General features: G+C 37.2%; 2 protein-coding genes across 4 annotated transcripts; one reads left to right on the forward strand and one right to left on the reverse strand.

The window, feature by feature from the left end:
- The first annotated feature begins 26,266 nt into the window (after positions 1-26,266).
- On the forward strand, positions 26,267-38,641 carry LOC104084984 (pre-mRNA-processing-splicing factor 8A-like). The gene is made up of 26 exons (XM_009588949.4): positions 26,267-26,947; positions 27,571-27,694; positions 27,804-27,896; positions 27,984-28,374; positions 28,967-29,447; positions 29,539-30,329; positions 30,435-30,520; positions 30,616-30,798; positions 30,927-31,241; positions 31,791-32,095; positions 32,179-32,633; positions 32,787-32,913; positions 33,247-33,488; positions 33,592-33,715; positions 33,811-34,000; positions 34,082-34,189; positions 34,484-34,737; positions 34,861-35,477; positions 35,555-35,661; positions 35,765-36,019; positions 36,115-36,588; positions 36,782-36,943; positions 37,030-37,227; positions 37,357-37,635; positions 37,764-38,006; positions 38,142-38,641. Exons 1-26 carry the CDS (start codon positions 26,556-26,558, stop codon positions 38,331-38,333), a joined length of 7,188 nt encoding a protein of 2,395 aa, XP_009587244.1. The 5' UTR covers positions 26,267-26,555; the 3' UTR covers positions 38,334-38,641.
- Positions 38,642-40,443: 1,802 nt separating this feature from the next.
- LOC104084985 (pentatricopeptide repeat-containing protein At4g33170-like) lies at positions 40,444-44,296 on the reverse strand. Of its 3 annotated transcripts, XR_683734.4 has the most exons (4): positions 44,063-44,296; positions 40,999-43,140; positions 40,846-40,916; positions 40,444-40,724 (listed from the first exon to the last, which is right to left on the reverse strand). XR_683734.4 is itself a non-coding variant. In XM_009588950.4 (2 exons), exon 2 carries the CDS (start codon positions 43,017-43,019, stop codon positions 41,247-41,249), a length of 1,773 nt encoding a protein of 590 aa, XP_009587245.1. In that variant the 5' UTR covers positions 43,020-43,140; positions 44,063-44,296; the 3' UTR covers positions 40,444-41,246. The 3 variants fall into 3 exon arrangements, 1 of the variants encoding a protein (XP_009587245.1); XR_683733.4 differs by having other exon boundaries at positions 40,444-40,916; XM_009588950.4 differs by having other exon boundaries at positions 40,444-43,140.
- Positions 44,297-72,089: the final 27,793 nt, after the last annotated feature.

Raw genomic sequence — 72,089 nt, forward strand, 5'->3', positions numbered from 1 at the left:
CGTTAGGTCTGAAGGGCCTCATTTTTTCCCTGTAAAAATTCTCTTGTTAGAAAATCAGGTAAAGAGTTTTCTTCTCCTTTGATAAATTCGATTTTGAAATAAAAGCTAGACAGTAGAGCTTGCCATCTAGCAAATATCTGTTTTGAAATCAGATTTTTAACATCTTTTTATAAAATTTCTTTAGCAGATTTACAATCTACTCTGACCAAAAATTCCTTGTTAATAAGATCGTCTTGAAATTTAGTGATACATAGCACTATAGACAAAACTTCTTTCTTAACAGTAGAATAATTCTTTTGAGCGGAATTCCAGATTCCTGATGTAAAACGAACTAATTGTTCAGAAGACTCGATGGAAATCTTTTGTTTAAGGATACCTCCGTAACCTATATCTGAAGCATCTGTTTCTACTATCATAGAAGCTTCTGGGTTAGGGATTCCTAAGCAAGGAAGGTTTTGTACAAGTTTTTTAACTTGGATGACAGACTGTGTTTGTTCTTTACTCCATGGGATAGGATTCTTCCTAAGTCGTTTGTAAAGAGGTTCACATACCTGTCTAATGTTGGGGATAAAATCAGCAACATAATTGAGACTTCCTAAAAATCTCTGTAGTTGGGTTTTATCACTAATCTCATTAGGAAATTTGGACGAGAACTCTATGGCTCTGCAAATTGGTTTATAAGATCCTTGATAATGGTCGTGACCTAAGAATCTAATAGAGGTTTGGAAGAGTTTGATCTTCTAGGCACTAACTACCAAACCGTTTCTCTTAACAACTTTCAGGAAGGTTTTGAGATGCTTGAAATGAGAATCGATTTTATCAGAAAATATAAGAACATCATCTATATAGACTATAGACATATAACTGTAATCATTAAAGATGGAGTTCATGATATTCTGAAACTCAGATGGGGCATTCTTGAGCCCAAATGGCATTACATTCCATTCGTATTGACCGAAGAGAACATTAAAAGCCGTTTTATATCTGTCTTTCTCGGCTACTTGAATTTGCCAGAAACCAGATTTCATATCGAACTTACTGTAAACATTTGCTTTGTAAGTTCTTTTCAGAAGATCCCTTTTTGTTGGGGATTGGAGATCTGATCCATTTAAGGACAGCATTCAATGGTTTATAGTTTATAACTAATCGTGGGGCACCACTCTCTTTCTCTGCACTCTTGTTAACATAAAATGCAGAACAACTCCAAGGAGATTTAGAGGGACGAATAATGTTGTTTTTAAGGAGATTTGAAATCTCTTTTTTGCAGATTTCCATAATTTCATGATTCATCTGAATATGTCTTGCCTTGGTAGGGATGACCTGTTCATTGAATCCTTCAGTGTAGGGAAGTTCAACCAAATGCTTTTTTCTTTCCCAAAAAGCGTTAGGAAAATCAGAACATATTTCTTGTCAAAAATGTTTTGAAGATTAGCTATTTTGGTAACTATCTCCGGGGTTTTTAAAATCTGTTCGATTTTCTTAACTCTAATTTCATTTTTTAAAAAGGTGATATGCTGAGAGAGTTTATTTATTCGAAAAACAGTGTTTTTTCTTATAAAATCACTTTCATCTTGTGAATGGGTTTTAACAAAAGGAAAATGTAATTCTTTTCCTAATATTTGAGTAGAAATACCGTCAAAACCAGTAATAAAAGGTTTTATCTGTGTGATAAAAGGAATTCCAAGAATGATATCTTCATTAATATCTTCAGTAATAATAAAATCATTTGTCAAGCAAATACCATTATTACAAATATGAGCTTTTGAAAGCTTATAATTAATACGAAGTTGTTCTCCTGTGGCGGAGTATAATTTGGAAGTACTCTTTTCTAAGTACTGGGTTGGAACAATACCTTTCATGATGCAGTTACGATCTGCACCACTATCAAGCAAAGCGATTTTGTTGATAGCGAAATGTTTGCTAATAACAATCTTAATAGGTATATGGTAACTTTGAGGTTTGATACTCGTAATTACCGTAAGGCCTTGAGCTTGGGATGATGAAGTCTTATCTTTGGTAAGACGAAGATTAACAGAGTCTTCATTCTCAGAATGACACTCACTTTGATGAGGACTAGGTTCTTCTTCATTTTCTGACTTATATTCATAAGTCTTAGCTCGTTTTAGAACCTGATCTGTTAAGATATCAACCTCAACTTTTCCAAGTCTAGATTTAATATCTTTGATTTCTTTCTTTAGTTCTGACACTTCGTGCCTCAGATCAGAAATCGATGGTTCAGCTGGTTTATCGAAGCGAGCCATGACTTGCTTCATGCTGAATGGTTCAACAACTGACCTGGACTTAGGTCTGTCATTTTGTTGAGTAAGAATGAGGTTCTTGAGTTCAATCAAGTACTTCTTTCTAGACTCATCATCTGCGACGTGTTGGACAACATCAAACAGAGCTTCCTTGGAGCTATCTGATAGTACTTTGATAGAAGCTTGGGTTTTATCCCAAGTACAAAAAGCTCCAGAATAATGATATTCACTGCCAGATTGGCTTATCAGAGTTATAGGCGATGTTGATATCATCTTCATCGCTATACTCATCCGAGGAGTAATCAGGAGAAGAATCTGAATTAGGTTCTTTTAGGATAGAGAAGAGTTCCTTTTTGGTATCTTCGCTGATTTCAAGAAGATTGATCTTCTTCTTCTTTCTGTCAGATTTGCACTGGTTGGCTCTGTGACCAGTTTTACCACAGTTCCAACAGACCTCTTTGGTTTTTGAAGAAGGTCTTCTGAATTTGGATTTCTTTTTAGGAGGATCATCAAAATTCCTCCTGGATTTGCGGCGACGGGTCTTTTTGGAAGACCTGTAAGCCTTGTCCTTCTTGGAAGAATGAGTAGAAGGAGCGACAATGTTTGTGTAACCGAAGTCTTGACAGAAACTTCCTAATTCTCTTCTAGAAGAGTGTTGCTCTTTTTTGAGCTATTTTTTAAGCTTGATGTCTGTGCAGAGTTCGAGACCTACAACGTTAATGATGCTACTAATGTTACCATAGGTCATTTGATGGTAAGGAATTTTACCTTCACAACGATCCTGGATTTTGGTTCGAACTTTGCTAGCAAACAAAGGGGGAAGACCGCTGATGAAGCGTTCTTTCCAGAAGTCTAGATGACAGTCAGGTCTAGTCATAACCTTGGTGATGAATTGGTTTTTATACCAGATAAAGTCATCTAAAGATGGATAGGATAGATGATTCAGAATTTGTAAACTTCTGTCTTGGAAGAGTTTTGGCTCTCCAATGAAGTGTTTTGCTATGTGGTAGAGAAGGGTAGCACATGCGTCTTCTCTAGTTATTTGTGAGGTTGTTTCCATAGGGGTAACAGTCCCACCTATAACCATAGCAGAGGAGGTTCCTTCTGATTTAACTACGGTTTCAACAGCCGTAGCAGAGTAGATGGCTTGTTTGATATCATCAGTGAAATAATTATCCCACCAATGTTTTAACATGCCTGTAAAACCAGCTACAATCATAGAGGCGGCTTCTATATCAGAAGATCCTCTTATCTTGTAAGTTGTAATACAAACTCCCATTTCATGGAGTTTATTGCTCTGCAAGAGCATCAATGTTCCATTCAATTATGCTTCTTCCTTCGTGAGAAGTAGATGCAAGAAAATGATTTTCCTCGTATTGGATATCTGGAAACGAGGGACGCTTATGATAATTTTTGAAATTATGAAAGCGTTCATTTGTGAGTTTATGGAGGAGATCTTCCTTTTCCTGGATGGTGGATATTTTACCATCCTTGGGTTTCTCCTTAAAAATATTAAGATCAGCCAACTGTTTGTTGATTTTGTCAAGAACGTTACCACTGACTTCAAATGTATCTTTGAGTTTCGGATATTTGTCCTTTGAAAACTCAGCGATTTTGAAACCTAGGTTTGATTCAATGTTCTGACTAGAACTGGGTTGTGAAAAGGTTGGCTTTCCACTAAATAAAGACTTTTCTTTAGAGTCTTCTATTTGTCTAGAAATGACATGAAGGAGTTGATTCGAGTAATTGTTTTGTTCAACAACTCGATCAAGATCAGAACAAGTAACCATATTCGTTGGTTTCTCGCTTTTGATTTTGAAAGGAGAAGCAGAGATAACAACGTTGGAAACAAGGATTTTTATTCCTTCTAGAGGAGAAGTAACAGATTCAACAACTTTGTTGTTGGCTGTATACCATTTGTTAATGAGGACTTGCAAGCAGTCCTTCTGATGTTCGTATATGCCAAATATTTCAAACCATCTAAAAAAATCGATTTCACATCTCATTCTTCTCATGTCTGATAACCAGCAATTTCTGAAGTCTTTTCTCTGTTCAAGAGAATAAGTAGCAACATACCATTTTCTTTTAGGTACATTATCAGGATGGTACCACTGTTGGTCCATCTTCTTTCATCTAGGATATATGGATCACCATATCTGATGGTTTTGATATACTCAGGGACTTCTTCCTGAGGAGGATACATATCGCTAGGGGTTGGACTAGCGGGATGATTTTGGTAATAAACTTTTGGGACTGTATGGGAGAAATCTACTCCCGTAACTTTCCCTTTGTTGTTACCAGTAATTGGAACGGAAGTTTCGACATTTTCAGTTACGTCTTCCTCCGGGGGTTTAGAAGAAGAAGGTACGGAAGGAACAGTAGTCCTTCTTCTAAAGGAACTAGTTCTGCTCGAAAGATTAGAACTTGCTCCTAAGAATTTCAGATCAATAGATCCATCAGGAAATTGAATAACCTGCTCAATCTGTGATCTTTCCAGATTCGAAGTGGAAGGTTGAGTTATGGCATCGAAGTGCCATTCATCACTTGTGAGTATATCATTCCAATTAAGGAGTCTAGGGACAAATACCGTACTATGATCAGTATTTGCTTCCATAAGCATGGTACTCCCTTGACACTTTCAACTCGAGCTCTTGGAGCAAGAGTAGTGTCCATGAGTCTATAATAGACTCTGTGAATGATAGCTATTTCACGAGTATTGATTTTGCTATTCATGTTCTTGGTTTTGACGTTCAAGGTCGAAGTATCCATGACGTTAGGGTCATTGATATCAACCGAGAAATTAGGATAGCAGTTAAAGTATACCAGGCCATTGGCTAGGTTACTTTGAAGAACTCCTAAGAGAGAGTCGTCGAAGTTCAGTAGACGAGCATCTCTTAAAAGGACGCAAATAGGTACGTCTAAACCTTTCCTGAAGAGAGGTTTGATAGTGATTTGAACTAAACCAATATGCAAGTAATTGAATCGATTTTTATATCTATTCAAATCATGCTCAGAAAGTAGTTTAATAATTTCTAAAGAATTATTGATAGCAATAGTGGACTCACATGTCTTAATATTATGCTTCTTAACGAAACTGAAATTTCCTAATTCATAAATCTTTTTAAAAGGTTCATTGGGGATGTTCCAATTTTGTAAATTAGTTTCTAGTTTAGCAATCTTAATTGCTCCAGAAGATAAATTAACACTATTCAAAACATGTTGGTTTTGATTCATACTTTTAAAAATACAGTCTAGGGGCTTATAGGGCTAAAATAACTATTCAGTACGTATAAGTAAACAGTAAATATGTATAGCAGGATACAGTACCTTAATCTCTTAGATCAGGAGGTTTCTCAGTTTAAGTCTTCTTGGTTTTACTCTCTTTTCTCTAAAGTCATCTTGGCGACGGGATTACCTAACAAAGTCTAAACGCCTACCTCGGCAACAGCGACCTATCTCTTTGAGGCTAGCCAACGTCTTAAGCCGGATATTAATCGGATACCTCATACTTATAGAGAAAATAAATACCTCATACAGAAAACTTTGAAACAGTAAAGAACTGTATACAAGACATACATATATATAGTTTAAATATCACATAATGAAAATTAATTTTGCCATGCCCTAGACAGTATATGTACTTAGTTGCTCATACTAAGTATGCATTCTGCCAACATGACTCTGATACCAAGTAGAGAATTTCTTACCATCAGATGACTTATGGTGACATTGTTAGCATCATCAACGTTGTAGGGCTCGAACTCTGCACTGATATTAAACTCAAAAATTAGCTCAAGAAAGAGCAACACTCTTCTAGAAAGGAATTAGGAAGTTTCTGTCAAGACTTCGGTTACACAAACATTGTCGCTCCTTCTACTCATTCTTCTAAGAAGGACAAAGCTTACATGTCTTCCAAAAATACCTGTCGCCACAAATCTAGGAGAAATTTTGATGATCCTCCTAAAAAGAAATCTAAATTCCGCAGACCTTCGTTCAAAACCAAAGATGTCTGTTAGAACTGTGGTAAAACTGGTCACAGAGCCAACCAATGCAAATCTGACAGAAAGAAGAAGAAGATCAATCTTCTAGAAATCAGTGAAGACACCAAAAAGGAAATCTTCTCAATTCTAGAAGAACCTAATTCAGATTCTTCTCCTGACTATTCCTCAGATGAGTATAGCGATGAAGATGATATCAACATCGCCTATAACTCTGACTCAAGCCAATCTGGCAGCGAATGCCACTGTTCTGGAGCTTTTTGTACTTGCGATAAAACCCAGGTTTCTATCAAAGTACTTTTAGATAGCTCCAAAGAAGCTTTGTTTGATGTTGTCCAACACATCGCAGATGATGAGTCCAGAAAGAAGTACTTGATTGAACTCAAGAATCTTATTCTCACTCATCAAAATGACAGACTTAAGCCTAGGTCAGTTGTCGAACCAATCAGCATGAAGCAAGTCATGGCTCGCTTCGATAAACCAGCTGAACCTTCGATTTCGGATTTGAGACACGAAGTCTCAGAACTTAAAGACGAAATAAAAAATATTAAATCTAGACTTGGAAAAGTTGAGGTTGATATCTTAACAGAACATGTTCTTAAACAAGCTAAGACTTATGAATATAAGTCAGAAAATAAAGAAGAACCTAGTCCTCATCAAAGAGAGTGTCATTCTGAGAATGAAGACTCTATTGACCTCCGTCTTACCAAAGATAAGACTTCATCATCTCAAGCTCCCGGCCTTACTGTCATTACGAGTATCAAACCTCAGAGTTACCATATTCCTATCAAGATTGTTATTAGCAAACACTTCGCTATTAACAAAATCGCTTTACTTGATAGCGGTGCAGATCGTAACTGCATCATAAAAGGTATTGTTCCAACTCAGTACTTAGAAAAAAGTACTTCAAAATTATACTCCGCTACAGGAGAACAACTCCGTATTAATTATAAGCTTTCAAAAGCTCATATCTGTAATAATGGTATTTGCCTGACAAATGATTTTATTATTACTGGAGATATTAATGAAGATATCATTCTTGGAATTCCTTTTATTACTCAGATAAAACCTTTTATTACTGGCTTAGACAGTATTTCTACTCAAATATTAGGAAAAGAATTACATTTTCCTTTTGTTAAAACCCTTTCACAAGATGAAAGTAATCTTATTAGAAAAAATACTGTTTTTCGTATAAATAACCTGTCTCAGCATATCACCTTTTTAAAAGATGAAATAAAAGTTAAGAAAATCGAGTAGATTTTAAAAACCTCGGAGATAGTTACTAAAATAGCTAATCTTCAAAACAATTTTGAAAAGGAAATATGCTCTGATTTTCCTAACGCTTTTTGGGAAAGAAAAAAGCATTTGGTTGAACTTCCTTACACAGAAGGATTCAATGAACAGGTCATCCCTACCAAGGCAAGACCTATTCAGATGAATCATGAAATTATGGAAATTTGCAAAAAAGAGATTTCAAATATCCTCAAAAACAATATTATTCGTCCCTCTAAATCTCCTTAGAGTTGCTCTGCATTTTATGTCAACAAGAGTGCAGAGAAAGAGAGAGGCGCCCCTCGATTAGTTATAAACTATAAACCATTGAATATTGTCCTTAAATGGATCAGATATCCTATCCCCAAGCTAAGGGATCTTCTGAAAAGAACTTACAAAGCCAATATTTACAGTAAGTTCGATATGAAATCTGGTTTCTGGCAAATTCAAGTAGCTGAGAAAGACAGATACAAAACGGCTTTTAATGTTCCTTTCAGTCAATACGAATGGAATGTAATGCCATTTTGGGCTCAAGAATGCCCCATTTGGGCTCAGTTGCTACGAGACGGACCAAGTCACAAATCCCCAACAGTGCACGCCCACACGCAAGTCACCTAGCATGTGCGTCACTTCAAAATAATAGAATGATACGATATTCGGGGTTTCATACCCTCAGGAATAGATTTACAATCGTTACTTACCTCTATCCGAGCAATTCTTTATTCCAATAACCCTTTTCCTCGCGATTCGGCCTCCAAACGCCTCGAATCTTAGTCAAAATAATTCGATACAATCAACACGAGCTGTAGGAATCAATTCCATATGAAAATGCCAAATTTCACAAATAAATCTGAAATTAAGTCAAAAATCAACAGTGGGGCCCACGTCTCGAAACCCAACAAAAGTTACAAAATATGAACGCACATTCAACCACGAGTCTAACCATACAAAATTTTCTAAATTCCGACTCTGATTCGGCCTTCAAACCCTCAAATCAATTTTTGAAATATTTCTATTCTAATCCCCCAAATCATGAAATAAGTGCTGGAAATAATGTTAGATTCATGAATAACGGACCAAATCAAGTTAAGATCACTTATCCCAGTCCAATTTGTGAAGTTCGCCTCTGAAAATTGCCCAAACCGAGCTCCCCAACTATTTTTATGTCAAAAATGGCCAAAAGACCCGTTTATAGAGCCTCTGACGTTTTCGAGCGTCACAGGTAGCGTGGAGCACTGCCTGTGGCACAATTTCTAGTACCCTTAAATATCCCAGCGCTAGGGCTAGCGCCCCACGCTACCCTGGGCGCTCGCGGCGATAAAAAATCTTTTCCGATACGGAAATGGGCATAACTCTTTCATACGATGTCCGAATTCGACGATTCTTTTTGGTATGGCTCAGAAATTTCAATACGGATCTAATTCTTCAATCAAATATTAATTTGGAACTCATTTTCTTAATGTGATACCACTTATTCTCGAAGAAACGACGTTAGAACATTCTACATTCGATGTCGAAACCTAGCAAATCAAGTCCGATTGACCTCAAATTTTACACATAAGTCATAAATGACATAATGGAGGTATTTCAATTTTTAGAATTGGATTCCGGCCCCGATATTAAAAAGTCAATTCTCCAGTCAAACTTCCAACTTAAATTTCTATTTTAAAGACTAAGTGTCCCATTCCACTCTGAAACCACTCCTCACCCGAACCAACTAACCCGGTATATCATATTATAGCTTAAGAGCATAAAGGAAAATAGAAATGGGGGAAACGGGGCTATAACTCCCGAAACGATCGATCGGGTCATTATATCCTCCCCCACTTAAACATACGTTCGTCCTCGAACGTGCCGAGAGTTGTTCGAAAAGCCAAGAAATGGCTGTGTAACTTTCCCATGCATATACCCGGGGGTGATCCCACGTCACCCTATCCCATACAGGTTCGATAGCACAACATAACTGAAATTCCTCAATTCAACCTAGCCCACAAGCCTTCGAATCAAATTTCTGACATCCGAAATTTCTTATAAGATTAGAAGTTCGCATCTACATACCGTATAAGTCTGAATAAGCTATACCAAAAGCCGTAACCATATCTCAAATACTCAAATTCAAATAAACCCAGTGCTGGTAATAAACCTCATATCAGACAAAACCTCATTCTAAAACCTTCGTACAGTGCCGATGATAAAAGAAACATACCAAATTCATAACCATTCATTAGACCAACAGGTCATGGAGCTCTCGTTCCTTCTATAAGAACTATAGCCAATTTCAAAGATGACTTCTGATATTATCCTCCCAATTTTACCACAATCAAATCTGATAGCATCCATTCTAGGCCCAATGACCCCGTCTCATCCAACACGACCACTCTAGTGACATGACACATCAATACAATCTAAAGCCACAACCCGTGCAATCCGTGCACCAGATGACAACATTCCAAATGTACCCAATCATAACAATGACCGTACGGATTAGGTGCTATGTGATGTGAAAGGTTATGAGATGTACGTATTTGTACTTTTGTTTCCAATGTGTTATGAAACCCTATGGACGGTCTTTGAAACGCATAGGTATATGGTGTTATGAAACCCTATGGACGGTCTATGAAACACATAGGTATAATATGTTATGAAACGCATAGGTATATCGTGTTATGAAACCCTATGGACGGTCTACCCCCGTAACTTTTCCTTTGTTGTTACCAGTAGTTGGAATGGAAGTTGCGACGTTTTCAGTTACGTCTTCCTCCGGGGGTTTAGAAGAAGAAGGTACGGAAGGAACAGTAGTCCTTCTTCTAAAGGAACTAGTTCTGCTCGAGAGATTAGAACTTGATCCTAAGAATTTTAGATCAATAGATCCATCAGGGAATTGAATTACCTATTCTATCTGGGATCTTTCAAGATTCGAAGTAGAAGGTTGGGTTATGGCATCGAAGTGCCATTCATCACTAGTAAGTATATCATTCCAATTAAGGAGTCTAGGAACAAATACCGTACTATGGTCAGTATTTTCTTCCATAAGCATAGTGACTCCCTTGACACTTTCAACTCGAGCTTTTGGTGCTAGAGTAGTGTCCATGAGTTTGTAATAGACTCTGTGAATGATAGCTACTTCACGAGTATTGATTTTGCTATTCATGTTCTTGGTTTTGACGTTTAAGGTCAAAGTATTCATGACATTAGGGTCATTGATATCTACTGAGAAATTAGGATAGCAATTAAAGTATATCGGGCCATTGGCTAGGTTACTTTGAAGAACTCCTAAGAGAGAATCGTCAAAATTCAGGAGACGAGCATCTCTTAGAAGGACACAGATGGGTACGTCTAAACCTTTCCTGAAGAGAGGTTTGACAGCAATCTGAACAAGGCCAGTATGCAAGTAATTGAATTGACGTCTATATCTATTCAAATCTTGCTCAGAAAGTAGTTTAATAATTTCTAAAGAATTATTAATAGCAATAGTGGACTCACAGGACTTAATGTTATGCTTCTTAATGAAACTGAAATTTCCTAATTCATAAATCCTTTTAAAAGGTTCATTGGGGATGTTCCAATTTTGTAAATCAGTTTCTAATTTAGCAATCTTAGTTGCTGCAGAAGATAAATTAACACTATCTAAAACATGCTAGTTTGAGTTCATATTTTAAAAATACTGTCTTAGGGGCTTATAGGGCTAAAATTACTATTCAATACGTATAAGTAAAAATAAGAGAATAATACAGAGGGGAGAGATCTTAGAAAATTGGAGAATTTTCTGATCCTCCTAAAAAGAAATCTAAATTCCGCAGACCTTCGTTCAAAACCAAAGATGTCTGTTGGAACTGTGGTAAAACTGGTCACAGAGCCAACCAATGCAAATCTGACAGAAAGAAGAAGAAGATCAATCTTCTAGAAATCAATGAAGATACCAAAAAGGAACTCTTCTCTATTCTAGAAGAACCTAATTCAGATTCTTCTCCTGACTATTCCTCATATGAGTATAGCGATGAAGATGATATCAACATCGCCTATAACTCTGACTCAAGCCAATCTGGCAGCGAATGCCACTGTTCTGGAGCTTTTTGTACTTGCGATAAAACCCAGGTTTCTATCAAAGTACTTTCAAATAGCTCCAAAGAAGCTCTGTTTGATGTTGTCCAACACATCGCAGATGATAAGTCCAGAAAGAAGTACTTGATTGAACTCAAGAATCTTATTCTCACTCATCAAAATGACAGAGTTAAGCCTAGGTCAGTTGTTGAACCATTCAGCATGAAGTAAGTCATGGCTCGCTTCGATAAACCAGCTGAACCTTCGATTTCGGATTTGAGACACGAAGTCTCAGAACTTAAAGACGAAATCAAAAACATTAAATCTATACTTGGAAAAGTTGAGGTTGATATCTTAACAGAACAGGTTCTTAAACAAGCTAAGACTTATGAATATAAGTCAGAAAATGAAGAAGAACCTAGTCCTCATCAAAGAGAGTGTCATTCTGAGAATGAAGACTCTATTGACCTCCGTCTTACCAAAGATAAGACTTCATCATCTCAAGCTCCCGGCCTTACTGTCATTATGAGTATCAAACCTCAGAGTTACCATATTCCTATCAAGATTGTTATTAGCAAACACTTCGCTATTAACAAAATCGCTTTACTTGATAGCAGTGCAGATCGTAACTGCATCATAAAAGGTATTGTTCCAACTCAGTACTTAGAAAAAAGTACTTTAAAATTATACTCCGCTATAGGAGAACAACTCCGTATTAATTATAAGCTTTCAAAAGCTCATATCTGTAATAATAGTATTTGCCTGACAAATGATTTTATTATTACTGAAGATCTTAATGAAGATATCATTCTTGGATTTCCTTTTATCACTCAGATAAAACCTTTTATTACTGGCTTAGACGGTATTTCTACTCAAATATTAGGAAAAGAATTATATTTTCCTTTTGTTAAAACCCTTTCACAAGATGAAAGTAATTTTATTAGAAAAAACACTGTTTTTCGTAGAAATAACTTGTCTCAGCATATCACCTTTTTAAAGGATGAAATAAAAGTTAAGAAAATCGAGCAGATTTTAAAAACCTCGGAGATAGTTACTAAAATAGCTAATCTTCAAAACAATTTTGAAAAGGAAATATGCTCTGATTTTCCTAACGCTTTTTGGGAAAGAAAAAAGCATTTGGTTGAACTTTCTTACACAGAAGGATTCAATGAACAGGTCATCCCTACCAAGGCAAGACCTATTCAGATGAATCATGAAATTATGGAAATTTGCAAAAAAGAGATTTCAAATATCCTCAAAAACAACATTATTCGTACCTCTAAATCTCCTTAGAGTTGCTCTGCATTTTATGTCAACAAGAGTGCAGAGAAAGAGAGAGGCGCCCCTCGATTAGTTATAAACTATAAACCATTGAATATTGTCCTTAAATGGATCAGATATCCTATCCCCAACAAAAGGGATCTTCTGAAAAGAACTTACAAAGCCAATATTTACAGTAAGTTCGATATGAAATCTGGTTTCTGGCAAATTCAAGTAGCTGAGAAAGACAGATACAAAACGGCTTTTAATGTTCCTTTCGGTCAATACGAATGGAATGTAATGCCATTTGGGCTCAAGAATGCCCTATCTGAGTTTCAGAATATCATGAACTCCATCTTTAATGATTACAGTTATATGTCTATAGTTTATATAGATGATGTTCTTATATTTTCTGATAACATAGATTCTCACTTCAAGCATCTCAACACCTTCCTGAAAGTTGTTAAGAGAAACGGTTTGGTAGTTAGTGCCCAGAAGATCAAACTCTTCCAAACCTCTATCAGATTCGTAGGCCACGACCTTTACCAAGGATCTTATAAACCAATTTGCAGGGCCATAGAGTTCTCGTCCAAATTCCCTAATGAGATTACTGATAAAACTTAACTACAGAGATTCTTGGGAAGTCTCAATTACATTGCTGATTTTATCCCCAACATTAGACAGGTCTGTGAACCTCTTTACAAACGACTTAGGAAGAATCCTATCCCTTGAAATCCAGAACAAACACAGTCTGTCATCCAAGTCAAAAAACTTGTACAAAATCTTCCTTGCTTAGGAATCCCTAACCCAGAAGCTTCTATGATAGTTGAAACAGATTCTTCAGATATAGGTTATGGAGGTATCCTTAAACAAAAGATTTCCATTGAGTCTTCTAAACAATTGGTTCGTTTTACTTCAGGAATTTGGAATTCCGCTCAGAAAAATTATTCTACTGTTAAGAAAGAAGTTTTGTCTATAGTGTTATGTATCACTAAATTTCAAGACGATCTTATTAACAAAGAATTTTTTGTCAGAGTAGATTGCAAATCTGCTAAAGAAATTTTACAAAAAGATGTCAAAAATCTGGTTTCAAAACAGATATTTGCTAGATGGCAAGCTCTACTGTCTAGCTTTGATTTTAAAATCGAATTTATCAAAGGAGAAGAAAACTCTTTACCTGATTTTCTAACAAGAGAATTCTTACAGGGAAAAAATGAGGCCCTTCAGACCTAACGCTCCTTCCAAAGGAAAGGAGATCAACAAACCTCAAATGGCTAGACCATTTGTCCCTCTTCCTATTACTCCTACCAAGACATCAGCCCCTCAAAGGCCACAACTTTATTTCCAAAACCGGTATACAGCTCTAGCTGAATACCCGAAATTACCAGTACCAATTCCAGTTCCCTCAGAGAAACTTACAAAACCCGTACCAAAGCCTTTAGAAAAAGGATCAACATCTAGCTCTACAGTTCAGACAAAAGAGAGCTACGCCATGAGATTCCCAGAGACTTTCGCAGAAGCAGTCAACCCTTCAGTTAAGAAGACACAGCAAGAAGATCTTCTCAAAGAAGAAAAGTTTGAGTACATTACCCTCCAAGTATTACCCATATTAGCTCTAGATAAAGAGTATGAAGGTCTCAGACTAGAAGACCTAATCAAACCATGTTACACGGATTTCAACTATGTGGATACTGAAAGTCCATACAAGACGAGGAGATTTTACGAAGCCATCCTCATTGATACTGACTCCATTGAAGTAGAACATACTTTATGTCAAAATAGACCAGGATTTATTAATTATTCTAGGTTTACAATTAAGAAAATTCTATCACCTTTTGAGTGGTTCGTAGATCATTTGCACACACCAGTTGCACTTACCATGACGCATCGTCCCCAGACTTATTGCTGGCACGATTACGAAGCAGCATGGTTTAATTTTATGTATCTCAGGCCAGGACATACTTGGTTTATTAAATACAGCTTAGATGTTACTAAAGCTGTAATTCCCAGAATGGTGGAACTTATTCGGAGAAAACAAAGAAATCCTCCCTCAACAATTCCTCAACAGGTTTGAAGATTTTCAGACCAAAGAGGCCATTTCTACCCTACCAGAGCACATAAAAATGTGCAAATACTTTATCCAGAAGCGTATATCCTTCATTATCAGTTGAAACATCACTAAGGTAGAATTTGATAGAATCAAATATCTATCTAAAGAAATCAAGATCAAGGGATGGACCCCTAAGCAACAAGTCACTAAGGCTCCAAAGAATACTCAACAAAGCTCCCAGAAAGCTTAACCTTCCAAGACAGCTCTCAAAGAAAAGCTGAAACAAGCTTTGCAAAACATAGAAGACTATGAAGAAGACCAAATCATGCAATTGATTGAAGACGTTGTTTCTACAGGAGAAAGCAGTAATGGGGACATATGCGACCCAAAGGGAATTGCTTTGGCATACATGGACCCAAACTACGACTAATCTGCACCGACAGAGTCTCCATCAGCAAAAGAATCATCTTTTACTATTCACCTTTATAAAAGAAGACTGCTTTTTACTATTTGCTTTTAAAAAAAGAGTGGACCACCCATTTTTGTTTGTCGACCACTTTAGATTATCGATTAAATCAGACCGCACATTTGTACGCCTAAGATCAAAGGCATCTTTTCCTTAGTCTATTTAAGACTCCCTCTCCCCATTGTAAGAGGCATCAGAAAATTCTCCAATTTTCTAAGACCTCTCCCCTCTGTATTATTCTCTTATTTTCCGCTGCAATGTTTTTAATGTTCAATCAATAAAACTCTTGTAAGTTTTCTTAAGGGCTTTTCTTATACTTATTTGAAGTATTTTATATTGCACTTCGTCACCACATCCCACCTGACAAGAATCAACTCGACGTGATCGGGAAGGCCGTATTTAGCCTTAAGCTCTAACAAATCAGCCTCATTCATCGCAGACTTAAAGGTTCCGGGTTCGACTGCACGCAATTTTGAGAAATCAGACCTGCCATCAGGGTTACGAGGAACTATCTGCTCCACCGTCGGGAAGCTCTGATCCTCAACAGCAGTGGGAACTCTCTCTGCATGAGGAGGAGAAACTATCGCTAGAGGGACCAGGTCACTTCCCATGCCGGACTCATAAGGTACATTAGACATGTTTTCAACGAAAGAGAGAAAGGTATCAAACAACGGAGGACTAAAAACGATAAGGATCACTGGAACAAAGGGAAAAGATGCACAACAATGGAAAAGGAAGAAGAAGATATAGGTTTTCGATGCAGGAAATGTGTAAAGTTTGGTATTACACCCTCACATCCCTATTTATAGGAATTCAGGCGTCAAAATCGAAAAATTGGCTCATCATTACCTGGCATCGGAATCGAAGCAGTAGGACCAATCAGGAGTCCCACGCAAAACGAAGCAACACATTGGGAATACGCGTCATGATGACGCACGAGGTGGTGACGTCACCTTGATTCGTGGACAGCACAACTCTAAAATTTGCGGCTCACGAAAGGCCACGTTGCCAGCTCGCCTCAATCATCACGACCCGATTAGCTTGTCCAATCATTTTGATTGCAATGAACAGAATCTGCTCATCAAGTCCGCCTGAGGCCGACCTCAATAAGCAGAGGGACTAACTGTATGGGTCAAAATATGCCTTAGAATATATAAGATAAGATAACACTAAAGAAAGAATTCTCGAGTTGTCGTTAGTCGAGGTGGACCAGGAAGTAGCAAGACTCATAGCCGAAGAGTTGACGAGAGCCGTGGTCGAGATGTCAATAATGGTCAAGGTCGAGCACCGTTGATCAAGAGACAATGATATGAGGCATGTGATATTAAAGAGAATATTATAGTGGATATTCTCTAGACTTGTACTATTAGGGTTTACTAGGAATATGTCTCATATAAATATAAAAAGAGACAATGATATGAGGTATGTGATATTCATTTGTAAGAACATATTTTGACAAAAGATTCTCTCTCTCTTACTAACATACAAACATCACATTTTCACAAAGATTCTCGTCTATATTATTTCATACTTTTCCATTAGATCCGAGAATAATTCAAACATTCAAGGATTTATTTGTCACTCATCGTTGTCACGGGGAAAAACCATCTAACTCATCATTTATTGGGTGATCCATTTGTAATACCCTGGAAACCTTTTCTAACGATTTAATATTTTAAAGTACGCCAACGGTATTTGGGAATGACGTGTTAGAGTATTAAAGGAGACCCATGGGATAGAACCAAATTATTTCGAAATGAAACGTATATGTTTAAGGTGTGTTGAAACATACTAAGGAGTTTTATGAATGGAAAGAATTCGTGAGGAACAAGTAGGATACATTAAGTGGAAAGGATGTCTTAATTCGCACAAGATCCTACTTCAAATGCATGATGCTACCAAAGTATAACAACTTATAAGGTTATCTACCTATAAAATTAAAGCCCTTTGAGTCTAGTTTCTAACGCTTCAAACCGTTTGTCATTCGGACATTCCTACAAGAAGTTATGATCAAATTACCAAAGCCTGGCGGAGGAGCCTACGGATGCGAAGCATCCGAAGCCGCGTCCGAAAGAGAGGCTGGCAGTGAAGTACTGCCATAACGTCCAGGTCCGCACCCGAGCTTCAAAGAGGAGTGAAGTGGGGATGTGAAGCATCCAGGGCCGCATCCGAAACCCAAAAATCTGGGCCTATAAATACAAGGTCGGGGAAGGGGGATAGTTTGAGTATTTGGGGGTTAGGGTTCTTGAGGTGAAGGGACGATTTTGAGCTCAAATCAAGTCCAATCATCCAATGTAAGTTGTTAATGATGTTTTGGGTTGATTATTACTCAATATACATAATTTTTAACATCATTCTTACATCCAAATACAAGATTTCATCATCAAATCCTCAAGAACACAAAAATTACCAAAGTTGTGATTTTTCAAGATTGATCTACTAGAGGTAATTCCAATGCTTCAAACTCGTTTAATATAAGTAGTTAGAAGTATTTGAAGTATTTGTTGCAAGTTTTAAGGGTTAAAAGATTGGATTATAAAAATTTAGTTCATGGCATGAATAGTACTTTTGAAAAAATAAGGGAGAAGGTGAATGGTAATCTTGGCGATGAAATTTCTGAATACATTGAACCTATGGGATTTGTTACTAATATTGATCTCGTTGGATGTTTTTATTGTAGATTGAAGTTGATTAGTGTAGTGCATCATTGTAGTATCATTAAGGGAAGAATTTGAGGTATGTTGGCTAAACTTTCTTTCTTGGAATTGAATTTCATAATGTTTCCGTAAGATCAAGTATGATTGGCTCAAGATTCCTAACTCTTACATTCTGGCTTATTACCTATAAATTTGATTATACCGAATGAGCCTTATGTCGAAATATAGATGTTCCAAGTATGGGTTGTATATTAATATGTTATGGCTTTAAGTCATGTTTCAATGAAAGATAGTATGCCAAAATGTGTGTAAAATCTCAATATTATTAAGACTCTTAATTGCTCATATGTGTACCTAAAGTCTTGATTGGAATGTCTTATTATTGATAACTTATAAAGATGGTTGGAAGTGAAATCAGTGAATTGGGGGATATAAAGTGTGACCAACGTGCCAATAGTGAAAGGCATACTTATGGCCAATGGTGCCGATGTAATGAAATAATGTGAGAAAGATTATGAATGAGCTCTGACTTAACTATTCCAAAATTTACTTCGACAATATAATCGGCTAAAAGTTTATGAACTCAAGTGATGCACATATGTGGCTGTTTTAGCTAATGCTATGCTTTGTAAGTAATTTTCAATGTGCTTTACATTCTTACATATTAATGAGTGAAAATTGTGTATGATTTTAATTTGTGCTTTGATTGCCAATCACTTTACTCCATTTATTGAAAAGGAATTGATTATGTTTAAAGCCTTCATTACTAATGAACTTAAAGTTATGATTTCCGGAATATTCCACTTGTTGATAATTATGATAATGATCTATGAAAGGGAAGAAATGAAAGTGTGGAATATAAAATACGGCCATTGCGCCATGAATAAAGAATCATATGTTTGGCCAAGAGAGACAATGAAATAATGATGTTGTAAGTGGTTGAAAGTACGGATTAGATGCTATGTGATGTGAAAGGTTATGAGATGTACGTATTTGTACTTTTGTTTCCAATGTGTTATGAAACCCTATGGACGGTCTTTGAAACGCATAGGTATATGGTGTTATGAAACCCTATGGACGGTCTATGAAACACATAGGTATATCGTGTTATGAAACCCTATGGACGGTCTATGAAACGCATAGGTATATCGTGTTATGAAACCCTATGGACAGTCTATGAAACGCATAGGTATATCATGTTATGAAACCCTATGGACGGTCTATGAACGCATAGGTATATTGTGTTATGAAATCCTACGGACGGTCTATGAAACTCATAGGTATATTGTGCTATGAAATCCTGTGCACGGTCTATGAAACGCATAGGTGCATTGTGTATAAGAGGTATAGATGTACGGTATGAATAAACACTATGGACGGTCTATGAAACGCATAAGTGTATAATATAATATGTGAACACTATGGATGGTCTATGAGACGCATAAGTGTATAATATGATATGTGAACACTATGGATGGTCTATGAGACGCATAAGTGTATAATATGATATGTGAACACTATGGATGGTCTATGAGACGCATAAGTGTATAATATGATATGTGAACACTAAGGACGGTCTAATGAGACACATTATTAATGCAGACAATAGGTGCCCTCTTTTGTTGTCCTTGTTTGTACAGGTTGTTTCAATTACATTATATTATATGTTCCACGTATAGATTATATGGGCATTCTATTTTGAAAGAGGATTTCTAGGTATACATACTAGTGTTATTCGACAGTACTAACGTCCCTTTTGCCAGGGGTGCTGCATCTTTAATGGATGCAGGAGGTTCTACAGCAGGTGGCATTGATCAGTGATAGCAGTACACTCTTTTCAGCTTATTTGGTGAGCCCCACTTCATTTCGGGGTCATGTATCTTTTGTTTCTCATGTACTTTGTGGTTGAGGTATAGCCGGGGCCTTATTGCCGGCATTTTCATATTACTCTTCAGTTGTACTTAGAGGCTCCGTAGACAGATTATGGGTGGTATTTGATGTTGGGAATTGGCTTAGAACTGTTGGTATTTGGCAACATGTTTTTCATTAAATCTTTAAACTCGTACTATTTTGGAAATATTGAATGATGCTGTTAATGGGAATGAAATGGAAACGGTTAATGAAATCTCTTTGGTATTTGATTAACGGAGTACATTTCCTCTTTATTCACAGATGAATTTGGGTAGAATGAAATCTAACAGGCTTGCTTAGTCGGGTTCACTCGGTTGAGCGCCGGGCGCGCTCCTCGGTTTTGGGGCGTGACAAACTTGGTATCAGAGCCTAAGGTTTTAAAGTGTCCTAGGATGTCTCGGAGCCGTGTCTAGTAGAGTCCTTATTATCGGTGTGTTGTCGACCACATCTATAATTAGGATGCTATATGGGCATTTAGGAATAATACCCTTCTTTGATATTCTGAATCATGCGATAAAACTGGTTGTGAAATTGTTCTTCCTTTAACTCATACGTTGAGGTTCGAGGTAAGTTTAAATGCTCTTTTGATTTATTCCAAGTAATGTTGTCATATGACATGACGAATGGGTAAAGGTCTGAATATTAAACAGATGGCACATGTATCATGTCGAATGAATGGTATGGCCATATGAGACAAGTATATATTACCATGAGCATACTTTATATGAGAAGAGTGCTAGAAGTGATTACCCACCTCCAAAGAGGCATTGACGTGATAAATGAGACCTAAGCTTAACTAATACATGTGAATAGTGTGGGAACCATGTGTATGATTCTAAGATGTAAATTTGTTACATAGTCACGTGATATATGAAAGGAATGGCCTGAAGAGTAATGATAAATGTGTAGTTCTCTCACGGGAGACAAGAAGTTATGAAAGGAAAGTTAAGTGAACCCACAATGAGAAGACCCTAGCACTATGAATATTATAAAAATCTCAGGAATGTGCGAAGTGGTGTTACACTCCAAAAAGGATATTGACACGAGGGATTTGGATCCCAGGCCCGTGTGGCTGAATAAGAGTAAAGAACTTATGAGGTTAATACCATGGGGACTTAAATCTCCCTAATAGTCAATCATATACAAGAGGACTAGAAATGTGAAACATTCGCCCCAAGTGGGGAGGAAAGGACCATGGTGAGGCTACTTAAGTGCAATAAAACGAGAGTAGGGCCATGCAACTATGATATTTGGATATTTTGTTGAAGACATGTGTTGTCTAGAAAAGTGGTAAGGGATAACGCGATTCTCTAAAAGGATATGCAAATGATAAACCACTAGTACACCAAGAATGTGGAAGGTTAAGCAATGTAAATTCTTCGTATGTAACACTGTACATGATAGGATCAATGATACTAAAAACTAAGAGTAAGGTTTGTAAAAGGGTTTATACTTGTTAGAGAGTCAGGGACAATGGAACCCAAGGAAGTAATATAAATCAAATGAGAAAGGCTTGCGAGTTCATAGAATGAGTTAATTACAGATTTGCGATTTAGCTAAAGTTCCAAGGCTTTAAGAAAGACAGAACGAGTGGGAGAGATAAATGTGATGTTATAATAACCCAAGAGTGCATCTGGGTTTGATGGGGAGTCTCTTAAAAATCTTACAAGCAAGGAAGTGTTAAGTAATATGCGGATGAACACACTTTCCCACAGATATCCCGACAAGTGTTGAGAGGCAAGCAGGATGAATTCCCAACTAAGGGAAAAAACCATGTAACATATGGAAGCGTGCATAGCTATCCACTAACCAAGAAGAATGAGGCGAGAAGAATTGGAAAAGAATGAGCAGGATGGTTATCGCAAAATAGTTCGTATCAGAATGGTGGACTCGCCTAGAGCACAAGTGTTAATAGAATCTACAGGATCAACTGTAATGCAGCTGACTTGAGTGACATTAAATATCAACTAAAAGATATAGAGTGAGTTCATGTCTACATATTACATTGGAAAGTGAGACTACTGGTGATGAAGTGGTTGTGTGATAAACTCAACAAACCAGGCACAATGATACTACGAGTTCATGGAAGGCAAACACGTGTGTGGCACAATAAAGTTGTGAACTATGAATTAAGGGCAAAATGGGATGTGAGTGAATGCTCTAGTCACAAAGGAAATATAGTACCAACATATTGTATAGACCAAATGGGAAATGTTTGAAACAGATTAAGAGAGGATGAACACTTGTTACGAACCAAACATGTTTAACATAATAGCTCTTACGCTGCAATACCAGGAAATACTATTGGTGACTACAATACTGGGAATAAGGTGAATTACTCATCGAGGATGGAATCGGGTGGACTAAGTCCTACACTTATAAGGAAAACAAAAAGGCATCGTTGAAGAATTTAGGAGGATCTCAAGTTTTAGAAAAGGCCATGTTCGGGCCAATGACTTTTGTTGAAGTAAATATATATTAAGGGTGTTCCTTTTCTGGTAATATATTACTTATGAGGCCACGGTTGGTGTTGTTTTTATATTATATGCGTCATTGGATTATGTATATGTTGTTAGGATTGGTTTCTGAGATTCTCTGGCAGGTGGGTAGGCCTAGTTACAGGGAAAACTTTGCCGAAATTATTACGAATTTGTGAAGATAGCCAAATTTTAAGGGCCATAGGTAAGTTGAAGTTTTGGAAAAGAAGTATGAGATCGATGTAGTCATGAATTCCTATGTATAATAGTTGGAGGTATAAGGATAACTCTATTCTTAGAAGTGACCTGTGAAATATTCGAGGACGAATGTTCTTAAGTGGGGGAGAATGTAACATCCCGGAAACTTTTTCTAACGATTTAATATTTTAAAGTACGCCAACGGTATTTGGGAATGACGTGTTAGAGTATTAAAGGAGACCCATGGGATAGAACCAAATTATTTCGAAATGGAACGTATATGTTTAAGGTGTGTTGAAACATACTAAGGAGTTTTGTGAATGGAAAGAATTCGTGTGGAACAAGTAGGATATATTAAGTGGAAAAGATGTCTCAATTCGCACAAGATCCTACTTCAAATGTATGCTGCTACCAAAGTATAATAACTTATGAGGTGATCTACCTATAAAATTAAATCCCTTTGAGTATAGTTTCTAACGCTTCAAACCGTTCGTCATTCGGACATTCCTACAAGAAGTTATGATCAAATTACCAAAGGCTGGCGGAGGAGCCTACAGATGCGAAGCATCCGAAGCCGCGTCCGAAAGAGAGGCTGGCAATGAAGTGCTGCCATAGCGTCTAGGTCCGCACCCGAGCTTCAAAGAGGAGTGAAGTGGGGATGCGAAGCATCCAGGGCCGCATCCAAAACCCAAAAATCTGGGCCTATAAATACAAGGTCGGGGAAGGAGGATATTTTGAGTATTTGGGGGTTAGGGTTCTTGAGGTGAAGGGACGATTTTGAGCTCAAATCAAGTCCAATCAACCAAGGTAAGCTGTTAATGATATTTTGGGTTGATTATTACTCAATATACATGATTTTTAACACCATTCTTACATCCAAATACAAGATTTTATCATCAAATCCTCAAGAACACAAAAATCACCAAAGTTGTGATTTTTCAAAATTGATCTACTAGAGGTAATTCCAATGCTTCAAACTCGTTTAATATGAGTAGTTAGAAGTATTTGAAGCATTTGTTGCAAGTTTTAAGGGTTGAAAGATTGGATTATAAAAATCTAGTTCATGGCATGAATAGTACTTTTGAGAAAATAAGGGAGAAGGTGAATGGTAATCTTGGCGATGAAATTTCTGAATACATTGAACCTATGAGATTTGTTACTAATATTGGTCTCATTGGATGTGAACACTATGGATGGCCTATGAGACACATAAGTGTATAATATGATATGTGAACACTATGGATGGTCTATGAGACGCATACGTGTATAACATGATATGTGAACACTATGGATGGTCTATGAGACGCATAAGTGTATAATATGATATGTGAATACTAAGGACGGTCTAATGAGACACATTATTAATGCAGATAATAGGTGCCCATTTTGTTGTCCTTGTTTGTAGAGGTTTGTTTCAATTACATTATATTATGTGTTCCACGTATAGATTATATGGGCATTCTATTTTAAAAGAGGATTTCTAGGTATACATACTAGTGCTATTCGACAGTACTAACGTCCCTTTTGCCGGGGGCGCTGCATATTTAATGGATGCAAGAGGTTCTACAGCAGGTGGCATTGATTAGTGATAGCAGTACACTCTTTTCAGCTGATTTGGTGAGCCCCACTTCATTTCGGGGTCATGTATCTTTTGTTTCTCATGTACTTTGTGGTTGAGGTATAGCCGGGGCCTTGTTGCCGGCATTTTCATATTACTCTTGAGTTGTACTTAGAGGCTCCGTAGACAGATTATGGGTGGTATTTGATGTTGGGAATTGGCTTAGAACTGTTGGTATTTGGCAACATGTTTTTCATTAAATCTTTAAACTCGTACTATTTTGGAAATATTGAATGATGCTGTTAATGGGAATGAAATGGAAACGGTTAATGAAATCTCTTTGGTATTTGATTAACGGAGTACATTTCCTCTTTATTCACAGATGAATTTGGGTAGAATGAAATCTAACAGGCTTGCTCAGTCGGGTTCACTCGGTTGAGCGCCGGTCGCGCTCCTCGGTTTTGGGGCGTGACACCATTTCTCCTATTTACTTAAATGCCATTTATTATTATTCATTGCTATTAAATGCTACAATGTTATTCATGCTTTGTGGAATAGTTACTACATAATGTTATCACTATTCGACCAGATCTATTTGACATTTGTCACACTCTCGGAAGTTACATCTAGAAATATTATTGTTAATTAATTTTAACTCATGATCACATAAATTTAATTATTTGAATCAAAAGTTATATTTTGGTCAAATACACAGCAATTCAAGAGACTCGGTGGGCGTTTGGACATAAGAATTGTAAAATTCCAAAATAGGGGAAAAATGTTTTTTCAAGTGAAAATGGTATTTGAAATTTTAGAGCTCATTTAGACATAATTTTTTTTTAAACTTTTTTTTCGAAAAATTTTCACTTTTTTTTCGAAATTAGTGTTTGTTTAAGAAATTTCCAAATTTCACTTGAAGATGAATTTTGGAATTTTTTGAAATTTTGAAAAACTCCAAAAAGCTGTTTTTCAAAATTTGCACTCAAATCACTCACAAAACTTCAAAAACAACCCAAAATAATATTCATGTCCAAACACAACTCTAATTTTCAAATACCATTTTCACTTGAAATTTTTTTTCACTTTTTTTTTGGAATTTTACAATTTTTATGTCCAAACGCCCACTTAGAGTTGTGTTTGGACATGAATATAATTTTGGGTTATTTTTGAAGTTTTGTGAGTACATCTTTTTGGAGTTTTTCAATTTTTTAAAAATTTCCAAAATGCATCTTCAAGTTAAAATTGAAAATTTTATGAACAAACGCTAATTTCGAAAAAAGTAATTTTTTTTTGAAAAAGGGAAAAATTTCTTATGTCCAAATGGACTATCAATCTTCTAACAACAATTTCGATATCTCAAATTTTTGCCGACACTCTATAACTTTATCTATTTCCATACATGCATAAACACAAGTTGTAATCAAAATGGACAAGCTTTAAAGAAATCTAGATGTCAAAGCCAGAAATAGGTGCAACAAAAAAAGGAACGGAGAATATCGATCACAATTAACCAATGCACCAGAGGTAGGGAAATTAGCAATCAAAGTACATATATTGCAAATAATAACAAAGAAGTGAATGGTGAATTAGTGCAAATTATTGTTGTGCTGCTCTTTTTTGGTGCTTTGCTTTGGCAATGGTAGATTACTTTGGTTGATGCGCTTTGCTGCAATGGCGGTGGTTATCAAATTATGCTTTGCTACTTCAGAATGAAATGCTAGTTTGTAGACACTTTAAATTAACCCGAAGAAGGCAATATAATGACAAAAATAACCCCAACTCTAATTTTAATGACAAAAACATACATGTCGAAATATAGTAGTCGTTTGGACATAAAAATTATAATTTTTGAAAAAAGAATATTTAAAGTTAAGTTAAAAAATATTATTTAGAATTTAAAATTATATTTGAACATATATTTTACTTGAAAAATGTTGCATTTTTGTGAGCGAGGATTTTCTTTTTTGGGGATAAATTTTGAGAAAGTAGTCAAAATTACTTTTTGATTTTGGAAAAATTGCAACTTTTTATGGACAAATACATTTTAAGTTTTTTTTATGGACAAAGGACCATAAAATATTATGACAAAAAGGGGGAAAATAGCTAAATCTTCTGCTAAACCTCACTCCTTCAAGTCGGTCTTGAGCAGATTTGATATAAAACCCCCATAAGCCAGCTCCGAAGCCAGTTTTCTCTATTTCCCCTCGCTCGCCGTCGTCGCCTCTGTGAATCCATTTTTACGGCCACCGAACCACCGTGAATCTCCGGTGAGCCAAAATCTGTGGTAACATTTTTACATCCGACGTATATCGAGGTTCGTACGTCAGCTAGGGTTTTGTATTTCAATGCTCTGTATAGAGATAAACCGAGATTTTGTTGTTTGAGATTTCGAGTTTTCACGAAGTAGTTATGTGGAGTGGAAACGGACAAGATATGTGGAACAATAGTAACATGGCACCACCAGGTACTAGCGGTAGTGCTGGAGGACCGCCGCCTCCGTCAATGATGCAACCGCTTCCGCCTGGTGGAGGACCGCCTCCTCCGTCTATGATGCCGCCGCCTCCAGGTACAAGCTCAGGACCAGTAATGATGCCTCCTGGTACAAGCGGTAGTAGTGGAGGACCGGCTCCGCCTCTGCCACCGCCTTCTTATACTGTTTTGCCAACTGAGGCTCAGCTTGAAGAGAAAGCTAGGAAATGGATGCAGCTTAACTCTAAGCGGTATAGTGATAAGCGCAAATTTGGATTTGTGGAGACGCAAAAGGAGGATATGCCTCCGGAGCATGTTCGCAAGATTATTAGGTAATTTTTTACTTTTTTGCTCGTTAAATTTGTGCATTTTAGGTGTATATTATCAGAAAATGCAGGTAATCTATTTATGAGGTGTTGTGGTTTAGTTTATTAGGTAATTGTTTTGGAGTCTGGAAGGTGTTTGCATCGTGAATAAATGCATTAGTAGATGTGAGTTAAATAATTTTTTTTGCCTATATATATTTAACAATGTGGTTTCTGGAGTTCTAATATTTGGGGCCTCATGACTATCTTTGTTGTTTCAAAATGTGTGTAAATGAATTTAAACACTTGCACCATGGGGGCAACCAACTTCTAGAACACCTGGAAAGCAGAACCTGAAATCATCCAATGATGAGGTCTGTTAAAAATTAAATAGAGAGAATGAAGGAAAAAAACAACTCGTTACCTGAGTGAATTCTGATAGGATAGTAGTCCAAGTGCCTTAACCCATACCTAAATATCCCCTTAAAGTTCAGATGTCAGTATAGAAGAACTGGGGTTTTCTACTCTGCCTCAACATCACCTTTACTGTTATAAATCATGACTTTGATGATAATGTTTGCTCAGCTTTATGAAGTGTGATATTGTTGTATTTTTCTCTCCTTTGCTTATCGAGCTCATGCATCTTACAGGGACCATGGGGATATGTCATCAAAAAAATATCGTCATGATAAACGTGTGTATCTCGGAGCTCTTAAATTTGTCCCTCATGCTGTTTACAAACTCCTTGAGAACATGCCTATGCCGTGGGAGCAGGTACTTCCTGCAGCCTTGCTGATTGTTTTATTTTGACAAATTGTGTTGTGTCTTGTTCTAGTAGTTGAATCTTCATTTTATTCTACTATAATGCCTTTTGTTTTAACAGGTTCGAGATGTGAAAATACTGTACCACATTACTGGTGCTATTACATTTGTTAACGAGATACCATGGGTTGTTGAACCTATATATCTGGCTCAGGTATGCTACTGGACCCCTGCTTTGGTTTCTTTCTAACTCCACTAAACGATATATTCTGGACTGATTCATAATCACAAAATCTTGCAGTGGGGCACTATGTGGATCATGATGAGAAGGGAGAAGAGAGACCGGCGGCATTTCAAGAGAATGCGTTTTCCTCCTTTTGACGATGAGGAGCCTCCATTAGATTATGCTGATAATCTTTTGGATGTTGATCCTTTGGAGCCAATCCAGTTGGAGATGGATGAAGAAGAAGATTCAGCTGTTTATAACTGGTTTTATGACCATAAGCCATTGGTGAAAACAAAGCTTATTAACGGTCCTAGTTACCGCAGGTGGCATTTGTCCCTCCCTATAATGGCTACACTTCACCGGCTGGCTGGACAGCTGCTTTCAGATCTGACTGATCGCAATTACTTCTACTTGTTTGATATGGAGTCCTTTTTCACTGCTAAAGCATTGAATATGTGCATACCTGGTAAGGAACATGCTCAATTGAGTCGTTAGTTACGTGTTTCTGTCTTCTAAGTTCATAGCTATTTGGTGTGCCCCTAAAATGCTAGTGGTCTGAACTGCTTCAGCTTGCCTAGCTGAAGATCAGTATCCTCCCAATAAATTCAGTTTTCTTTTTCTGCCTAGTATCTGCATAATCTTATCGAGAAGGTATACCTGAGTGCTAGTTAGTTCAGGAACCAATTATGATATTGGTGAGTTCTCCCATCTGTTCAGTATTTGTTTGGGTATTTCCATGTTCACCCTGCATATTTGGCTATCCTATCCTGATCTAGGTAATGTGTCACATTCCAACAGGATCGCCTTCTAGCATCTCTTTTTGTCCATTTTTTCCTGGCCTAGGGTGGGCTGGATTAGGGAATAATTTTTCATGGTATGTGTTGAATCTTCATGCATATACATTAATATTGGCATGAGATGAGTTTAAATGAAGTAACATGGCCGGTGAGGATTAGCTTACCCCAGCTTGTTTGGGATAAAGGCGTAGTTATTTTTGTTGTATTGAATCTTCATGGTTGGTGGGCTGTTTTCACTAAGAAGCTTCTTTTATGCTGCAGGTGGGCCCAAGTTCGAACCTTTATATCGTGACATGGAGAAAGGAGATGAAGACTGGAATGAGTTTAATGATATCAACAAATTGATCATCAGGTCACCGCTGAGGACAGAATACAGAATTGCCTTCCCTCACCTCTATAACAACAGACCAAGAAAGGTGAAGCTTTGTATATATCACACTCCGATGATCATGTACATAAAAACAGAGGATCCAGATCTACCTGCTTTCTATTATGATCCGCTTATACATCCCATAGTCACCAAGGACCGCCGAGAGAAGAAAGTTCCTGAGGATGACGATGATGATGACTTTACCTTGCCTGAGGGTGTTGAGCCATTGCTGAACGAGACTCCAATCTATACTGATACTACTGCTGCTGGTATTTCCCTGTTGTTTGCCCCACGCCCATTTAACATGAGATCTGGTCGGACAAGGCGTGCTGAAGATATACCCCTTGTGTCAGATTGGTTTAAGGAGCATTGGTATGGTTTCCATCTTCACTTTTACTTTTGCTATAGCAAGTTAATCATTATACTGTAAATGTGTTTAACTATCTATTTTGGTTTCCTCCAGTCCTCCATCATATCCTGTCAAGGTGCGTGTCAGTTATCAGAAGCTACTGAAATGTTTTGTGTTGAATGAGCTGCATCATAGACCTCCCAAGGCCCAGAAGAAGAAGCATCTTTTCCGCTCACTTCAGGCCACAAAATTTTTCCAAACCACAGAACTTGATTGGGCTGAAGCTGGTCTCCAAGTTTGCAAGCAGGGATACAATATGCTGAATCTCTTGATCCATAGGAAAAACCTGAATTATCTTCACCTTGATTACAATTTTAATTTGAAGCCTGTTAAGACATTAACTACAAAGGAACGTAAGAAATCCCGGTTTGGTAATGCTTTCCACCTTTGTCGTGAAATTCTGCGTTTGACAAAGCTAGTTGTTGATGCCAATGTTCAGTTCCGTCTGGGAAATGTTGATGCATTTCAGCTGGCAGATGGATTGCAATACATTTTTTCACATGTTGGTCAATTGACGGGTATGTACCGTTACAAGTATAGGCTTATGAGGCAGATTCGAATGTGTAAGGATTTGAAACATTTGATCTATTATCGATTCAATACTGGGCCAGTTGGAAAAGGTCCTGGTTGTGGTTTCTGGGCACCTATGTGGAGGGTGTGGTTATTCTTCCTTCGGGGTATAGTGCCTCTTCTGGAACGATGGTTGGGAAACTTACTGGCGAGGCAATTTGAGGGTCGTCATTCGAAGGGGGTGGCCAAAACTGTCACAAAGCAACGTGTTGAAAGCCACTTTGACTTGGAGCTCCGTGCTGCAGTAATGCATGATGTCCTTGATGCTATGCCAGGTGATAATCTTCTATCATTGATTGTCCATCTTTCTTGGGATGCTTTTGTTTCTTTACTTTACTCGGACCGAATCTTTTTGCTAATATAGTGCCTCTTTACTGTAGAGGGTATCAAGCAAAATAAAGCGAGAACCATTTTGCAGCATCTAAGTGAAGCATGGCGTTGTTGGAAGGCAAATATTCCTTGGAAGGTACTATTGTTCTCCTTTCCCCCTCTGTAACAATGAGTTTCGCTTTAGACTACATATCTATTCAATTAATTTTTTTTGGCTATTTGTTTTATTAGGTCCCAGGTTTGCCTGTTCCTATTGAGAACATGATTCTTCGTTATGTCAAATCAAAAGCTGATTGGTGGACAAATGTTGCTCACTACAACCGTGAACGTATAAGAAGAGGAGCAACTGTTGACAAGACTGTGTGTCGTAAAAACCTTGGAAGATTGACCCGCCTTTGGCTGAAGGCTGAACAGGTGAGTTTTACTGATATTGTCTGTGGGTTTCTTTTACTCAGAAAAGTGCATTGGTTTTATAACATCTGCTTATTGGAGATAAGCTTGGTGGTAATTCATGTTGCTTTGTGATTTCCTTCAATTAACAGGAGCGGCAACATAACTACTTGAAAGACGGCCCATATGTTACTCCAGAAGAAGCAGTAGCTATTTATACTACCACTGTGCATTGGTTGGAGTCGAGGAAGTTTTCTCCTATTCCATTCCCTCCATTGTCATACAAGCATGACACGAAGCTACTTATCCTTGCCCTTGAGAGACTGAAAGAATCTTACAGTGTGGCTGTGAGGTTAAACCAACAGCAAAGGGAAGAGTTGGGCCTCATTGAGCAAGCTTATGATAATCCGCATGAGGCATTGTCAAGGATTAAGCGTCACCTGCTTACTCAGCGTGCCTTCAAAGAAGTAAGTTTCACTGTTTGAAATACATGTTTGAGTGTTAAGGAGCTCAATGTACTGATTTGGTGGGAGCAACTATGATCTTGTCGCATTATCCTAGGTTTATAAAGTTTATGTCCTAAGTATTTACTTAATCCAAATAGCCTAAACGAAATTGAGTAATTGCTGAAAGGTCATACAAGAATCAGGGATATCAGATAGTTAGACCACTCGTGCTACTGCTGCCATACCACGGTCCAGTTGGCCCATAATTTTGCACACAGAAATTTGGTATCATGTAAATTCTGCTGAAAAAACCTAGGTCTATGATATGTTGGAGAAAATCCTTGCTAGGATTAAATTTATATTGGAGTTACCTCTCTCTGTGTGTGTGCGTGTGCGTGCGTGCGTGTGTGTGTGTGTATTAGTTAATTGAAATTTGGGTTAGAGAAACAAGATAAGATGTGTGCTCTGATCATTTCCTGGAAGTTGCTGAAGAGAGCCCTGCTTATTTAGTTTGGTAGTCTCTGTAAGAATGTTTTTCTTTAAGCATGGACTGATGATTGCATTTCACAGGTTGGCATAGAGTTCATGGACTTGTACAGTTACCTGATTCCTGTTTATGAGATCGAACCACTTGAGAAGATTACTGATGCGTACCTGGATCAGTACCTATGGTATGAAGGTGATAAGCGCCATCTTTTCCCAAATTGGATTAAGCCTGCCGATTCAGAGCCACCACCACTATTAGTGTATAAATGGTGTCAAGGCATAAACAATTTGCAAGGAGTATGGGACACCAGTGAAGGACAGTGTGTGGTGATGCTGCAGACGAAGTTTGAGAAATTCTTTGAAAAGATTGACCTGACCATGTTGAACAGGTATTTGTTGTTGAGAGCTGCTGGTACTTAGAAATTCTTTTCTTTTTTGGGTATTGCATTAACCTACTTTAATTTTTTTGTAGGCTTCTGCGTTTGGTGCTGGACCACAATATTGCTGATTATGTTACTGCAAAAAACAACGTTGTGCTGTCTTACAAAGATATGAGTCACACAAATTCATATGGGCTAATACGTGGTCTTCAATTTGCTTCATTTGTTGTACAGTACTATGGGCTTGTGTTGGATCTCTTGCTCCTAGGTTTAACTCGAGCTAGTGAAATTGCTGGTCCACCACAGATGCCCAATGAATTCATAACCTTTAGTGATACTAGAGTGGAAACGAGGCATCCTATCCGGTTGTACTCTCGCTACATTGACAAGGTGCATATATTATTTCGCTTCACTCATGAAGAGGCTCGGGACCTTATCCAAAGATATCTTACTGAGCATCCTGATCCCAACAATGAAAACATGGTTGGTTATAACAACAAGAAATGCTGGCCAAGGGACGCAAGAATGAGGCTCATGAAGCATGATGGTAATTGTCATATATGCTATTCTATGTTGTGCCTTAATTTTGAGCTTCTGTAATTGGTATTTTTTTCTGATTACAGGTAAATTTAATGAGAGTTGATTTATTTTCATTGTACTGTGAAACTTGACTTTCTTTTTGGTTAAATTCAAATTTCAGTTAATCTTGGGAGAAGTGTCTTCTGGGACATGAAGAATCGGCTGCCTAGAAGTATTACTACATTGGAGTGGGAAAACAGCTTTGTCTCTGTTTATAGCAAAGATAACCCAAACTTGCTCTTCAGCATGTACGTACATCTTTCTGTTTGTTGTCTGTTATAGCTTTTTTGCATGGTGATATCTATTTAGAGAATCCTGTTGAGTACTCGAATGATATTTTTGCGGGTGGGTAGTGATGGGGACTGGATAATTCCATATTTTGAATTCTACCCCAGAATCCATTGTGTCTAATATCTTGGGATAGGAGTTAGAACTTATTTGTGTCTTAATCTTCCTAATTTTAGACCTGCTAAAGGTTCACCAGAATATTCATCCGCGATGAGCTGTTTACGGCTTACTCTTTATTAAAGGGAAGCGTTGATGATCTTATTTAATGAGCTAACCTTGATATGATTATGTAGGTGTGGATTTGAAGTTCGGATACTGCCTAAGATAAGAATGACCCAAGAGGCATTCAGCAATACAAGAGACGGAGTCTGGAATCTACAAAATGAGCAGACTAAGGAACGCACAGCTGTTGCTTTCTTGCGTGTAGATGACGAGCACATGAAGGTGTTTGAGAATCGTGTCAGGCAGATCCTCATGTCCTCTGGTTCTACAACATTCACAAAGATTGTTAACAAATGGAACACTGCTCTTATTGGTAATATCTTGTCCTGAGTTTCTGCCTATTAATTGTTTCAAACCTGAACTTTGGCTCTTGCTAGTGGATCCTTGTCACTAAGGTTTTTGGTTTATTCTTGTAGGCCTCATGACATATTTCCGTGAAGCAACAGTACATACCCAAGAATTACTGGACCTGCTGGTCAAATGTGAAAACAAGATACAAACTCGTATTAAGATTGGTTTGAACTCTAAAATGCCCAGTAGGTAAGTTCTTGAATACGTGTGAGCGTATGCTGAAATTATTTGAATTTTCAGTAAATGTATTTTCTACATCTCTTCTAATGATGAATATGCTTTAGGTTTCCTCCTGTTATTTTCTACACGCCAAAGGAAATTGGAGGGCTGGGAATGTTGTCAATGGGTCACATATTGATCCCGCAGAGTGATCTTAGGTATAGTCAGCAAACAGATGTTGGCGTGACACATTTCAGAAGTGGAATGAGCCATGAAGAGGACCAATTGATTCCAAATCTTTATCGATACATACAGGTGACTTTTGATACTGGCTTTGACTTTTCTCTTCTCTACCTAAATTAGTTTTACTAATACTAATTTATTACTCCTTGACAGCCGTGGGAGAGTGAGTTCATTGACTCTCAGAGAGTTTGGGCCGAGTATGCTTTGAAAAGGCAGGAAGCCCAGGCACAGAATAGGCGTTTGACCCTTGAAGATCTGGAAGTGAGTAATCTTCCTATATTGATAACTTTCTCTTGCGTCATTTGGACCACTGGAATTTTTCTTCACTGTCTGCTGTACTTCTTAAGTGGTTAGTAGGCCGAGACGAGATACATCATTTGTGATATCTGGAATTTCCTTTCACTGTGGTGCCGAAAAGAAAACTACAAAATACAAAAACAAATCATTAGCTAGTTAGCATTTGGGGGGGGGGGGGGGGAGCTTGCAGCTTTCATGTTATTTTGGCAATTGACCGTTTGCCGGTTTTGTTAACTTTCCTCTCTTGTGATTCATTAGGATTCATGGGATCGTGGAATACCTCGAATCAATACATTGTTCCAGAAGGATCGCCACACCCTTGCATATGACAAAGGATGGAGAGTGAGAACAGACTTTAAACAGTACCAAGTTCTTAAGCAGAATCCATTCTGGTGGACACACCAGAGGCATGATGGAAAGCTATGGAACCTGAATAACTATCGTACTGATGTGATTCAAGCTCTTGGAGGAGTTGAAGGAATTCTTGAGCATACATTATTCAAAGGAACATAGTATGTTTTAATATTATTGGGGAGCCAAAATGTTTTTACTCTCTGAACTGGATTGTGTGGTCTGAGTTTGCATAACCTTTTGGTGCAGGCTTTACTAACTTAATTTCCTTGATGATATTTCAGTTTCCCTACTTGGGAGGGTCTTTTCTGGGAGAAAGCTTCAGGTTTTGAGGAATCTATGAAGTACAAGAAACTGACTAATGCTCAACGATCTGGGCTTAATCAAATCCCTAATCGTAGGTTTACTCTTTGGTGGTCGCCAACAATAAATAGGGCCAATGTCTATGTTGGTTTCCAAGTACAGCTGGACCTGACTGGGATATTTATGCATGGGAAGATTCCAACTCTGAAGATATCTTTGATACAGATCTTCCGTGCACATTTGTGGCAGAAGATCCATGAGAGTGTTGTCATGGATCTTTGCCAAGTTTTGGATCAAGAGTTGGATGCGTTGGAAATTGAGACCGTACAGAAGGAAACAATTCATCCAAGAAAGAGTTACAAAATGAATAGCTCGTGCGCTGACATCCTCCTTTTTGCTGCACATAGATGGCCAATGTCAAAACCTAGTCTTGTGGCCGAATCGAAGGATGTGTTTGACCAGAAGGCTAGTAACAAATACTGGATAGATGTGCAGCTTCGATGGGGTGACTATGATTCTCATGATATTGAGCGTTATACACGAGCAAAGTTCATGGATTACACAACGGACAACATGTCTATTTATCCATCTCCTACTGGTATGTCACATGTGCATCTAGTGATCAACTGAATTTATTCCCTTTTTCAGAGAAGTTATAGTTATTTCTTTTTGCAGGTGTAATGATTGGACTTGACCTTGCTTACAACTTGCATTCCGCCTTTGGTAACTGGTTCCCTGGTTCAAAACCATTGCTTGCCCAAGCCATGAACAAGATTATGAAGGTACTTTTCCCCTTTCAATCATCCATTATTTTCATGAACTGGTTTGCTTGTAGTATATGTTGCAGCTGAAAGTTTCTTAACATCCTTATGTTCCATTATGCAGTCAAATCCTGCACTCTATGTTCTGAGGGAGCGCATAAGGAAAGGGTTGCAATTGTATTCTTCAGAGCCCACAGAACCATATTTATCATCTCAGAATTATGGAGAGATTTTCAGCAATCAAATTATATGGTTTGTTGATGACACAAATGTGTACCGAGTGACCATCCACAAGACCTTTGAGGGAAACCTGACGACAAAGCCCATAAATGGTGCAATTTTCATTTTCAATCCTAGGACAGGACAACTGTTTTTGAAGGTAAATGCGGTTGTTCGACCGTAATTTTCTTGTTTACTCTTGGGCAAACTCCATTGTCCTCTAACTGATGTGTGTGCTGTGTTTTTCATTTACAGGTCATTCACACAAGTGTGTGGGCAGGGCAAAAGCGTCTTGGCCAGCTGGCCAAGTGGAAAACAGCCGAAGAAGTGGCTGCGCTTGTAAGGTCTTTGCCAGTTGAAGAACAACCTAAGCAAATTATTGTGACTAGGAAAGGAATGCTTGATCCTTTGGAGGTCCACTTGCTCGATTTTCCGAATATTGTTATCAAAGGAAGTGAGCTGCAGTTACCATTCCAGGCCTGTTTGAAGATAGAGAAATTCGGTGATCTTATACTGAAGGCTACGGAGCCACAAATGGTTCTGTTCAACATATATGATGATTGGTTGAAGAGCATCTCGTCCTATACAGCATTCTCCAGGCTCATCCTCATCCTGCGTGCACTTCATGTGAACAATGAAAAGGCTAAGATGCTACTCAAGCCTGACAAGTCGGTCGTTACTGAGCCTCACCACATCTGGCCTTCACTTACAGATGACCAGTGGATGAAGGTATGTTTAGGAAAATGTGCCTATGTCTCCTTGAATATTGATAGACTGTGATATTGTGAAAGAAACTTTTGTTAGTGGCTTTATACTTCATAAGGTTAATCTTCTCTTTAGCTTGTTCAGCGGCACACCTGTGAGATTGTTTTGATTTTAATTTGGTGGAATCCTTTCTGATTCTGGACTGTGCATGGTGCAGGTTGAAGTAGCGCTTAGAGATCTCATTCTCTCTGACTATGCAAAAAAGAACAATGTCAACACATCAGCATTGACGCAGTCTGAGATCCGTGATATTATACTTGGAGCTGAGATTACTCCTCCATCCCAGCAGCGACAACAGATAGCCGAGATTGAGAAACAGGTAATCATCTTGGTCCTTCTAGTACATGTCAATGTGCCCCCTTTGTGTTTTAGAGCTTCAGTTGCTAATGTGCATCATCTTTTCAGGCCAAGGAAGCAAGTCAACTGACAGCGGTTACCACAAAGACCACTAATGTCCATGGTGATGAGTTGATTGTTACTACTACAAGTCCCTATGAGCAAGCTGCCTTTGGCTCTAAAACAGATTGGCGTGTGAGAGCAATTTCTGCAACAAATCTCTATCTCCGTGTGAACCACATATATGTAAATTCAGAGGACATAAAGGTAAAACTTGCTGTGCAATATGTGGTTTTAACTAGACATATTATACCTTTAGCACCTTGTTAGTAGAATCACTGTTAAAATGGAAAAAAAATTCAGTGTTAATATTTTGGTTTTTAACTGTTTGTGCAGGAGACTGGATATACGTACATCATGCCAAAGAATATTCTGAAGAAGTTCATTTGCATTGCCGATCTGCGGACACAAATTGCTGGTTACTTATATGGTGTAAGTCCACCAGATAATCCTCAGGTGAAGGAAATCCGGTGTATTGCAATGCCTCCACAGTGGGGGACACATCAGCAGGTGCATCTACCTTCCGGTCTTCCAGAGCATGATTTTCTCAATGACTTGGAGCCTTTGGGATGGATGCACACACAACCAAATGAACTTCCTCAGTTGTCTCCACAGGTTAACTTCTATTCATCTTTGTTTTATTGTGCAGCTGTAATGAGTTATATTCCAGGGTTTAGGTGGGGTTTGTTTAGCCAATTGCTCTGTGCATAGCTCTTCTGATGGGTAAATCTTCTGAATAACAGGATGTTACTTCACATGCTCGGATCCTGGAGAACAACAAACACTGGGATGGAGAGAAGTGTATTATATTGACATGCAGTTTCACACCAGGGTCTTGTTCGTTAACTGCATATAAGCTGACGCCAACAGGGTATGAATGGGGACGTGCTAACAAAGATACAGGAAGCAACCCTCATGGTTACCTGCCGACTCATTACGAGAAGGTCCAGATGCTGTTGAGTGACCGATTCCTTGGCTTTTACATGGTAAGTTTGCTAGTCTTGTGGATTATTCAGTTGGATATTTGATTGCTGCTCCCGTCCCATGTTTCCTGCATCTCCCTGCTTCTTTCCATGCCACTTAAGTCTAGAACTGAATCTAAATGTAACTTTGTTGTGCAGATACCTGATAATGGTCCATGGAATTACAACTTCATGGGAGTGAAGCACACTGTTAGCATGAAGTACGGGGTGAAGTTAGGTACACCTCGGGAGTACTACAATGAGGATCACCGACCAACACATTTCCTGGAATTCAGCAATATGGAGGAAGGTGATACTGCTGAGGCAGATCGGGAAGATACATTTACATAATACATTGCCATTCAAATATATGTTGGTAAGATTACCCTCAGGTCTTTGGGAAGTCAAATCAAGTGGTGACTTTGTTGTGGTATGTCTCAGCTATAGTCCATAGTGTAGTGGCTGATGATATTAGATGGAACCTACAAGTTGTAAATATATGAAATGAATTTGTAGCTTGATGCCGCTGTATACTTTTTATCGAAGGGCGGATGTCGCGGTTCGAATTTGTGGTTTAGCATTTAGCTCGCACCTTTTAGATGCGGCAAAACAACAGATGTTTGTACACTAAGAGAAAGCAAATCGTGTTTTTGGTGTTTTGATTTTTCCCTTAATCCTGTTGCTGTAGTAGCCTTTGCCCAGCAGTGGCGGACGCACGTGGTGGCAAGCGGGTTCAACTGAACCCGCTTCATCAAAAAAATAATACTATGTATATGTATAAATTAGGATTAAAGCTGCGTAAATTTTGTATAAATATTTTATTTGAACTCACTTGACAACTATTTTACTATTAAAGTTATGTAATTCTAAGATTGAACCTGCTTGTACAAAATCTTGGGTATGCCACTTATGCCCAGAGCAATGCAACTGAACAGTGTAAGGTTTAGAATGTTAATGAATTAAATGCTAGTAATGTCTTTATTCATATTAAAGGTTTGAGATATTGCATAGTTGCATGTTTTTCGGACATGTATAACTCCTGAAAAAGGTGATATTTGTCATATGCTCGTCTCATTTGAACTTCCCTTTGTATCGTTTACAGCAATCTTTACTAATTGTGATTTCTAGCAGCTGACTTGTATGGGAACCTAAGGCGTAATGGATTTGATTATTTGGCAGCACAAATTCTTGCAATTTTCAAGAAAATTGTTGCATGTTGTCAAACAGATGTACGTACGTTGACGTTAAGCTACAAAAGATTATATGTCGGTGAAGTATCTCATGGCATGTCCTCTCCAATGCACTTTTCTCGAATAAGTTACGAAGACATGTTTAACTAGTTGTAAATCAAACAACGCCCATAGTTATCAAAACAAAATTAATTTGTACACTATCTTGTGATACTTGTTGATTAGTTTATCTCCTTTCTAAAACGAGCTAAGTTTCTTGCCTCAATGAAAACAAAGATCCGCGACTGGAGGTTTATTACACCACCAATCCGTTGGAAAGGCTTATTTCTCGCTTGGAGTCAAGCACGTAGCAGCGGGTTGAGCATACAGTTAACTGGTCAACTGAACCGTGCATTTTCAACACGGAGCATAGATAAAAAGTCTACTATAATTTCATATAAGAAATTTAAATTATGGGATTTCAGAAAAAGTTAAACTTTGAGCCCATAATAAGTGTAATGATTCAATAGTAAGAACCTAACATATTTAAATCTTGGATTCTCTCAGCAAAAATGTCAGCGACTTAGGGAGGCCACAATAATACTGTTAAAGATGTCGGAGCAGCTTCCTGCTTGTATTAGCTGTCCAGGATAGTTTCCAAGAAATTGGATGGAAATGTCACTTGCAAAGGCAAAAGCTATGCATCTCAACTTCCACAACAATAATCTGAACATCAAATATGCAGAACAAAGCAGTCTCTATTTGCTTCTACATCGACTCAGATAAGAAAAGTGACAAATAAGAGAAGCCGGTATGAGTGGAGACAATCAATTCCAACAGTAATGTTCAGATCAACATCAATATCGAAATCAGGAGAAATAAGCAAAGATTATACAGACACTTAAGAAGCAGGAGAGGGAAGCGCATCATTTCATCAGTTTCATTGTGTTTGACCTTGCTTAGTCGAGAAAATTAGGGAAGGTGGGATAGTTCCAGTTCGACAAATAGGTTGTTAGATGCTCACATAGGCCCAGAGATACATTCTGGGATGGAGTAACTTACTCTCCGAAAAACATATGCTAGAGAAATGGCAAATCCATTGGACATAACCTTCTACCAAAACTTACTATTGTAATGTAACACACAAAAAGAAACAATATCATAAATTCACTTCAGTTGCGTAAAGAGAACTAAACCACATGATTGCTCTTCTCCACAGGAGATCGGATAGATAGCCAACAAACCACTTATTTCCATCACATTACATGATATATAAGAAGTTAGAGCAGACATTTAAGCTTTCAAAAGTGATATGAAACATATACTATTCCTATGCGACCTGGAAAAGTATACATGCTTAGAGCTTATTTCTAGCTCAAAGTTGATAGTCACAGAAAAGAATCAAATTTCAAAAGCAAATCTCATTTCGTTCAGTCTGTCAAAGGTATTTCTAAATATACATAAGATGCTAGGAATTCAAGTATGGAATGCAGGGAAAGGACAACTGGATCTCAATAGAGAAAACTAGTTTCAAAAAGATAAAAACATTTTATTCGTTCTACCAGATTCATACCTGAAACAGAAAGGTCAAAGAACTTAAGATTTTTCTTGCAGTTTTAGCGGCAAATTTCTGTCAGTTGTATCATAATGCCAAATCTATCCCTAAAGAATGAGGGCACAAAATCAGCTGTTACCTAAGCAGTTTCAAATTAATCTCCAGAACAACAGCTCGAAAACCAAGCCTTCCAATTACATCATGAAGCCACTGCCAGATTCATCTCCAAGGATCAAATTTAGAAAGACCAAAAGCTGTTTGAAAGGAGCGGATTAAGAAGATAAGTCTGTACCTTTTGTTAGTTCAGTAAAATCTGTCATTTCAGAAGCTCTTCATGCATGCCGAGTTTAAAGTTCCAAAAAACATCAGATTAAACAGACCGCGACCACTCCCCTCCATACAACTGCACACGAACATGTCTGATACGCTTCTTCTGTTCCAGCATGTACAGAAAACCAAAACAGCATGCTTGCAACAATAGGCATAACCGAGCTGTTGCAATAGTGCTGAAGGAGTGGAATGAGGAACAAAACTCCTTTTTTATGCTGAATCAAGGAGAAAAGTTTCTTCATCCCATCCACAGCCTAAAGCACCAAGCACTTTCATGATTTCCTCGATCCTTGAATTAGAGAAATCGCCAATTGTGAACTTTTCAACAGATCCCTTCACTTCAATGAGACTATGACCAGCCTCCTTCTTTAAACCACAGCCCTTTAACATTTTTCTTGCCTCTGCTACACTATCCCACTTCTCGTCTGAAGCATACAAGTTTGATAACAAAACATAAGGTGAAGTTGAAACTGGCCGAAGCTGTAGGAGCTTTTTAGCCATTCTTTCCCCTATTACAACATCACCATGCAGCCGACAAGCTGAAAGTAAGCAACCTAAAACAACTGGATCATGCCCAAAAGGGTATCTTTGCATGTATTCTTCAGCATCTTTCAGTCTCCCAGCTCGTCCTAGTAGATCAATGAGGCAAGAGAAATGTTCAATATCAGGAGTAACCCCATAAATCTCGTTCATGGTATTGAAGTAATCTAGGCCCTCATCTACAAGCCCTGCATGATTGCAAGCGATTAGAAGTCCTAGAAATGTGACAGAATCAGGTTTTAAACCGACACTCTTCATCTCCTCGAACAATTTTATAACTTCTTTTCCATGGCCATGGTTAGCAAATCCAGCAATGACACTATTCCATGAAACAAGATTATGACAAGTCATTAGCCTAAAAGCTGTATATGCATACTGAATACAGCCACATTTAGCATACATGTTCACAAGTGCATTGCCGCCAACAATATCTACACTTGAGCTTGTTCTAATAATATTTGCATGTATTTGCCTCCCAAATTGCATAGAACCCATGCCAGCAGATGCAGAAAGCACACTAGCATAGGTAAACTCATCAGGCCTTCCATCAAAATACTCCAACATCTCTCTAAAAACGCCCAATGCTTTCGAATGATCGTCACAACGAGAACAAGCAGCAACGAGAGTATTCCATGAAATGACATCTTTCTCTTTGATTGATCTGAAAACCTTTTCAGCTTCATCTAACAAGTTTATATTTGAGTACATTATCATTATTACATTGCCTATAAAGGCAGTCCCGTCAAGTTTGAGCTTCATCGTTTGGCTATGCAATTGCATTCCTTTCCCCAAATCATCTGCAGAATTGCAGGTTCCTAATAAGCCCACAAAGGTGAAGCAGTCCGGCACCAACCCTTGTCGGCACATACACTTATAGACTTCAAATGCTTTCTCTCTTTGACTACTTTCTACCAAACCCATTATAATTGCGTTGTAAGAGACATCAGTTAGGTTAGGTGTTCTTGCAAAAACCGAAAGAGCATCACCACATTGACCATTTTTCATGTACATCGATATCAGAGAGTTGGACACAAATGAAATGGACGAACAGCCTAATTTGATAGACTGGGCGTGTATTTGTCTACCAAGTTTCAGGGCCAAGAGGTTAGAACATGAACTAAGAGCACTAGCAAGGACAAATTCATTGGGCTCTAGTGTCATTTGAGAGTAAAGGTTGATAGCCATGAGATGCTTCCCGTCTTGGCTATAACCAGAGATCATGGCTGACCAGGTAATGAGATTTCTCTCGGATATCTCATTAAAAACTTGACTGGCAAAGTTGATATTTCCACACTTGGCATACATGTTGAGGATGTGATTGGATATGACAACGTCATCTCGCAAGCCTGACTTGATCGCCGCAGCATGAAGAGAGAGGCCATAACGGAATGCCTTGGTCTTAGAGCAATGATGCAATAGTGAACCAAGAATTTCTGGTACCATTTACCGCAACACTAAGTGAAGTTCTTACGTAATATGCATTTCTTAAATAAAAAATGTCCTTTATTCAAGAATTTCATCTACTAAAAAACTTAAACACGGACGTCTTAGCAAGCAAATACACCTGCACGAAAGGTTCGGTGAATAAGGGCAGAGGACAAAAATGAAACAGTTGATGATCATATCAAATTCAAATTTAAGTACTAGTTTCTGTTCTTTCATTATCAGGTCAATCACATGGAAGCCCCACATAACTGCAAATATTTCAAAAACACACTTCACATAAAAGAAACCATAGTTTATCCAATAAAACCACTTACTCGACCCTTCTGTGTTACTCTTTTCCGTTCTCCATTTTGTTCTCATAATTAACTTCACATCGGCATTAACTCCTAAATTGGTCCTATTTTCCTTCTTATTTTCTCCAAACAACATTACTACACTTCAATAAAGAAAATAGTAAACCCCCCCCCCCCCCCCCCCCAAAAAAAAAAAAAGGAACACTTCAATACTTTTTGTCATTAACTCCTTGTACATTTAAACTACTCTTAATATGTGAAAAATAGAATCTTGACATTTCATGTAGCTTCTATACATATAGACACTACATTAAACAAAAAACAAAAACATAAACAAATCAAGCATCTGTTTTTTTTTTTAAGAAGCACAAATCAAGCATCTTTTTAATAAGTAAGAAACAAGATTAATAATCGTATCTTTTTAATAAGTAAGAAACAAAATTAATAATCGTATCTTTTTAATAAGTAAGAAACAAGATTAATAATCTTACTATTGCATTCACAAAACTAGCCAAGATAACAGTAACCAAACCAAACAACACAAGTTCTTTGAAACAAAAGGACTTATGCAACTTCACCAAATAATTCTATTAAAATGTACAAGCAAATATCTATAGCTGTTTAACATAACATATAGACAAGTTAATTGCATTTCATCTTCAACAAGTTATAGACCCCATAAAAAAAAAAAAAATCGACCTTTTGCTTCATAAAAATAAAAGTTGGAAAGCTAACTTTTATTTTTACCTATGAAGTAAGGTGGAACAAGAACTCAAACTTGGGTCAATCTCATATTTCTTCCTTCTTTCTTCTTCCCAGAAAGCTAACCTAAGCACAATTTCAAGAATTTCTCCAAAAACCCTTTTCAATGGAATTAAGTTTGACACTAAAAACCTAATCTTGGATCATTATTAGAAGATTTACTACTATTTCTTTTTTAAATGTTTGTATCTTTATTTATTTCTCTCCCTTATTTTCAGTTCATTTTTAATAATAATGGAAAGAGCTCTCTCTTAATATTTCAAAATCATATATGGGCAGTAAAGCAGATCCGTAATTTGGATGAGATGGGCTGAATAGCTGTCGACATTTAGCCCAACTCTGTAAAAAAAAAAAAGGGGGATCTTTACACAAATAGCCGGCTTGATTCTCTATTACTTTTTCTAGCCACTATACATAAATTTTATACTGATTATATACAATTACACACATATATACATAAATTGTATATATATATATATATATATATATATATATATATTATACATCTGCCGGCTATATTTAGTTTAAGTGATTTGGTGGATGGCTATTTAGGTTAATTTTTCAAAAATATTTAAACAATCAGGTCACTTATTAAGTTATTATAAATAAGGTTATTAAATATTATGAATTAATTTTCTGATAAAAATAGTTATTAACTTGCTATTACAGGTAAAAATTCATTGATAGCGTAAAAATTTACATATTGTTGGATATATATAAGTTAAATCTAAAAATAAAATAAAAAATTGGAGCTATATATACTGATTTTTTAGACTACTAGTATAGGTTAGTGATAGTAGTTTAGTTATCAAAATTTTAATTTGTTGCCAGTTTTCATTTACTGTAGAGATTTACTTGTAACTACTCTTATAAATGATCTGATTATATATATATATATATATATATATATATATATATATATATATATATATATATATATATATATATATATATATTTTTACACTATCAATTCATAGAGCTTAAAATTAAAAGAAAACTAGGCTTGTCTGGGATTTAAAGGAATATTTTGCCCTTACTTTCATTAAAAAAAACATTTAGCTTTTTCAAAATACATGTTCCCAAATGGATCTTCACTTTACTTTACTCTCAAGTTTATCACTTGCACTTTTTGGATCTGAAGTTTAGGAGCTTAATAGACAATCCTATTCACCATATATGACTTGCTTTAAAATGAATATGTGATCAAAATTCGGCAATCTATCAAATATTTTAAATTAAATCTAACAATTTGATAATACTTTATTATGGAATATAATAGAATATATACGATTCATATAACCGATTAAACTTAATGTGACATTGAGCCACATTTTTTTTTTGGTGGTAAATTCTTACTTTAATTTATATTTTAATCTTTCATATATCAAATACTTAACAAAATGGTCAATTTCACGTTTCAACCTACATAAGATTTTTATTTCTTTTTGTAGCGACGGGCTTAATGTGTAAAGGTAGCTAATACATGCCAAAATTTCTGTAATCGCATTTTTTGGAATAAAATTCACAAATAGCTATTTTTTGGCACTTGTAATCAAAAAACAATTATTGTCATAAAGTTTTAAATTCCACATATATAACTCCATGATAATATCCTGGTGTTTCAAATTATATAGCTGAAAAGTGGCTAACTGCGCTCTTACTACGACATTTAAGTTTCAGCTCAAAATTTTTGGTAGCTAATTACGAAAAATTGACAAAGAGTTTTAACTTTACTTTCTTTAAAAGAGAGATGAAACAAATGAATTTAAAGGGAGACTTACTAATATTTTTATTGTACAAGGAACCAATTCAATTGTATAATTTATTTATGGTCATTACTGAAAAAGTTGACCCAAGACCAAACAGATACTTTTAACTCGTCCTGTATCTTGATCACATTGAAATGAAAAAAGATGACTAAATTCCAAAAATATCAATTTTACATTCTTATGTGAAATGAAAAAGAAGACAATCATTTATCGCTTTTATTGCAAAAAGTAACTTTTGGTGATTTTGATGGTGTAAGAAAAGTCAAAGACAATACGATCATAATAGCTATATATCACAATCCAGAATAGGTAATTCAACTAATTGATCATCATACTCACACTTTTTCCCTATTCACGAGTCACAATCGCATCTTGAAATAACAATGTGTTTTATAATTGAGAAATTTTTTAATCAAACATTCCAAAGTTTTAACTGTACTATTTAATAGATTTTATGATCAAAATTTAATATTTGTTGAAATTTATTGATTTTTACTTATTTATCCATATCACATGTTGAAAATGATGCCCTCCATAGAACCCAATAACTACATTTTCCATCCACAACTGACACACAATCTTTACCTCCAACTTATATGAGTTTCAATTCATTTTGTTTTCCTTTATTCAGAATCACTAGTCTTATTAATTTAGATTTACGTTATTTAGAGTATATTAAAAACCATAACGAGAAATCATCAATATTATTAATAAAATTGTGAAATAATTTAGTACAACTATCCCATGAATTGGTAGTATAGGTCAAGGGCCACTAAGATTTGGATTTACAAAGTTGGTCCGAAAAATAAATACAATATCCATTTGAAGTTTACATAAACAGAAAAGAAGTCCTAGACTGAACAAGAGGTAGCTTGAATCCGAAACGCTGATACGTCTTCAATTCAAGGTTTTATCTTCAACAGCTACTCAACTCCAAGATCTACACGCAAGGTGCAGAAGTATAGTGTAAGTACAACCGACCTCTTGTACTCAGTAAGTATCTTGACTAACCTTATAAAAGTAGTGACGAGGTTTCTAAGTCCAAAAGATATTCACATAACTTGTGTAGCTCAATAAAATATATAACACATAAAAGAATCCAATGTGTTTCCTACCAAATACTTTTTTATTTTCATGACGATAAATCGAAGTATATCTGATTAATAGTATAGAGGATAAGGGATAAAAAGAAAAAGAAAAAGAAAAAGAAACATATGCCACTTGAACGTGAAAACTAGTACTCCTATTAAACATTGACGATGAAACAGCCAAAACGTTCCATGAGCGATGTCGCGTTGTGATAGCAACAATTGCTCCCCATGTTGCAATATAATAAATTTCAGTCCTTTTCATATAAAGTTATTTGGACAACATTTGTTTCTGCTTAAATCCTTTCTCAAATAAAATAAAATATCCGATGAAGTTAAATTTTTACTAAGAGAAGTCAAAATATAATGAGATAAATATACGAATAACTCCAGGAAATTATATAGACATAAAAAAATTACCTAACTAAAAATTATAATTTTTCGCCGAAAAGGTATAAATTGACACAAAAATGATTATGCCACTACCGACCTTCCCCTTCCCCACCCCAAAAAATAAAAAATAAAATTAAAAGAGAGAGAAAGTAAGTGGAAAAAATATTTTCTCATTATGTAATCAGACAGACATTCACGAGTGTGCTCAGAGATATGTAGCATGCAGATAAAATATTATTCTTTTTTTGGTAATTTGCAGATAAATATTCGTGTAACCTATTCATGAACAGTTTTTAAGGTGGGGAAATGTAGTTAGTACAATATTTCTTTCTTTTTTTTCTTCTGTTTTTTGCTTTTTTTGGTCCGAATGTTAATTTCTCGGTGGCAATGATTATGCTCTAATTCAGGTTCAGAAAAGTAATTAAAATTAAGGACTAGCTGAATTGTTCCGGATTAATTAAATCACTTTCTTTAATCCTAAATATTGTTCGTCTATTGACTTACTGTATATGATTCGCTCCCGTGTGATCATAATTTTTGGTAATTTTTTTCAATTTTTTTTCTTGGAAACATTGCTTGTTTATGGAATATGATCAGTTTCTGGAAAAAAAATAATTTTTTTCCAAGTTCCCAAATTAAAACTGGTTTAGAATTTTTTTTGGGAGAATTTTTTCTTCCATTCATAAAACTTCAACCTTTTTAAAAAAAAAATGCATATCCAAACACAATTTCAACTTTCAAAATTTATTTTTCTAACACAATTTAAAAAACTCTTTTTTCAAGTTTTAGTCAAATCTACGTCTAAACGCTAACAAAAAATTAGTTATTTGATAATCAATTATTCACTAAAGTCAAAACTGAACAAGCTCACTATCAGTGGTAGAGCCCCCTTATAGGAAGGAGTGTAAAATGACACCCCTTCGCGAGAAAATAACATTATGTAGATAGGTAAAAAAATAAATTATATATATATATATATATATATATATTATGTATTGACTCCCCATAATTTTCTGATATATTTACTTTTATATATTTTGACACCCCTTAACGAAAATTTTGGTTTTGCCACTGCTCAATATATGTATATATATATATATACTATAACATTTAGTCATTTACTGCAATTAAAGAATTAAAAGCACGGAATTGTAGTTCATCAGAATTTGGTATTTGCCTCTGGACAGCCTCAACTATAAGAAGTCTTTAATTCAAGCACGTGTAGAACATTTCTCATTCGTAGCAGATTAATAGAAAATTTATAAATAGAGATGCTAGACATCGTAAAATTGTAAGTCAAGCGGAAAAATAATCATATCTGAGACTTCATGTACTAAAGTCTTAGGAACACGGGCGGAGCTAGCAATATCGGTGAAAGATTCGTCCGAAATTAGTAACTTTAGTTTAAATTTTATATTTATCTAATTCATTAAAAACTTATATATTATTAATTTAGAACACGAACTCATTAACTTTTAAAAACTATAACCTGAACTCATTAAATTTAAATCTTGACGCCATTTCTGCTTAGGAAACCAACTGTGTAGTAACCAATAATCAGTAGTTTACTTGAAATTGTGAATCAAATTTGAAGTTGGTTTGTTCTACTAATTGGGTGTAGTTCATCCTGTTATTCCCGGTCAATATTGCTGTATTTGTAAATATTAATTCTGCAAAATATAAGTTAACGTAATGAAACAATAATAATAAATTCGAGCCCACTGAATTCACAGTGTTTCCTTAAGGAATTTAATCCCCTCCTAGTACCCAAGGTAATGGATTATTTCCTCCCAGGATAGAACGAATAACACACTGGTGTAGCGGTACTTCAAACCCCAGTGTTTCGGCGAACACAAAGTTCGGTAGCAAATCACACTTACAGTTGCTTTGTTTGAAGTTAAAAAACAATGCAGAACGAAGGAGTATATACTCAGAAAAACGTATGGAAGTTCTGAGAGGAAGGAGTGCAATGTATAGCCAATTTGTTGAGCGAATTGTATGTTGAGTTGAGTATTTCTTCAACATTTGCTGCTCATATATATAGCAGCCAAGAAGGAGTGCAAGACCAAACGTCCACCCTTCATGGTGGATCAAGCATTACATATTTGTGGAGCAAGCACTTCATATTTGTGGAGCAAGCACTTCATGGTGGGAAGACCATTATCCGGCTGCCAAATTATCAATACACGGATTGGAAAATATCCGTTTACAAATACGGATAATCTTACGTTAATATTTACTATTAACAAATAAATTTGGTCCAAAAAATTAATCAATCAATCGATCAAAGCCGAAGCCGAGCCGAGCGAGCGACGACGACGACGGCGCGAGGCTTGCTTTCTTCTTAACTCTTTAAGAGCTACAAGAAGAGCAATTATATATATACCCACCAAAAATGTCTTCCACTTCCAATATGGGACAATGTCTCATTGTTAAGAGGGGAAACTTAAAATTTTACTCAAAATTTCATTTTCCCTCCATTTCCCATTCACCCTCATTTTAAGAATATTACATCTTAAAAAATAAAACCTCAACACATCCACCAATTTGGAGTTCACGTTTTGTGCTTCTTTCTCTCTCCCTCCCTCTTTTTTTTTTTGGGGTGTGATCGACTTTTAACTATTAGATCTTACTTGTTTCGTTTAAATTTATGTGACGGTATTTGACTCATCACAAAATTTAAGAAAAAATAAATAATTTTAAAATTTATGATCTAAAATAAGCTCTAGATATTTGTGTGGTTATAAATCATCGCATTAAGAGTAAAATAGTAAATATAAAGTTAAATTATTCTTAATTAAAAAGTATAATGTTCTTTTTGGGACAGAAAAATGGTAGAATGATACATAAATTGGGACAGTATAATATTGATTGCAGTACGTTTGAAAACATAGCAATGAATATCTTGAAAAATCAATCAGCCATTGTTGATACTTGATAGTACTAAGTTTTTGACTTTAACCGAGATTTAAATTATTATTTTCTTTAACAACAAAAATTTTAGCAATAGGAAGTACTTTTTGTTTACTTTCAATTTATAAATCTTATCTTAAAATATCAAATGCATATTTGAAGAAAAAAAGGTTCAATCCAATGAAGTCGTACGTGAAATTTGGCAGCTCATCTAGAGTTTGACGTTCGGTTCCGGAAGCAGAGGCGGATCCAGGATTTCGAGAACATAGGTGCACCATTGATACTTCAGAAAAATTAAAATAAAATGATGTGTTGCAGTAAAAAAAAAAAAAAAGGAAAAGAAAGGCTTAAGAATAAGAAACTAAAGCAATAATTTTGAAAGGATTCGATCCCATGACCTAAAGTTAGCAAGAAATAAGGGGCCAAAATCAGTGAACCACTTTGCCTCTTTTGACCATGGGTGCCATCAAGTAATAATAATTTATTTTTCACAAATTATGTACATAATATATATGATATCGTCGGAGGACCACGGGTTCACGTGAACCACGATTTACACCGTGAATCCGCCCCTGCCTGGAAGGAACCCTAACTATATCTTTCTCCCACTCCTTAGCGGCAAAAGCTAAACCATATTTGAAGCTTATAGTTTGGAAACTCTAAATATGTTAATAATTTATACATATTCAATGAATTTCTTAAGACAAACATATGGTTTGAACCATTATTTTAAAAGGCGGAGGCGTGAGACGTAGCATTTTACTTGCTATGAGGCGAGGCGTAAGCCTCACGGATCTTTAATTTTTTATAATGTAAAAATTAATAATATATCATTATAACACAAAAATATAAAGAAAAAATTCATTAAAAGTTCAAAAAAACTAAAAAGCATTAAAGAAACTCATAGAAAATAAAATATCTAGCATATTTTACAAGTATAAATAATGCAATACTGTTAAAGTTACTATGAAATATAAATCAAATATAACGTCTTAACTTTCAGATAATATAAAATCACAGATAATTTCTTACAACATATTATCAAACTGCATATTTTATCTCCCTAAAAGTAAATACCTAATAAATTTTTTAATAATGTAATTTAAAATGTTGCTCTTCATGAGTAAATACAAAATTATTTTTAAATAGCAAAAATAATAAATGTATGATAATTTTGAGAGATATAGAACTAAGACATGAAGATCTAGCAAGTCAAGATATAAATTTTGGTTATCTATTTTCAAAAGAAATATTCAAATGATATTCACCCTCAAGATGTTCCCAATTAGTAAATATGCAATACTAAGGTTCATTATTTGGGTTATTCACAATTTTATATTCCTATCAATGAAAAAAAAATTAAAGAATTTTGAGAGTTGACATTTCTATTAAGTAAATTCTACACATGATTTGCATAGAAACTCTTTGGCGAGCCCCGAGCATTGAGCGTCGAGCGTGTTTAGAGCGCGCAGTTGAGGGTGTAAGCTTCACAGAACTAAGCCCCACGTCATGAGTCCCAAGGCGTTTTTATAGTGCCTCGCCCCAAGGTGAGTCCCAAAAAACCTTTTAAAATACTAGTTTGATCCAAAGCTACTTGCAGTAGCATAGCCAGGAATTACGCCAAAGGTGTTCAAATTTTAAACAAGTCAATAACTTTTTTTGTCCATGAATGATGTACTAAATTTTTAAATCAAACTACGCATTTAGCTAAATAATAAAAAAAAATTAATAGAACTATAATCTTATAAATCAAAATTAAAATAACAAAAAGACAACATTAAAAATTTTACTAATAAAAATAAGCATAAAACCATAGGAAAGAGAGAGTCGGGAGGAATTGTAGTTTGTAGAGAGCTTTTGTCGAAGAAATTTTTGTAGAGCTAGACTTTTAAATTATAAAATTTATTTAAGAAATAACTTTTAATTAAGAATTACTTTTAAGATTAGTTATTTTTTTCCTACACAAATATTAAGTTTTAAGAGTTATTTTATTAGAAAAAATTTTAGATTAAAAAAGAATCAAATAGACCACACATGGTGGTCTCCCGTTTAGTTTTGACAAACAAAATGGGCAGAACTTTGGACCCGTGCACAACACGTCACTTTGAACGCCCTAAATTATTGGACTGCCTCACTCAGGTGTGTTAGGGTATTCAAAATATAATATATAACCATATAAAGTAGTATTTAACGTGTATATACATTATAATATTCCGGCAAAAGGTATGTGCTTGACTACCATTGGCATATGGTGGGCACGCCACTGGCTGTCGCTGCTCAGTGGACAACAATATCGAGAGGAAGACGATGTTTCTTATCTAGTATTTGGTATTTGTATTGGAGGTCCCGACTAATTCATATTCGTGCCGTGTACGACCCATTAAAAGGAATATATCTCCTACTAAAACGTTTTCCATTCGTATGGCTCGAATCGAGACATCTGATTATGGCGATTCGGGGTGTATAAAGAAAATTGATAAACCGCACCAAACCGATAATCCGAGTCAAACCGAAAAATAAAATCCGATGTTGTTTGCTATTGAAAAATAAAACCCGACCATACTTGATTTAGTTTGGTTTTAACTAAAAAAGTCAAACCGAAACTAAACCAACCTGGTAGTATATTTATATAATTTTTAAACATATTTTATACATACAAATATTTATTGTAATGTAATTTATAAATATTTCTTAAGCTTTTTCACAGTTTTATCGTTTAACGTATTATTTTAAGTTTAGACTTAACATTCTTGAATGGTAAATAAATTTTATAGCCCATAAATGTAGTAACTCAAACAAAGTCCAAACCAATACTAATAATAACAAAAAAAATTAAATTCAACACTAGGAATGGCAATAGTGTTGGATATTTATTTTAGTTTTACATTGGTTTATAATGAAAATGCATAACTTAGTTTATCTTTTTCTTTAGTATTTAGTTATGTAATTAATATTAGTACTCATTAGCTATACTTATTTTAGCATGACCTATATAGTATTTTTAGATTATGTTAATTTTCATTATGACTTATTAATTAGCAATATTTGCTTTATGTAATTTTATTATTGAATATTTTAGTATAATGTTATGATTTATCTCATATTATTGTATTAGTTTATTGAAAAACACATTATATAGGACTTAAGAAACATTTGAAGCACAAGTTACGTATTTTATGCTACGAAGACTTACCGGAGAAAAAATCCGAAAAATCCGAAAAAAATCAAAATTGAAAAACCCGACATTGTTGGTTTGGTTTGATTTATAAATTTAAAAATCTGACATCATTGATTTTATTTGATAATTAAAAAATGCGAATCAACCCGACCTATGTTCACGCGATCATGATCTGCTGTTGAATTAAAATCCAAATCAGCTATTCCTTTTGTGACATGTGGACTTCTTTTCCCCTTTGCGTTTGGAATCTTCTGTTTTGAGTTGCTGTCCAACAAAGGAAATGGTCTAACTCAAGAGGCACATGCTATGTACAAGCATATGGACAATTGACAATCTTGTGTGAGAGGGCCCTACACTCACATATTCCCCCATATATTAATTGTTGCAATACTAATTTAAAAAAACAAATTTAGTACTAGTACTGTACTAGGAGTACATAGTTTGTGTGTTAATTTGTCTGTGGTTTGTCCGTATCAGTATTTTATTTAGTTTTTATATTAGATACCTAGAGATATGGTTCTTCTAACCTTTTTTCTCCTTTTACCCTAAGGATAACAATTAGAAATTCAACCTCTACCTTTATCTTCGAATTTTTGTGTGTGAATACATTCATATACATTGAATTAAATGTTCACGGGTCTTATATGGTGATGGATACTTTTATAAAATGCGTTAGAGAGAACACAGGTAATTTATGTTATATTCATATAACTTTTATGTTGGCCTTTTTCTTTTTTACTTTAGGTATTTGATAGCAGAAATTTATTGGTTCAACAAATTTCGTCCAGACCCAATAAGGAAAACTGCTCCTATCAAGAAGATTCTTCATTCGACAATTTTTATGTTAGTATTCTTTTATTAGAGTGTGCTAAAAAGATCACCTGTTGGTGCTCAGGAACGTAGAGCTAGAGTTTCGGTAACGAGTTAGGCCGAATTCACTAGTTTTAGTTCAAACCTTATATTTGTCTTAAGAAATTCATTGAATAAGTACAAATTCTTATTTTAGAACTCAGTAACATAAAAATGCTAGAATCTCGAGCCCAGTAACTTCAAATTATGTTGGTGCTATGAAAATATATTATAAATACTATGTCCTGTTTTTTTTAGTTTTTACAATTATAAAGCAACACTAACACTTCATATATATATATATATATATATATATATATATATATATATATATATATATATATATATATATATATATATATATATCCCACCACCTAGCAACACACATTGAATTTTAATGATGTTTCAGAACTTAATTATTTGTTCCTGGCAATGTTACCGTTAGCAAAATTCTTACAATGCTAATTGTCAGAGCGGGAAGACAGTGCATGAATTTGATAAAAAATCGAAAATCTAATATGTATTATTCAACGTTAATTAATTAGTTGAAATGGGGGAAAAAAGAGGAGGAAAGTAATTAATGACTATCACCTGGTTACTGTAGAAATTCAGAGAGATAATTTGAGATAATCTTCTGTTTTCTTCATTGACTGTTCATTGTACAAACAATGTCTATTTATACAAATATTCCTAGATAAAAGAAAATCAGATGACTAATAAAATGTTGTACACTTGTAAGAATTTTATTAGTCATAATGTCACGACCTAAAATCTTACCCATCGTGACAGAGGCAAGCCGACAACTCACAAATAACCACACATCTTTAATTTTAAAACATACCGAAACAACCTTAAATAGTGAAAATTTTCATAATAACTGATAAGAAAATACCGTAACTCAATACAAAATTTCTTCAGAATCCGAGTATCACAGAGTACATGAGTATCTAAATGATAACATAGTCTGACTGCTAAAACACTGTCTAGAAAGATAGAACAGTACTAATAAACGGAAAAGAAGGAGAGTCGAAGTATGCGGACGCCAAGGCAACTACCTTAATAGTCTCAAATAGAAAAAACTCCAAAGCTAGCAACTGCCGTACCCGGAAGTACCTGAATCTGCATACAAAGTACAGAGTGCAGTATGAGTACAACCGACCCAATGTACTCAATAAATAACAAAACTAACCTTGGACTGAAAGCGGTGACGAGCTCAGATAATTACAGTCCAAATTCAGATTTATAACCATACAAATATGACGGAAAAATGACAGTAATATCTCAGGAAAAACTCATAAACAGTTTATACATAGTTCAGAAATATAGGCATGCTTTCAAGTTTAACAGTTTAAGCTCAACCAACACATATGAAATATGCCAAGTATGACTGATATGAGGAATGTTACATCTCAAAATCTACATGTCAAATGTGCATGTCACATGTAATGCATGACAATGATAACCTCATATACTTTCACTCTCAGAGTACTCAATCTGACTGCCTCAACTCTCACTCATCACACTCAGTCACTCAGCATTGTACGGTACCTGCGCTCACTGCTGGTATGTCAGACTCGGAGGGGCGGATCCTGCCCAAGCACTAATATAAAGCCAATATAGCATGTTGCGACGTGCAACCCGATCCCATAACAATATACAAAGTCCATAGGGCCTGCAGTCCGATCCATAATAATAATATATATAAAGCCAAGAAGGCTTGTTGTGGTGTGCAGCCCGATTCACAAATCTCACTCACAACACGGCTCCCAGGCCCCAACTTAGTCATTAATCTCTCCAGTCTCTCGGGCTCACAAATCTCATGCCAATCACCCCAAACAGAGATATATGATACAACAATAAATATTAACAGAGAATGAGATATGATACGCAAATGATGGATGTGACTAAGTACAAAATCACCATTTAAGCAAATAATTCAACAGTAGAAATGACCTCAGTGGGTCTCAACGAATAAGCGTATAGCCTAAATATGATTTCTAACATGGATTGCAGCTTAATTGCTCTAACACATACGAATCACATGAATAGCAACAAGGTTTGATGACTATACAGTACCACAGAATCGACCGGGTCATAATTACTACGGTGCACGCACACACGCATGTCACCTAACATGTGCGTCGCCTCAACACCAACCACATAACACGTATTTCAGAGATTCATACTCTCAGAACCAAGTTTAGAAGTGTTACTTACCTCAAGCCGTATAAATCTTTACTCAAACAAGCCTCTGCCTCGCAAATCGGCCTCCGAACGACTCGAATTTAACTACAAACAACTCGATACAATCAACACAAGCTATATGAATCAATTCCATATGATAAAACTAAATTCTTTAACAAAAGACAAAAAGTCAACCCGACCCACGTCTCAAAATCCGAAAAAATTAATAAAATCCGAATGCCCATTCAACCACGAGTCCAACCATACTAAAATTACTCAATTTTGATCACAACTCGACCTTCAAATCCTCAAATTAAAGCCTATGAAGTTTTTACAATTTTTCCTAATTTTTTTAACCCAAAACACTAATTAAATGAAAAAAATAACGGAAAAGGACCTAAAATGCCCCTTTACTGTATGATATAGGACATACTTGCCCTCCATTAAAAGTTGATCTATATTTTACCCTTAACGTCAACAAATGGGCTCGTATATGCCCTTCATCACTAACGGAAAACTCATAAAGGCACGTGGAATATATGTGAGGGCAAGTTAGACCTAGTTCGAATTGTACAGGGGCATATATGAGTCAGTTATAATAGTCATTTCTCAAACACTTCACAATTCCATATCATTTTACTTAGACATCTATTTGACAACACCAAACTAATTATCATAGGAAATAAACTCAGTCACAGACACAACAAATGAACGGCAATGACTTCATTAAATCCTTGTACAAAAACATAATGCTTCATTATATAATAAAAGACAACAATTAAGCCACAATAACACTAACATTACATATCATTTCCCACTGATCCAAAGAACATAACAAAACATCCCAATATCACACACATGAAAATCTACATCTTCTTCCGTAATTTAGCATCAAGCACAACTGAGTACTCTAAATCGGTCACTTTCTTCATTAGAACATTTCTTTCCAATTCCAAGGCTTTTATTCCTACATCATCGACGAGCATCATAACATTCTCAAGATCAAGTTTTCCTTTGGAGAGCATTTCTTTCACGGATTAGAGCTTCATTTTCCTTCTTTAAACTGCATATGAGATTTGAAACTCTAGGAGGAAGCTCTTCATCTTGCCATTCCCAATAGGAAAATCAAAAATAAATAAAATAAATTTACAAGCAAATCGCAATAATTAAAAGAACCCATCAAAAAATTTACTTACCTCATGCTTTGGGCACTTGAAAAACCTTCTCCCAGCATTTAAAGGAGTCCATGTCATGAAATAATTGGCAGCAAGTCCGCAATGACACCTCCTATTCGACCCCTTTGAGCTACTAGAACATTCCGACATTGTCTTTTGTTATGATTCGACCCCTTTGAGCTACTAGGATTTAATGAAGTCATTGCCGTTTATTTGAATATTTGTGTCTATGACTTAGTTTATTTGCTGTGATAATTAGTTTGGTGTTGTCAAATAGGTGTCTAAGTAAACTGATATGGAGTTGTGAAGTTTTTGAGAAATGACTATAACTAACTCATATATGCCCCTGTACAATTCGAACTAGGTCTAACTTTCCCTCACATATATTCCACGTGGCTTTATGTGTCTCCCGTTAGTGATGAAGGGCATATACGAGCCCATTTGTTGACGGCAAGGGCAGAATAGAGACCAACTTTTAACGGAGGGCTAGCATGTCCTTTTTCATATAGTAAATGGGCATTTTAGGCCCTTTTCCGTAAAAATAATGATAGATTCATGTATAGCAGCCAAATCTGAGTTAGTATTACTTACTCCAATCAACTCCTAGAAAATCCCTTCAAGAATCGCCTAAATCCGAGGTCTCTAGCTCAAAATATGAAAAATGGGTTCAACCCTCGATTTTGAAATTTAATGACTGCTGCCCAGATGACCTTCTTAGCGAACGCGGAACGTGCCTCGCATTCGCAAAGCACAAAATACCCAGTTGTCAAAATTCCTCTTACGCGAATGCGATGAATACTGAACCAACGCCTACGCGAACACAACCCGTCATCTGCAAACGCGAAGGCTTATAAGTCTGGTGCCCCACCTGCCTCATCCTTCTACGCGAACGCAATCACCTCCTCGCAATCGCGAAGAACAAACTCCCTATATCTTCGTGAACGCGAAGAACAAACTTCACCTGCCTCCCAAATACCCTCCGCGAACGCAAACAAGTAAACCAGACATCAGAATTTCTACAGTTCCTCCAAGTTCAAAATGCGCCGAACTTGATCTGAATCACACCCAAGGCCCCTGGGACCTCAACCAAACATACCAACAAGTCCTAAAACATCATACGAACTCTCTCAAAGCGTCAAATTACATCACACAATACCAAAACTACGAATCGCGCATCGATTCAAGCCTAATGAACTTATGAACTTCTAACTTCCAAAACTAATGCCGAAACATACCAAACCAATTCCGATTAACCTCAAATTTTGCACACAATTCATAAATGACACAACAGACCTATTCCAACTTCCAAAACCAAAATCCGTGCCCGGTAACCACAAAGTCAACTCCAGGTTAAACTTCTCAACTCTCCAAACTTCAACTTTTCCAACTTTCGCCAATTCAAGCCAAAATCATCTACGGACCTCCAAATTAATATCTGGACACACTACTAGGTCCAAAATCACCATACGGAGCTATCAGAACCATCAAAACTCCATTCCGGATTCATTTACATACGAGTCAATATCCGGTCAACTCTTTCAACTTAGGCTTCCAACCTTGGGACTAAGTATCCCAACTCATTCTGAAACATCCCCGGAACCAAACCAACCACCCCGACAAGTCACATAACAAAAAGCGAGCATAGTATAAGCAATAAATGGGGAAACGAGGCTATAATACTCAAAACGATCGATCGGATCGTTACATCGTCTCCCTCTTAAACAAATATTCATCCTCGAATGGGTCTAGAATCATACATGGAGTCTCAAACAGGCATGGATATCCGATCCACATCTCCCACTCAGTCTTCCAAGTAGCATTCTCGATTGGATGACCTCTCCACTGCACCTTCACTGGAGCTATGTTCTTTGACCTCAACTTTCAAACATGCTGATCCAAAATAGCCACCGGCTCCACATCATAAGTCAAATCACCATCCAACTAAACTGTGCTAAAGTCCAAAACATGAGATGGATCACTGAAATACTTCAAGAGCATGGAAATATGAAAAACTGGATGAACACTCGATAGACTAATTGGCAATTCAAGCTTGTAAGCCACCTCTCAAATCCTCTCAAGACCTCAAAAGGCCCAATATACCGAGGGCTCAATTTTCCATTCTTCTCGAACCTCATAAAACCCTCTATGGGTGAAACTCTGAGCAATACGTTCTCCCTCACCATGTAAGCAACATCATGAACCTTTCGATCGGCGTAGCTCTTCTGTCTAGATTATGCCGTGCGAAGCCGATCCTGAATCAACTTAACCTTATCAAAAGCATCCTGAACTAAGTTAGTACCCAATATCCTAGCCTCACCCGGCTCAAACCAACCAATCAAAGACCCACACCGTCTCCCATACAAAGCCTCATACAGAGCCATATGAATACTTGATTAGTAGTTGTTGTTGTAGGTAAATTTTGCAAGCGGCAAAAACTGATCCCAAGAACCCCCAAAATCCATGACACAAACGCGTAACATATCCTTAAATATCTGAATAATGCGCTCGGACTGCCCGTCCATCAGAGGGTAGAATGTTGTACTCAACTCAACCCGTGTGCCTAACTCTCGCTGCACTGCTCTCCAAAACTGCGATGTAAACTGTGTGCCCCGATCTAAAATGATGGACACCGGTACACCGTAAAGGCGATCAATCTCGCGGATATAGATCTCAGCCAACCGCTCCAAAGAATAGGTAGTCCCAACTGGAATGAAAAGTGCAGACTTAGTCAACTGGTCCACAATCACCCAAATAGCATCAAACTTCCTCGAAGTCCGTAGGAGCCCAACTACGAAGTCCATGGTGATACGCTCATTTCCACTCTAAAATCTCAAGCCTCTAAAGCAATTCGCCCGGCCTCTATTGCTCGTACTTCACCTGTTGACAATTTAAGCACCGAGCTACAAACCCCACTATATGTTTCTTCATCCTCCTCCACTAATAGTGCTGCCTTAAGTCGTGATACATCTTTGCGGCACCCGGATGAATGGAATACCGCGAACTATGGGCCTCCTCAAGAATCAACTCATGTAGCCCTCCACATTGGGCAAACAAATCCGACCCTGCATCTGCAACACCCCGTCATCCCTGATAGAAACCTCCTTGGCATCACCGTGTTGAACCGTGTCCTTGAGGACAAGCAAATATGGGTCATCATACTGATGCTCTCTAATGCGATCATATAAGGAAGACCGAAAAACCACACAATCTAGAATATGACCGGGCTCCAAAACATCTTACCTCACGAACTGATTGGCCAAGGCTTGAACATCTGATATAAACAATCTTTCTCCAAAAGGAATAAATACAACGTTATCCATACTCACCACCTTTCTACTCAAGGCATCGGCCACCACATTGGCCTTCCCGGGATGATACAAAATGGTGATATCATAGTCCTTTAGCAGCTCCAACCATCTTCGCTGCCTCAAATTTAGATCCTTTTGCTTGAACAAGTCTTGGAGACTCCGATGATTCGTAAATACCTCACAAGACACACCGTAGAGATAATGCCTCCAAATCTTCAATGCATGAACGATGGCTGCCAACTCCAAATCATGAACATGGTAGTTCTTCTCACAAGGCTTCAACTAGCGTGAAGCATAGGCAATCACTCTACCCTCCTACATTAAGACACACCCAATACCAATCCGTGAAGTATCACAATACACTGTATAACAACCCGATGCCGAAGGCAAAACTAGAGCTAGAGTTGTGGATAAAGAAGTCTTGAGCTTCTGAAAGCTCTCCTCACACTCATTCGACCACCTGAATGATGCACCCTTCTAGGTCAACCTAGTCAAAGGTGCTGCAATGGACAAGAAATCCTCCACGAAGCGACGATAATATCCGGCCAAGCCAAGAAAACTCCGCATCTCAGTAGCTGAAGACGGTCTGGGCCAACTCTGAACCGCCGCTATCTTCTTTGGATCCACCTTAATACCCTCACTGGACACCACGTTCCCCAAGAAGGCCATCGAACTAAGCTAGAACTCAAATTTGGAGAACTTGGCATAAAGTTTCTCCTCTCTCAACCTTTGAGTACAATCCTCAAATGCTATGCATGCTCCTCCTGGCTGTGTGAGTACACCAGGATATCATCAATAAATACTATGACAAACTAATCAAGATATGGATGGAATATAATATTCATCGGATGCATGAATGTTGCTGGGGTGTTGGTCAGCCCAAAAGACATTACAAGGAACTCATAGTGACCATAGCGGGTCTTGAATGCCATCTTTAGAATATTCGAGTCCCGAATCTTCAACTGGTGATACCCAGACCTCAAATCAATCTTTAAGAATACTCTAGCTCCCTCAAGCTGGTCAAATAAATTATTAATGCGCGGCAAAGGATACTTATTCTTGATTGTAACTTTGTTCAACTGCCTATAGTCGATGCACATCCGCATAGTGCCATCCTTATTCTTCACAAAAAAAATTGGTGCACCCCAAGGCGACACACTAAGACTAATGAACCCCTTATCAAGAAGCTCCTGAAGATGCTCTTTCAATTCCTTTAGCTTTACTGGTTCCATACGATACGGAGGATTAGAAATGGGCTGAGTGCCCGGCACCAAGTCAATACCAAAATCAATATCCATGTCGGGTGTGCCCGATAGGCCTACAGGAAATACATCTAAAAGTCTCGCACTACCGGAACAGAATCAATAGTAGGAGTATCAGCACCAACATCCCTCACAAAGGCCAAATATGAATAAGACCCCTTCCTAACCATCCGTTGGGCCTTCAGTTATGAAATCACCCTGCTAGGAACATAATCTAAAGAACCTCTCCACTCGATCCTCTACAACCCCGGCATCGCCAACGTCACAGTCTTAGCGTGATAATCCAGAATAGCATGACATGGAGATAGCCAATCCATACCTAGAATCACGTCGAAATCAACCATACTAAGCAATAAGAGATCAACTCTAGTCCCCAACCTTCCGATGGTCACCACACATGACCGATACATACAGTCCACAATAATAGTAGTGCCCACCGGCGTAGATACAGGAACAGGAGAAACTAAGGACTGACGTGGCATATCAATTAACGAGTAAAATAGGATGATACATATGAATAAGTAGAACCAAGATCAAATAATGTGGAAGCATCCATGTGGCATAATGAAACAATACGTGTGATCACTGCGTCTGAAGCAACGGCCTCTGGCCTGGCAGGGATAGTATAGAATCGAGCTTGACCACCACTTGATCAGCCTCCCCCTCTAGCTGCCTGAACCCCACCCTGAGTTGGCTGAGCGGGTGGTGAGGTAATTGGTGCGGAAGTCGTAACCTAACCCTTCTACTGAACTGGACCTCCCAAAAGACAAGGACAATACCTCCTCATATACCCAAACTCCCCACACTCGTAGCAACTCTGATCCGTCAATGGTGGTGGAGATTGAATCAGACCCCGAGAACCAGAATACCAACTGGAAGAACTTGGTACAGATAAACCCTGAACTGATGGAGCACGAGATAAACTCCGAGTTGGGAGGGCACTAAGAGATGACTGACCCGTACGAGCACTGTATGAACCATAGCTAGTTGATGCACCACGATAAATCAGACGAGCCATCTGAGCGGGCCTTTAAGGACGACCCATGTTGTGGTGGGACTGACCCTCAGAAGAAACACCGCTGAAACCATCCAAACCACGAGGCCTCTTGGCCTCCCTCTCCTCATGCTCTTGACTACGGACCTACTTTAGCCACTGAGCAATATCAACCACCTTATCTAACATAGCACCTGGCGCAATCACTCAAGTCATAAAAAAGCATAGTCCGTAGTTGAGGCCATCAATGAACCTCCTAATCCTCTCCCTTTTTGTGGGAACCAACAAGATCGCATGACGAGCCAACTTTGAAAATCTCATCTCGTACTGGGTCACGGACATACCCTCCTAGCGTAGCTGCTCGAATTGCCTATGCAACTCCTCCCTATGGGTCGGTGGTACGATCTTCTCTACGAAGAGAACAAATAACTCGTGCCATGTAAGTGGTGCAGCACCGGCTGGCCTTCTCCTCTCATAGGACTCCCACCATCTGAAAGCTGCCCCCGTCAGCTGAAAAGCAATAAATAGGACAAGTCTCCAGAATACCCGTCGTGCGAAGAATCCGCTAGCACCTATCCAAGAAATCTTGAGCATCCTCTGACTTAGCCCCACTAAATGATGGAGGCTTGAGCCTCCCAAACCTCTCTGGTATCTTTTTCTCCTCGTTACTCATAATGGGACCCATATGTGCCTGAGCAACTACTACCGGCTGGGCTGGTAGTGCCCTCGGTGTCTGAAGTCCCTACACCACCTGCTCTGGAGTACGGGCGGCGGGTGTCTGAGCACCTCTCCTGGCCTGAGAAGTGGCTGGGACGGCCGGAACTAAAACCTCCAGAGCAAGGCTAGTGCAAATAGTCAATATCTGGGCCAAAGCCTCTTGAAGGCCTGGAATCACAATGGGCACAGCTGGTGCCTGAGCTAGTCCCACCGGCTAAACTATGTCTGGGATCTGCTCCTAAGTTGGAGCAATTAGTGGGTCTACAGGTGTTGCTCTAGCTGCTGTACGAGCTGCACCTCGGCCTCTACCGTGGACTCGGTCTCTTGTGGCCCTAGCTGGTAGTACTGGTGGCCGTCCACCCGAACCGGTAGCACGTATCCTCACCATCTGTGATAGAATAGAATAACAAAAGTTTAGTTTCCAAAATAAAAACATTCACACGACAAGAATGCAAGAAGGTGAACTTTCCTAATGGTTCGGCCACCTCTTAAATATAAGTACAGACGTCTCCATACCGATCTACAAGACTCTACTAAAACTGCTCATGACTCGTGAGACCTATGTAACCTAGGCTCTGATACCAACTTTTTATGACCCAAAATCTCGCATGTCGTGATGACGCATATCGCAATACTAGGCAAGTCGACAACTCACAAATAACCAGGCATCTTTAATTTTAAAACATACCAAAACAAGCTTAAATAGTGAAAAATTTCATAATAACTGATAAGAAAATACCGCAACTCAATGCAAAATTTTCCAAAATTCGGGTGTCACTGAATACATGAGCATCTAAATGATAATATAGTTTGACTGCTAAAACACTGTCTAGCAAGATAAAACATTACTAATGAATGAAAAACAAGGAGAGTCAAGGTCTGCGGACGCTAAGGCAGCTACCTCAATAGTCTCCAACAGATAAAGCTCCAAAACTAGCAACCGTTGTAGTTGGAAGTACCTGGATCTGCATACGAAATGTAGAGTGTAGTATGAGTACAATCCACCCAATTTAGTTAATAAGTAACAAGACTAACCTTGGGCTAAAAGCAGTGACAAGCTCAGATAATTATAGTCCAAGTTCAGATTTATAACAGTACAAATATGACAGGAAGAATGATATCTTAGGGTAAATTCATAAACAGTTTATACACAGTTCAGAAATGTAGATATGCTTTCAAGTTTAAGTTCAACACAGATGAAATATGATTGATATGAGGAATGTTACATCTCTATATCTACATGTCAAATGTGCATGTCACATGTAATGCATTACAATGATAACGTCACGTACTCCTACTCTCAGAGTACTCAATCTGATTATCTCAACTTTCACTCATCACACTCAGTCACTCAACATTGTACGATACCTGCGCTCACTGCCGGTATGTCAGACTTTGGAGGGGTGCATCCTCCCAAGCGTTAATATAAAGCCAATATGGCCTGCTGCGATATGCAACCCAATCCTATAACAATTTATAAAGCTTATAGGGCATGCTGCGGTGTGCAGCCCGATCCATAATAATAATAATATATTTAAAGCCAAGAAGTCTTGCTACGGCGTGCATCCCGATCCACAAATCTCACTCACAACATGACTCTTAGACCCCAACTCAGTCGTTAATCTCTCCAGTGTCTCGGACTCACAAATCTCATGCCAATCAGCCCAAACAATGATATACGATACAATAATGAATAGTAATAGAGACTGAGATATGATTTGCAAATGATCGATATGGCTGAGTACAAAATTGCCATTTAAGAAAATAATTCAAAAGTAGAAATGACCCAGTGGGTCTCAACGGATAAGCATATAGCCTAAACATGATTGCTAACATGGATTGTAGCTCTATTGCTCTAACACATAGGGATCACATGAATGGAAACAAGGTTTGATGACTATACAGTACCATAGAATCGACCAGGTCACAATTACCACGGTGCACGCCCACATGCCCGTCATCTAGCATGTGCGTCACCTCAACACCAATCACATAACATGTATTTCAGGGATTCATACTCTCAGAACCAAGTTTAGAAGTGTTACTTACCTCAAACCGTGCAAATATCTACTCCAACAAGCCATTGCCTCGTGAATCGGCCTCCGAACGACTCGAGTCTAGCCACAAACAACTCGATACAATCAACACAAGCTATAAGAATCAATTCCATATGATAAAGCTAAGTTCTTTAACAAAAGTCAAAAAGTCAACCATGGGCACACATCTTGGAATCCTAAAAAATTAACAAAATCCAAACACCCATTCAACCACGAGTTCAACCATACCAAAATTACTCAATTCCGATCACAACTCGACTTTTAAATCCTCAAATTAAAGTCTATGAAGTATTTACAATTTCCCCCAATTTTTCCAACCCAATACACTAGTTAAATGATAAAAATAATGATAGATTCATGTATAACAACCAAATCCGAGTTAGAATCACTTACCCCAATCAAATACATGAAAATCCCTTCAAGAATCGCCCAAATACGAGGTCTCTAGCTCAAAATATGAAAAATGGGTTCAACCCTCGATTTTGAAATTTAACGACTGTTGCCCAGATGACCTTCTACGCGAATGCGGAACGTGCCTCGCGTTCGCGAAGCACAAAATACCCAGATGATAAAATTCCTTTTACGCGAACGCGATGAACACTGAACCAAGGCCTACGCGAACGCGACCCCTCATCCGCGAACGCGAAGGCTTACAAGCCTGATGCCCTACCTTCTGCATCCTTCTACGTGAACGCGATCACCCCTCGTGATCGCGAAGAAAAAACTCCCTATACCTTCGTGAATGTGTGGCCATGTTCGCGAACGCGAAGAACAAACTTCACGTGCTTCCCAGATACCCTTTGCGAATGCGAACAAGGAAACCAGACATCAGAATTTCTACAGTTCCTCCAAATTCAAAATGCATCGAGCATGATCTGAATTACACTCGAGGCCCCCGAGACCTCAGCCAAACATACAATTAAGTCCTAATACATCATATGAACACGCTCAAAGCGTTAAACCACATCAAACAACACTAAAATCTTGAATCGTGCATCGATTCAAGCCTAGGGAACTTATGAACTTCTAACTTCCAAAACTAATACCGAAACATACCAAACCAACTCCGATTAACCTCAAATCTTGAACACAAGTCATAAATCACACAACGGACCTATTCCAACTTTCGAAACCAAAATCCGAGCCCGGTAACCACAAATTCAATTCTCGGTCAAATTTTTCAACTCTCCAAACTTCAACTTTTCTAATTTTCACCAATTCAAGCCAAAATCATCTACGGACCTCCAAATCAATATCCAGACACACTCCTTAGTCTAAAATTACCATACCGAGCTATCGAAACTATCAAAACTCCATTCTGGATTCATTTATACACGAGTCAATATCCGGTCAACTCTTTTAACTTAGGCTTCTGACCTTGAGACTAAGTATCACAACTCATCCTGAAACATCCCCGGAACCAAACCAACTACCCGACAAGTCACATACCAACAAATGAGCACAATATAAGCAATAAGTGGGAGAACAAGGCTATAATACTCAAAATGATCGGTTGGGTCGTTACATCTAACCATAACAAATAACTAACTAAGATTTCTTTTGCATGTGAATTTCCTCATTCGTGTGAGAAGCCTACAGAATTATGAAGTTCTCCATTATACCCATGTGAACGCCATAGATATAATCCATCAGACGAACCTTTGTTATATGAGATAGAGACGCGTGTCTTATTCCTTAATTTCTTTTAACTAAGACCAGACTCAAAGTCATTTGTAATCTCTGCCAAACACTCTGACTTTCTCTTCTTTTCTTCAACTTCATTCGCTCTATTCTTCTTCTCTTCTTTGTGAATCAAAATTTATTGAGAGCTAGAATGAAGAGATCGATTTTTAACATCCCCCCTCAAGTTGTAGTGGAACAAAGAGAGACCCAAATTGCCAAGAATCAATCTGTCTTAAGGCCCAGATAGGAGTTGGTAAATAAATTAGCAATTTGCAATTTTAAAGGCAGAAATGGGAGAGATATGAGGCCAGAGAGGAATTGCTGCCTGACAAAATGGCAGTCAAATTTCACATGCTTTGTGCGCTCATAGAACACGACGCTTCATGCAATATGTATGCTGGCCTGATTGTCAAAGAAGATAGGAACCGAAATTGGAGGCGGTACAGATAGATCTGCAAGAAGTCGAGTAAGCCAAGTGAACTCTGCCACTAAATGCCTCATGGAGCAGTATTCAACCTGAGGGGGGAAAGAGAGATAGAAGCTTTCCTTTTGGACTTCCATGAGACCTGAGATCCCTAAAGACTAATAAAGAACCCACTAATGGACCGACGGGTATCACGACAAGAGGACCAATCGGTGTTGCAAAATGCCAAAAGAGAAAGAGAGGACTTTGAATTGAGGAGTAGCCCATGTCCCTGATTGGATAGTAGATATCGGAGAACATGGAGTGCTGCCGTGAAATGATCAAGACAAGGCTTTTGCATATATTCACTGAGAGTTAAAACAACAAAAGAAAGATTGGGTCTTGTGTGGGTAAAGTAGTTCAACTTACCAACAAGGCGCCGATAGAGCGAAGGATCTTCTAAGACAGGGCCGGAGTCAACTATTAATTTTAACGAAGGATCATGTGGAGAAGAAACCATTGAGAGGTCAGAATAATCAAATTTAGACAGTAATTCCACTTTAAAATTCTTGTGAGTAATGATAAAACCTTTATGTTCTCGTAAGATTTCCATGCCTAGAAAGTAGTGTATGGATCCAAGATCTTTTATTTTGAGTTTTGAGAGATTTGATGTCTGCTAGTTCAGTAGAATGATTGCCAGTAATTAAGATATCTTCAACGTAAACCGCAATAATTGAAATTAAATTCCCTATCTTCTTAAAAAATAAAGAATAATCATTATGAGAAAAAGAAAACCCTTCGAAACTGAGAGTCCCTGCAAGCCTGGCAGACCACTGCCTAGAGGCTTGTCTGAGGCCATCAAGTGATCTTTGTAACTTGCAAACATGATGAGGGCTAAGATAGGTCAAACATGTAGGAAACTTCATGTAAACTTCCTCCTGCAGGTCCCCATGTATATTGGCATTGTTCACATCAAATTGTGAAACATCCCTGCCTTTCTTGACAACAATAGACAGTAGACACCTGATGGTGGTCATTTTGACCACCGGAGAGAAAGTTTCAGTATAGTCGATGCCTTCTCTTTGAGTATCACCTCTGATAACTAGGTGAGATTTTAGCCTTTCAATACTACCATTCGCATGTTGTTTGACGTTGTAAACCCATTTACAAGGAAAAGATTGTTTCCTAGGTGGAAGAAGCACAACCTCCTAGGTCTGATTTCTTCCAAAGCAACTATTTCTGAGTCCATAGCTTGCCTCCAACCTGAATGTGAACAAGCCTGGGAATAACTTGTAGGTTCTGTCATAATAGAAGGGGAGTGAAAGATATTCTGATTATGTGAAAAGGCAAGAATTAGTTAAATCTGTAACATAGATATTTGTACAAAGAAAATCCTTGAGATAACTAGGTTGAGTGCCTGGGTTAGACCTAGCTGATCTTCTCAAAGGAATAATAGGAGTAGAGGAGGTAGGTACAGGTGAAAAGATAAGGTTAGAGGAAGAGGGAATAGAAGAAGGCATAGGAGAATGAGGTGAAGCAGGAGAAGCATGGGTAGAAAATGTAGGTGGTGCAAGGGTGGGAAGGATAGGTGATATGCTGGATGTAGAAGGTTTAGAAAAGGGAGAATTAAGTGGAAATAAATGTGGTGAGGTGCTGGAATTGGATGAGAAGCGATAAATATTCTCATGAAAGTGGACATCTCTAGATGCAAAGACCTTTTTAGTGTCTAAATCCAGTAATTTATAACCCTTTTGTCCACTGGGATATCCCAAAAATACACAAGCCCTTGCTCTAGGTTCAAATTTACCCCTGTGATGAGATAATATAGAGGCATAGCACAAACATTCAAAGCATCTTAAGAAATAATAGGAAGGTTTATGATTACGAAGTAATCTAAAAGGAGTTTTTCCTTGTAGAACTCCGGAGGAAAATTTGTTTATTAGAAAGGTGGCAGGCAGAACACACTCTCCTCAATAACAAATAGGCAACTTAGATTGGAACAATAGTGCCCTTGCAATCTCCAGTAGATGTCTATGCCTCCTCTCTATAATATTATTCTATTGAGGAGTACCCACACATGAGGTTTGATGCAAAATACCCTCTGAATTGAGAAAAATAGAAGTTGTTGTCCCTCTACCCATCTCCAGTGCATTATCAAACATTATAGACTTTGGTACCAAACTGTCTTTCCACCATGCTCAAAAATTATTTCAAGACTGAAAAGGTATTACTCTTAGTACTTGACAAGTAGGTCCAAGTTGCCCTACTAAAATCATCCATAATTGTGAGAAAGTATTTATATCCATTGTAAGTAGGGATTTTGTAAGGACCCCAAGTGTCAATATGAATTAGATCAAATATGCCTTTAGTTTTGATGTGACTGACAGGGAAGGGTAATCTAGACTGTCTAGCTAAATGACACACATCACAAGAACAAGGAGAATTGGATGACAATGAAATGGAACTAATATATTTCATTGCATTGAAAGGCAAATACCCAAGTCTACATTCCATAATCTTACATCATAATATGTTTTTGTTGAAATTGGTAAAAGTACCAAAACTAAATTAGAAAGACAATTCTTAGAAAATAGAAAAATAGTCTTTGTAAAGTGATCCTTAGACAGTGTACTATGAGTCTCCAACAAGTAAAGACATCCTTAGCTTCACCAAAATCTTGAGGTCTCTTCAGAAGAGGGCCCTGCAAAATGCATCTAAAGGAAGTGAAAATCAAGAAACACTTGAATGCCTAGCAAAATCTAACTGACAAAAGATTATATCTGAAACTGGGAATGTAAAAGTACACCTTTCAGTGTAAGTCCTGGAAAAAAAAAAGACACTACATATATGAGTAACTTTCACCCTAGATGAATTAGATAACTTGACCATTAAAGAAACAGGAAGAGGTAAAATAAACAAGAAAGACTTGGCATTACAACACATATGCTAAGAGGCTCTTGAATCTATGAACCAAGAGTTAGAATTAGAATTAGCTACTGAATAGTAAGAGGGACAGTTTGTAATAAATATACCAACTGCTGAATTTGTATTAACCTTTAAAGAACCTGATTGTCTCATTAGGATTTGATTTAGAAGTTGAACTATCTCGGTAAACTGATCTGGGGAGAGTTGTTGAGCAAATTGAGGTCCATCAGCTGAGTTGTTTTGAACACCCTCTAGTTGTTCCATTGGTGTAGCAGAGTTCCCTTTTACAGTTCCTTAATATTTTTTTGACTTAGTGAATTTGAAATCATAGGGAAATATTATAAGTCTATAGCAATTGTCAGTAGTGTGATTGATCATCTTGCAGTAAGAACACAGCTGATCATTTTTCTTGTCTTTGTAGTTAATGTTTGCTTTGGTTGTATTGTGTCCAATTTTCTGTTGAGAGTTGATCTGATTTTCTCTGTTGATTTGTGTGTTCTAATGTCCTGCCATGAAAGAAGATCCATCTCCTAGAAATTGTGAAGTTACATCCACTTCTCTTTGATTTTCACCTTGCATCAAAAGTGAGTAAGCATGGTTTACACTTGGTAACGGATTTATCATCAGAATATTACTCTTGGCTTGAGCATAAGTCTCATTCAAACCAATTAGGAATTGAATGAGCCTTTCATTATTCTTGAATTGTATCATTTCTGTTTTCCTCCACAATTAGAGTTGCAAGAATAGTGCATATTAATGCTGAGAGTGTCAAGTTCATCTCACAGACGCTTGAGTTTAGTGAAATATCCCGCAATGTTTGTTGATCCCAGAACTAAGTCAGCTAATTCCTTTTGTAGGTGGTATAATTTAGCATCATTGGGTTGTCCAAATATATGCTCCAGATCTGTCCAGAGGTCTTTTTTTGTTTTGGAATACAAAACAGTATCAACAATTATTTTGGTAAGAGAGTTTAATAGCCAAGATGTAACCATATCGTTGCACATATCCTAGATTTCCAGATCTGAGTGAGTTCTAGCTGGGGGAGGGCAAGATCCATCCATAAACTCCTGCTTGTTCTTGGCTGAAAGAGGGATAAGTATGGATCTACCCCAAC

This window comes from Nicotiana tomentosiformis, chromosome 11 (assembly GCF_000390325.3).
Source record: "Nicotiana tomentosiformis chromosome 11, ASM39032v3, whole genome shotgun sequence".
In the NCBI taxonomy this organism is placed as follows: Eukaryota; Viridiplantae; Streptophyta; class Magnoliopsida; order Solanales; family Solanaceae; genus Nicotiana; species Nicotiana tomentosiformis.

What these genes read in the sequence shown, in the direction of transcription:
- LOC104084985 (XM_009588950.4), bottom strand. Translation starts at nt 43,019, where the DNA reads ATGGTACCAGAAATTCTTGGTTCACTATTGCATCATTGCTCTAAGACC.
- LOC104084984 (XM_009588949.4), top strand. Translation starts at nt 26,556, where the DNA reads ATGTGGAGTGGAAACGGACAAGATATGTGGAACAATAGTAACATGGCA. An exon ending in TGCCTATGCCGTGGGAGCAG is followed by an intron (nt 27,695 to 27,803) that starts GTACTTCCTGCA and finishes TTGTTTTAACAG; the next exon opens with GTTCGAGATGTGAAAATACT. An exon ending in GATTGGTTTAAGGAGCATTG is followed by an intron (nt 29,448 to 29,538) that starts GTATGGTTTCCA and finishes GGTTTCCTCCAG; the next exon opens with TCCTCCATCATATCCTGTCA.